The 65,065-nt window shown below is 44.0% G+C and overlaps 7 protein-coding genes across 8 annotated transcripts; 5 read left to right on the plus strand and 2 right to left on the minus strand.

Moving 5' to 3' along the window:
- Positions 1–3,456: 3,456 nt before the first annotated feature.
- On the plus strand, positions 3,457–4,923 carry hoxa11b (homeobox A11b; the record flags this gene model as incomplete). The annotated part of the gene is made up of 2 exons (XM_084441739.1): positions 3,457–4,063; positions 4,691–4,923. The coding sequence occupies 2 exons, from the start codon at positions 3,457–3,459 to the stop codon at positions 4,921–4,923; spliced, it is 840 nt and encodes a 279-aa protein (XP_084297865.1).
- A 3,547-nt stretch (positions 4,924–8,470) lies between these two features.
- hoxa10b (homeobox A10b) lies at positions 8,471–10,427 on the plus strand (the record flags this gene model as incomplete). Its single annotated transcript, XM_084441811.1, is given in 3 exon segments — positions 8,471–8,524; positions 8,526–9,261; positions 10,153–10,427. Coding segments are annotated over 3 exon segments (1,065 nt in total).
- Positions 10,428–13,619: 3,192 nt separating this feature from the next.
- Positions 13,620–15,115, plus strand: hoxa9b (homeobox A9b; the record flags this gene model as incomplete). Its single annotated transcript, XM_084442056.1, has 2 exons — positions 13,620–14,154; positions 14,877–15,115. The coding sequence occupies 2 exons, from the start codon at positions 13,620–13,622 to the stop codon at positions 15,113–15,115; spliced, it is 774 nt and encodes a 257-aa protein (XP_084298182.1).
- A 7,332-nt stretch (positions 15,116–22,447) lies between these two features.
- hoxa2b (homeobox A2b) lies at positions 22,448–23,960 on the plus strand (the record flags this gene model as incomplete). Its single annotated transcript, XM_084442749.1, has 2 exons — positions 22,448–22,808; positions 23,263–23,960. 2 exons carry the CDS (start codon positions 22,448–22,450, stop codon positions 23,958–23,960), a joined length of 1,059 nt encoding a protein of 352 aa, XP_084298875.1.
- A 4,555-nt stretch (positions 23,961–28,515) lies between these two features.
- Positions 28,516–37,367, plus strand: skap2 (src kinase associated phosphoprotein 2; the record flags this gene model as incomplete). The annotated part of the gene is made up of 12 exons (XM_084442631.1): positions 28,516–28,555; positions 29,184–29,289; positions 29,439–29,464; positions 29,606–29,692; positions 30,807–30,887; positions 31,137–31,220; positions 31,521–31,645; positions 31,908–31,971; positions 32,107–32,214; positions 32,993–33,067; positions 33,963–34,075; positions 37,241–37,367. The coding sequence occupies 12 exons, from the start codon at positions 28,516–28,518 to the stop codon at positions 37,331–37,333; spliced, it is 1,002 nt and encodes a 333-aa protein (XP_084298757.1). The 3' UTR covers positions 37,334–37,367.
- Positions 37,368–48,868: 11,501 nt separating this feature from the next.
- snx10b (sorting nexin 10b) lies at positions 48,869–50,321 on the minus strand (the record flags this gene model as incomplete). The annotated part of the gene is made up of 5 exons (XM_084442057.1): positions 50,187–50,321; positions 50,002–50,102; positions 49,747–49,848; positions 49,399–49,608; positions 48,869–48,998 (listed from the first exon to the last, which is right to left on the minus strand). The coding sequence occupies exons 1-5, from the start codon at positions 50,277–50,279 to the stop codon at positions 48,869–48,871; spliced, it is 636 nt and encodes a 211-aa protein (XP_084298183.1). The 5' UTR covers positions 50,280–50,321.
- A 1,024-nt stretch (positions 50,322–51,345) lies between these two features.
- Positions 51,346–54,382, minus strand: cbx3b (chromobox homolog 3b). 2 transcript variants are annotated; one of them, XM_084441919.1, is made up of 6 exons: positions 54,245–54,382; positions 53,620–53,765; positions 53,327–53,492; positions 52,750–52,907; positions 52,412–52,588; positions 51,346–52,307 (listed from the first exon to the last, which is right to left on the minus strand). In XM_084441919.1, exons 2-5 carry the CDS (start codon positions 53,757–53,759, stop codon positions 52,468–52,470), a joined length of 585 nt encoding a protein of 194 aa, XP_084298045.1. In that variant the 5' UTR covers positions 53,760–53,765; positions 54,245–54,382; the 3' UTR covers positions 51,346–52,307; positions 52,412–52,467. The 2 variants fall into 2 exon arrangements, with proteins under 2 accessions (XP_084298045.1, XP_084298044.1); XM_084441918.1 differs by having other exon boundaries at positions 52,408–52,588.
- Between the last annotated feature and the right edge of the window lie 10,683 nt (positions 54,383–65,065).

The raw sequence follows: 65,065 nt of genomic DNA on the forward strand, positions 1-65,065 counted from the left end.
ATGCTGCATTTACTTTTCTCTCAGCGTGTAAATAAATCATATTTGACTGCAACGACTCAAATACAATTTCAAGTTCGTTTTTATGCCTGCAACAACCCGCAGATTATATCCCTTGTAGCATGAGAGACGCAGTTAAGCCTGTGATGTAGCCTATAAGCCTATTCGATCTCAGTCTAATAAGCCATCTAAATTTAAGCCACGGTTGTAGGCTAACGATTGAATATCCATTGGTCACATTACCTTTGCTTCGTGTAGCCATATAAAGGCCAAAATAAGGCCCCTTAAAAGGGTAATGAAGAATGTGTTGCCACCTAGTGACGGATATACGTCGGTGCATTTTCAATGAGGGCCCCTTCATGTTAACCACCGCAGGGTGAAACCAGACCGAAACACATGGTATGGTGAAACGTGTATTTGAAAAGGAGAGGTCTTCTGGCCATAACAATGGGCAAAACATATGGACAATGACAACATTGCTATTAATTTGAACTCTTTATTTCAACATTTACAATTTACAACATTTACATTTACAACATTAGTGGACAAGGCACATTCTCTTGCACGTTCCTAAAATATTGAGTGTGCTCATGCATTTGTGTGCGTGCGTTTTCATGTGTGTGCGTGTGTGTGTGTGTGTGTGTGTGTGTGTAGGTGTGTGAGTGATAGAGGGGGAGAGAGAGAGGGAGGGAGAGGGTCAAATGGCCTAAATTCACTGTTCATTTGGGAACACCAATTTGCATGGTAATAAGGCATGTGAAGACATTTCCAAATAAAAATATGTTAACTGAAACTGTACTGATTTTTTCTCTATTCTGTTTCTTTGTTTTAATTCACACATTAGTTCAAGTAGGCCTAACCTCTCTGGTAAAGCCTAATAAGGCATATATGGAATCCCTCGTGTCCAGTGGCAGCTAAAGGAAAATATGGCACTGGCTTCTATGCCATTCCGGACGGGATCGTCAATAGCCTACCCCTGGTATCATTCAAGTGTTTGCTGCCCCCCAAAGGCTATGTTGATAACAACACTCCAAGTGTATTGAGTTGCAGAATGGTGTAGGCATACTCTTGCTACATACTGTACATGTGTAGGCTAGTTAGTATGCTAGTTGAGGTTAGTTACAATTCATGAAACTTCACTTTATATGATCATGCATCATCAAGTTATAAATGAATAATTTAAGGTCGTTTTGTTAAAATTAATCACGAGTTGCCTATCCCATGACTTACTTTGAAAATGTTAGCCAGTTTGACAGTTGAGACGATATGCTACCACAAGATCTAGCCTACTACTGGACATCTAATTTCCTTGACCAAATATGGCAACCAACCAGGGTCCATCATTGTTAATGCGCATGATGTTAACAGCACTTGGTCTAATAAATTGCAACTCGGTGGTGCTGATATTAGGCTACAGGCTACGCATTTAACACAATATTTCTCAACCACAAAATAGCCTAATTAATTTGTACATGGGCTTACGTAAACGTAGGCTTTAATAGGTAGCCTATAAAGTCCGCGTTTGACGTAAAATCATTCTCTTCTTACACTTGATCGTTGTTATTGACCGTTCTTTATATAGACCTACACGCAGCCGGCCAATGGGGGAATTAACAGTTCCCCCATTGGCCAACAATTAACAGCACATTTTAGTAAGCAACTTCTTGGCCCACTTGATCTGTTCTGCGGATCCTCACCTAGCCTACAGGAAAGGTAAATAATTTACATTTGTCCTATGCAAAGTAATATTTAATTTTGTTGGATTTTGTAGCCTATAATGTGCACTCTGCACATTTATCGAGAATGCGCTACATTCCTGATGTTATGCCTATAACATTTTGTATTTAATCATGGCTTAGGTTACAATGGGAGGGAATGTGAGAAATAGGCTACAGGTCCGTTATTAACGTAGCCTATAGGCTACTTCTAGCATTTCGTGTGATTATTTTATCATATTCAAACTGCCCCAAAAAACTGCCCCAAAAAGGATTAGGCTAGGCCACCATGCTTTAATTAATCTAATGAAACAATATAAATAGCCTTACATTCAGAGGGTAGATATCGACTATTGTAGGATAAGCTTGTTTCAATTAGGAATGGTTGCGTACACTCGGCCTATATGACTATACATTTAACTTGAACGGCATACTGGTAGGGAATTATTTTAGTTTTAGTTCCTAATTTAGTTTTCATTTAGGCTACACCACTAAATGTCTTTGCACAAGCGATGACACATTTGAATAATGAGCAGGTGCATTAATATAGATATCATGTATAGAAAGATATGACATTTTCCTTAAACGCTTTGGTTGACCCATGCAGGTTACCGGCTGTAGGGCTTTCTCACGCGGTAAACTTCTCAACAGTGATCCTCTCCTTCCCCCTGAACTTGAAGTCTACAAGCAGTTTTGAGAGAGCAATTATTCTTAGAGGTTGTACTAGGGACACATATAATGTGTTATCTATGGCAACGGATATTTGAAGTTATTGTGACCTTCCGGTAGGGAAAATTAAAAAAATGATTGCCCTGATTGCCAGTTCATATTCTCTAACAAACCATGTAATTGTCCAGTGCTTCTGTAACCATAATATAACCTACGTTAGTATTCCAGGCGTCATTAGTCATGTTCACGCTTATTACGAATAATATAATTTCATTAAACTTCTCAAAATGTATGTGGTGTGTAGGCCCACACTGTAGGCTACTCTTCGGCATCGTCATTACTGTCTAAACAATGGCCACAGTCAACTGTAAAGTAGCCTATATAGCCCTCTAGGTTACAAGTAAAAACGTGTGCCTTCAGTTTTTGAGATGAAATAGTTGCTTAATAAGGTGATAGAGCTCAAACTATAATTGTAAGATCACCATACATTCCCTGCAAGACATCAAACAACAGACAAACACCGAATTGTCCAACAGCAAAATTTAACTTTACCCTTAAAGCAGAACAAGGTGTCCATATGATTGATACGAAAGATGCTGTTCATACCTTTAACAGTTCAGGTGCTTGATTTGGCATGCAGGAGAGATGATCAGCCGCCATCTCTCTTTGGACTAGTGATCTGATGAGAAAGCTAAGAAAGTAGACTACTCTATAACGTGTTCAGTAACTCCTTTCGATTTTTCAAGACATAATTCCCATAATGCCAGCCTTATAATGACTTCAAATATACGGGAATGTGTTCGCATATAGCCTGTTCAGAACTACTGTGATAAATTCACATAATTCCTATACTCCATAACATGGGTATCCACTCATTGGTAACATCAGTTGAACAGGCGTATCTGTCAATTTCTGCCCTTGGTCACATGGTGGGCGCCTCCAGGAATGGAGATAGATCTCCACGTCAGCTCACATCTAGGATTTCTGCTCTACGGATCTGTTTCAAAGTGACGGGATCATAGCACCGCAGAGGAACTATGCGAGGACTGGTATAGGATACAAAGTAGAAGTCATTATGGATTTTGATGAACGGGTCTCTGTTGGGTCTAATATGTATTTACCCAGCTGCACGTATTACCTCTCCGGGACAAGCCTGCCTCCTTTTTTATCCCAGAGCCAGTCTTCTTGTCCCATGTCATATTCCTACTCATCCTCAACTCTGCCACAGGTTCCGACCGTCAGAGAGGTAGCTTTCAGGGACTATGGCATTGAAACCTCCAGTAAATGGCACCATAGAGGAAACGTATCACACTGCTACTCTTCTGAGGACATTGTGCACAGGGACTGTTTGTCAAGTCCGACTTCCTTGGGGGAAATATTCGCGAAAAATAACTCCACTGTTGCCTACCACTCCAACTCAAATCCCACGTCAAGTCTCTACTGCAGTGTGGGTAGGAATGGAGTACTACCACAAGCATTTGATCAGTTTTTCGATACAGCTTATGGGAACGCAGACAACGCTCCGAGCGAACATCCCGTGGACAGAACTGTAGCCAAACAACCCATAGTTCCTGCGTCTGGCTCCGACGCGTGCCCGGAGACGGAGGACAGAACCCGGCGCCAGCAGAGCTGCAGCCCAGCGTCGTCTTCTTGCAACAATGAGGAGAGATGTAGCAGCAGTAGTAAGTATAGCCAGCTATGTGAGAAAGTTTGCAATTGAACGGTCTACTATTAAAGCTTTTATATGCTGTTTTATAAGCACTGAAGGTTTATGGCTGGCCTGCAGATTTACCCCAACAAAACTTTGTTAAGCGACAAGATCACGTGCTTGAGATTGAAATTGGCCGTGAAAGGCAGTGCATTTACCATGATAGAATTTTAGAATTATAGACTAGTCCTTTCAGTTGAGTTGCATTGTTTAGATACCTACAGTGAACTGTCAAATCACTGCTATGATAATACTTAGCCTACTATTACTTCATTTAGCCTTCAGCAAAACTCTATTTACTGCTAGATGTTTCAAGTCCAAGTTAGTTGAGAGCCATTTTCTCAATTTCTGAATGTTACAGAGGCCTAGTATTTGCTTTGCTAATAATAACAATGTGAAGATATTTGAGCTCATTCAACATTTGTCAGTTTCAATTATGTTATTATGAGATATAGCCTAGACGTTATTTAGCCTAGGCCTATATTATTATCAGACGTCATAGCCTACATCATAATACCTTTCCAACTGTGAGATGTTGCACCATTTATTGAGATGAAAAGCAAATCATACGTTGCCTTATGCTCTACATTCTCTGTTTCAGACGGCCAGAAGACACGCAAGAAAAGATGTCCTTACTCAAAATACCAAATCCGAGAACTGGAGAGAGAGTTCTTTTTCAGTGTTTACATTAACAAAGAGAAACGTGTACAACTCTCGAGGATGCTCAATCTCACAGATCGTCAAGTTAAAATCTGGTTTCAGAACCGGAGAATGAAAGAGAAGAAGTTGAACAGAGAACGTTTACAGTATTACACGACGAACCCTTTGCTCTGATAGGCTGCTGATAGATGTATCGTATTAAGTCTTTATGGAGACTCAGTTCAAGTTAACTTGCAAGTTTCATATTTCACGATTTACAAGGGCATTGTGATTTTTCTATTTATTTCTGTAATAGGCATTTGTCTACCGCAATTCACTGCAGGCAGGCCATTTAAGAGTATTACTATTGTTATTATTATTGTTGTTTTAATCATATTTATACTTGTTTACTCAGTGGCTATTTGGGGTTACTTATAACTGAACCAAAATATACATGTTATTGAGATAGACTATTCTAAATAGCCTACACTTGTGCACGTATTACGCATATGCGTAAAGTGCGCGCAAACCTCATCAGTTAACTTCTGTTGTATACGGTTTTAGGGTAATCAAATTGTCTTCAACATTTTATGTGTATTTCTACATGTATAAATATTGGATTTTTGAATGTGCATCTGCATTGGGTAACCTTACTTATTCATAATCAAGTCTCCCATGCTTTGATATAGTTGGTTGATGTGTAACGTAGCCTGCTGTTTAGTAGGCCAGACTATAGTTTATCAATTATCTTTCTATTTCCGTTGTCATGAAACATTAAATAGAATATAGCCATAATACGAATCTTATTGTGAATTGAACATTCAGCCAAGACACTTATTTCAAAAACGTATTTTTGATCCATTTTCGAGTGTCAGACACACATACGCTAAAAGGCTGGCAGGCTGCATGGCACTGGCTCCAAATAGGTTGTTCAAATGTCAGTGTGAAGCCATTTGAACATTTGAATGTAGTTATGTTTCACATGGCTATTGAAAAACATGGCGTAGCCGCTGGCCGAAGCAGTTTTTCTCATTTTCTAATCTGGATGAATGTATTTAATCTCGACAAATTATACTCTTGTAGCCTTAGTAGTAGGCCTTTATCCCCACATAAAACATGACTGGACGTGGGACGTATCAAATGTATGATATATTAGGGGGTTCGTTGCCAATGTTCTGCAATAGGATCCCTTTCAATGAATATGTAATAACCATGACTGAACTTACACCCAAAGGTTGACTACCATCTTAACTAACGCAATTGCATGTTACAGGCGCAAAATATTTGTTGATCGGTAACTTTGAGCAGTAATTGATACGCTTACATGAATAATATTTAAGGCGAAAATGTGATCCTTTTATCCAAAAAGTGTTTAAAACATAAATATATCACGTGTCATTTAGGCTGTAGGCTAAGTTCTTTACCATTAAATGTAGTTTATCAATTTGGCTTACAGGCATTGTGGTATGTGGCCTATAGTTTACAGATTGTTTTGTAGCCTGTAGCTTTGTCAGTAGCCTATCTAATGTTGTCAATGTTTTGTTCTCGAAAGCCTATCGTGAACATTTGGCAATTAAGAGCGTCTGCATGTGACTAATGTAAAGACTTGCGATGATGGCCTGTTCTGCATCCTGCGAGGTTCTCTGGAATTCCTTCTTAATTGCTGCACATCCTCCTTGTTGCTGTAGTAACTTTGCCATAAAACGTGAATTCGTCTGGAGCATTTGGAGTGTAGTGCAATAAACCGTCTGAGACCAAGGTTATTAACTGTGACTAAAGGGTTGCAAACAACGGCTTGGAGCATTGAAAGCTTGTGTTCACTGACTTTCCCGGCTTCATTTGTCGCACCGTAGCAGGAAGATGCAGGGATCTATTCCAACATCGATGTTTGTTCCACTGGGTGGCGCTCCTTAGATCAATGTCATTGCCGTGAATGTAGAAACTCTGTCTAATGCTTTCGGGTGCATCAAACAAAGAAAAAATCCAAAGATTCAGATCATCATTACAATAGGCCACGTCGTTTCATTGTCAGGTAAATATCATGATTCTTTTTTAATGCCACTTTTACAAAATATTTGAAACCGCCTGAAATTAAACTAGTGTGCCATAGGCTACTTTTCTTATGTCAAGAAAAGAAAATGTGGTTTATTTAAAATGCTAGATTTACATAAATTGTATTTTATTATAACATCGGAGGATAGGTTATGAACAGATGTGTTTGTAGTTCAAATAGGCCTGATCGTAAGCTGCAGTTGGAGACATCAATAGTCCTAGGCGCTATTCTGTGTTGGAAAAATCAATGTAAAACGTTTTCACACGCACAGACATTCTGTGGCTGTAGCTAAATAGAGCACAACGTTCAATTTAACCGATATTTCTGAAACGGTCTTGGGCTCTGTTATTCTAGTTTATTTCTATGGATCTCAGATAGGCTACATAGCCTACTCTTTAATTGTCCTAAAATTGTGTGCGTGCGTGAGTGTATGTGTGTGTGTGTGTGTGTGTGTATGTGTGTTATGGAGGTGAGAAAGAGAGAAGAATGTGCATGGAAATTGCACCCGCCCCAAACAACATTTAGCCTACGGAAAAACATATGCAGCACTGCGCATAATGTTGTCACATATCCAGAGTTCCTTGGTAGAAACACTTGTAGAAGATATAGGCTAAACCTTCAAAACCAACGAATGACTAATTCAAAAGTCTTTAATTATGCCATATATGAAACCAATAGACTGTTGCTGAATGCAGAATACATGTTTTCGAGGGTCAGGTGTTTAATATAGAGTAGAGAATTTGTGAGTTTGGCAAAAATCGAAATTACAAGGTAGGCCTACACATAATATAACTGAATTAAATTTGCAAAAATAATTGTTGCATAGAACTGCTATTGTACGTAGTTATAAAATGTGATTTAGAAATCTCATTGGTCGTGCAAATCTTAAAAGCTATGGATTTTGGAAGATATTTTAGAGTTTTTTCATGGAGAATACTAGGCCTATATGGCATATCATAATATTGTGTGCATGTGGAGATCTTCCTTAGTCTATATTGATATATTGATATTGTATCGCTAGTGAAATAACAGATGTACAGGAAACCGAGAGGGAACTGTCGAGAATCAAGAATGAGGCTGAACACAATTATTGTGGGACGCAATTATTGTGGATGAATAATTTCCTGCGTAAAGAGTAGCTAAAAAAGTAGGCCTTTCTAGTAAGAAGTAGTAGACATTCTCTCTCTCTCTCTCTCTCTCTCTCTCTCTTTCTCACACACACACACACACACACACACAAACACAAACACACAAACAAACACACACCTTTGCAGATCCAGGAAGATGGTCTCTTCAACGATTTGAGAAATTCATCAACGTCCATTACAAATAACAAGTAATTTCTTATCATTGGTCTGGGGCATTCATTGTCAAGTCTCTTGGGCTATATTGTGCACAGACGACTGGCTTCTCTCTCCCCCCTTTCTGCCTGGTGTGTGTTTGTAAATGCACGGTTAATACTTTCTACTGTCTAGCCTATTCTATCTAGACACTTATAAGACTTAACATTCAACTAGTAGCCTTACCCATATATCTGTGGATTTTCCCATCTTAAAAACACAAAACATATAGCCTTGTGGTATACTGGTTCTGCGTGTTTGAAATGGGAGGAGTCTCTCGTCTTCTTGTGTTTTAATTGGCTGTCAGCTGAGGCACTAAGAAGTGTGTGTATCAGTAATTATATTCAGCATGTTTTGCACAAGAAATGTCAGCCAGAAGGGGCTATCTTCACCCTCCGTCAAATTACACTACAACGATGTCATGCTCCGACAACCAAGCTGGGAATTCGTTTTTAGTGGACTCCCTAATCAACGTACGAACCGAGAGTGCCCCATACTACGAGAGTAACGGCGTGTATTTGCAACCAGCTTCAGAGTACTCATATGGACTCTCCAACGCAGCCTTTTTCTCTGGTTTTGGTAAGCGCGACGAGATAAATTCACAAACTATGATACCTTCTTCTAGTACATATATTCAAGGAATGCAAACGTGGCTAGAGGCGTCGAGATCTTGTCGTGTTGATCAGCCAAGCAACCAAATCGCTCCTTGCTCCTTTTCTCCAAGCATCAAAGAGGAGAACGCATATTGCCTGTATGAATCAGAGAAATGCTCAAAAGGGTCAACGGTGGACGACATATCCTATTCCCGGGTCACAGCTGGATCATGCCCGGTTACCAATAATGGAACCGTGCCTGTTCCTGGCTACTTCCGTCTGTCTCAGACATATGCATCTTCCAAGGTTTACCAGGATGTTCAGCCAAATCAGACCCACTTCACTTTGCAACGCCCTGCGCGTTTCGACACCTCACCGCCCCCGGGTACCTCGGTCGATACGAGCAGGAGGGAGGGTGAGGTGGCGCCTGTCCCTACGCACTGCGCCCCACGAAGAGATGAGGACACCCGTGTCTCGTCTGCTGAAGGCTCTTCCTCCCCAGAACCCCCAGACACCTGCGCAGAAAGTCCCGACAAAGCCATCAAAGGTGAGAATCGGCTTCTCTCACACAAAAAGAGTCAGTGTTTATGCCAGAGTACACGCAGCTATAAGGCAATGCGCATGGCTAGTCGATATGCCACGTTCTTAACCTTGGTTGCTTAACAAAAATACATGCTGGCGTGGCTGCCTGTTGTGAACAAGGCTTCCACACGGAGCTGTGTTATGCATTGCTTTGCACTGTCAGAGAGACCATGGGCTGGGGTTTCCTCATGTGTTTTTATTATTTCATGACGAGGAGCAGCAAGGCCAATCCAGTCCAGTCCATCTGTCCAATGCAGGGCGCTGATGTCCTTAGCCGTCCCCCCATAAAAAGCATAGTCATAATTTCAGCTCACTAATGTGCAGGCTACGTTATGTCTTAATACAGATATAGGCTAATATTGCATTGAAATCAACCCAGTATCATACTGGAATAGAGACTGAGCAATATAGGTAATAGCCTTTATAAGTGTGAATATTTTTCCCACCCATGAAATAGACCATAATACATACAATACATAATACAACTCTATCACAATTATCACAAGATAAGACAAAAGGCTGTAGGCTCCCTTTGTTTAATTGCCCAAGCCTAGACCCTGGGGCATACACGGCGAGAGGCAAATTTGGGCAAACAGCGGCTACACTAACAATTATCAAGACTCAAAATCTGTTTATTGCCATGTATATGGTTCACACATGCTATTTAGCAAATAAGCAGGGTAGGCTATCCTAATACAGGCTAAGCCTACTCGTCGTTACACAAAACAATAAAAGTAGGCTATAAAATTTGAGTAAATCATTTGAGAATGTTAATAATAAGACTATAAGCGTTTACATGAATACAAATCAGATAGACCTATGCCTAGCTACTAACAAATCTCTATGTTCTTCACAGGAGGCCGAAAAATTGAGAGCACGGCCAACTGGTTGACTGCAAAGAGTGGCCGAAAGAAGCGTTGTCCCTACACCAAGCACCAGACTCTTGAGCTCGAGAAAGAATTTCTCTTCAACATGTACTTGACTCGGGAGCGTCGTCTTGAGATCAGCCGTGGCGTGCACCTCACGGACAGGCAAGTCAAAATATGGTTTCAGAACCGAAGAATGAAACTGAAAAAAATGAGTCGGGAAAACAGAATTCGGGAGCTATCCAACAACTTCAATTTTTCCTGAGACATTTGTGCCGTGGTCTTTGGCGCCCTCATCATCAACTGCAAGGGCGCCTTTTAGAAACCCATACTGTGAGAATATATGGTTAAATCTGCTAACTTATTGATGTTTCATCTCTTCACATAGGATATGTTTTATTTGTCGTGTTAATGTATTTATAATGTAAGAATATTGTTCTGATATGAATAGGAAAATCGACGTGGGACAACATGAACTGCACAATATCGGGTTTAGTCACAACGTAGGCCAAGTGTATAGCCAACTATTGGAATCTGTGCATGCTGGAAAAGCCATGGGGGTACTCAGTGTTTACCATTTGCCGTTATTTTGTCATGGCTTAAGAGTCCAAGATATTTGATTGATATTGCACATTTTGATGGTCAAATATAGGCTAATAAAAGCACTACACTATAAAGGAGAGGCTGGATGTGTTTCATATGTTTGATGGTTAGTTAGGCTACATGATTCTGACAACATGCCCAGAATATCCATTCACTTTATATCTTGCTGTTCTGCAGAAGCACCTCATCAAACATTGCACGAGCCAAAGCCTTGAACATTTTTTTGTTTTGTTTTTTTTGGTCATTGAGGTTTTATGGTCAGTGGCTTATTCTGTCGGGATGGCCACAGTGAGAGATGGTGCCTAAATGTCACAACGCACAACGTGTCATCAAGGATATCACCGAGGGACGTTAATGTTTAGTTCAAACCCTTGCATGACTTTAGTTTTTCCTGTTTCAGAGGATGAAGGTCTAACCAGAATGTATCGTGTATCGCCAATAACATTGATAAATGGCCTATATTCCCTCAAAGACAATAGTGGACTGTTGAGTTCAGGTAGTTACATGTTATTGGGACTTCGTCTACCTCCACAACACGACACTGACTTGATTGCCTCAGTAGAACTATTAAGAATAAGCGCTTTTAAGAATAGGCATACTCTGTGTTTTATTTTGTCTTATTTGCGGCTCTTTCAACCAGCCACTGTGTATGTTATACACACACACACACACACACACACACACACACGGTGCTACATACATTGCCACACATGCACAAACACACACACACACACACACACACACACACACACGGTGCTACACACATTGCCACACATACACAAACACACACATACACACACACACACAGTGCTACACGCATTGCCACACATACACACACACACACACACACACACACACACACACACACACACACACACACACACACACACACACACAGCCTATATGCTACATGTAGACATGAGCCTAATACATAAAAATGAATTTAAAAGATAAGCTTCATATGTGGTATCTGATGAGATATCTATATTTGTTATAGCCTACGCCTATATCCCATCAGACGCATGGGGCACAATCTTTTATATTCATTAGAAAATCTTTTATGTCTATTATTATTATTATTATAATGTCCATTGGAAAGCATATTGTACCACCGTATCTCCAAACACGAGCCTATTCCAAAAACAGCAAAAGGGGTATAATTTACACGATGTTTAACTTGTATCTCCAGGAGCAGTGGGGGAGAGCACTGGCAAGGCCTCGGTTATGACCATCAGTCTGGCCAATGCCTCGTGCGCAGCAGTGTTCCCATTGGCGCGCCTTGGAAGTGCCGGATGCGTCTGCTGAGCCAGAGAATGGACACAAAGGCTGGCGTTTATTGGTGATATTTAGGCCAGACAGCCAGGTTGTAACCTAAAGACAAACAACTAAATAGCCCCGTGATAAAAAAGGACTGTTATTGCACCATCCTTCTCCCACTTTCCGTTTTGTGAAAGAGTAGAGCAGACGCCTAGCCTATAAGCCCAATGTGAGTTCTACAATGGTCGATATGAAAGCGTTTTGTTGCGGTAGCACACATGCACAACACTGGGCTTTTTTTATTCACGTTTTACACCTTACTGTAATTTTTGATAGGTCGATAATGACAGTATTTTAGTTGGCGACATAGCTTTGAAGGTCTAACGGTATAGGCTAGGCCTAACGTCACACTTTATTTGCAGCCGAAGCCTCTAATTTTGCAATTGTGATAGGCTATTTTAACATAAATTAATGTAAGACGTTTTGGATAACTTAATCAAAGCAAGCACTGTTTGTGTGCGTGATCATTTGTACAATTTAGCCTTTACACTACCGTCATTTAGCTTCCAATAAATGCATTCTAGTCAAGTGTAGCATAGCCTACTCCTTTCTAAACAAGCGTCTAAGATCTAAATCTAGTGCTAAAGTGAAGGTATAAGAACGCACAAGCCTCATTGGAACATTAAATCATCTGAATTTCTATGAATGTCTCTTACTTTGAATTTAAGATTTGGCTAGGGCATTCCTTCAGCATTCCTTTTGAGGTGTTTATTAGCCTAGGCTATTTGACAGCAGAGCAATGTAGAGAGGTCATACCATTTTGGAATGGATACGTGCCCCTTATTAGTTAATCTACTGATAATAAATGTTACTTAGGCCACTACAAATTTAGATTAAAAAAAAAGAAGTTACTTTTTATTTTTTAAATGTTATGTCTGTTGGTATAGGTTATGTTTACACCTAATCTAACAGGGGGCTCGGGGTTTAATATAGGCTAACATTCCATCTCACACCTAATCGTAAAAGTTCTCCTGTCTCACTCTTAGCATGCTTAAAGCGGTACTTTATTCAGATAGGCCTACAGAATGTGTGTTCTATCGATGAAAATATAGCTTACAAATGAATCATAGCCTATATTTTCATAGAAAAAAACCATTGAGGAATAGGTTTTGTAAAAAGTAGCCTAAATAAATAAAAAACACATTAGCCTACATGGCAACTTTAAAACTGACCTCACAATAAGTAGTCACTCACATTACAAACCTATTTAATAGCCTATTGCCTAATAAATATATAGACGCGAGACCAAAATCATAACGTTTACTGCTTATAAAACGAAATCTCATCCAATAAAGGCATATGGTTTTGCTATTAAAAATATGACGGGGAAAATGGTGGCCATTTAGTAGAACAGGCTGATTTATTATTTATTGTTCTGTCCCACGATCACGTGTTTTAGCCACCCAATCCAATCTTGGGTAAGGTTCAACTTATTGGACGCACTGTAGTGCTCTTGGCGCAGCAAAGTAGCACCATGATCCTGCTTTTCTAAATATTTTACAGCAGGAGTTTTGCGACTCGTTGGGTGTATTTTGTCATGTCGACCTTGGGTGCGAGTTACTATGCAACCTCGCACATTCCTCCGGATCAGGAGGATGTTATGGCACCCAGATACCCATCCGCACCAGGACTAGAACATGGGACCCAGTCGATGCTTGCTGAATATGGCGGGCAAGAACCATGTCCCTTACAGCCGAAGCCTTTCATCGGGTCTTGGAGTCCCATTTCTGCTCATCCTCCGAGCACAGATCCGACAGGGGTGCACCCGACCTATATTCATTCTCATTATCCAACTGTAGATGGAGATGGAATGTTTACGCGCTCTTGGACGTTAGAACCCGTTTCTGCGCCCGCATGCCTAACAGGACTACCGTCTAGCATGCACTATGATATCAAATCTGAGCCTCTGATTGGGAATGGTGATTGCACGACGTTGGAAACGCACACGTCTCTTGTGTCCGACATCGACGGGACTTCTCTGGCGGAGAGTGAAACGACTGCCTGCGATACCATTATCTCTAAACCCAACGAAGAAAGCATATCGTCCGAAGAAAAAAAGAACATAGACGCAAGTAAGAGCATGTTTAATTATGCGCACTCGTATGGTGATATGGTATTGAATGCATGCAGCATGCATGAATACAATGTTTTTCTTTTTAACACAAACCAAGGAACCGCATTCCTAGGCTAAATGTGAACTGCTATGTGGATTGGAGTAGGCTATCCCTGCTTTACTGGCTTTGGAGGTTGCGTTAAAAGGCATTTTGAAAATGAGTGGCATTCATACGCTACAATGTATCAGCCACTTCAGTGTGCAACCAAATCCCCCCATTAACCAAGCTTTACTGTGGAGCTTTATATCATTCCAGACACCATTTTCATTTAATGTTAGTTAAAATTTGTGATGTGTATATATAGGCACTAGCAAAGTAGGCCTAAATGAAATGGGCAACGCGTCACTGTGACGTTACAGGCCTAAATGTGAGGTGCGTGTCCATGTTTTGGCTATCAGTAAAAGTAGCCATCCTATTTTATTATGCTTTATATTAAACGTTTTGTCTCATTTGTTGTCTAAGGTGGGATATAGTCAAATGTCTATACATATCCTAACTATCCGAATGGGTAAAAATTTGCAGCATTGATTGCGCGTTAGCCAATATTGTAACAGGCATAAAATAAACGTTTTGAGCAAATTTCTCTCTCTGCTAGGCGCTGTTTACTACCCACAATTTGAAAGAAATTAAAATATTTCTTGTGGTCAACACTGAGCTCTGTCTTCCGACCCCTTTTCCAGATAACCCTGCATCCAACTGGCTGTACGCGAAATCGACGAGAAAAAAACGCTGTCCATACTCTAAGCATCAAATTCTTGAACTGGAGAAGGAATTTCTGTTTAACATGTATCTCCCTCGTGATCGCAGATATGAAGTAGCTAGAGTTCTTAATTTAACTGAGAGACAAGTTAAAATCTGGTTTCAGAATCGCAGGATGAAGATGAAAAAAGGTAATAAAGACAGGCGGAGAGATAATTAGGAAAATGACAACATGAACTGTTGGTGTATAGACTAATTGACAGGTTTTGATATCAAAAAAATTCTGTCAGTCTACCCATATTTTGCCTGTATATTTTATGTAGGTGTTGTGTTGTTATTGTAAAATGTGTTTGCTTTTATGGCAATTGTTCTGTGTTTGATATTTGTCCGTGATTGGGATATAAAGGATCAGGATATAATGACAATTAAATTAGTGCACCGAGATTATGTTATTAAGAATTGTTTACTCTTCGTAGCATGAAATATTTGATAATGGTCTGTGATCATGGTTGTGTGTGAACTACCTGAATGTCTTTCAACTACCTATTTGCATAATATTAAGTTATTGTTTGGTAGGTGCTACATCATATTTCTGTTATCTAAATTGCAGGATTTTGATGTATTCTGTTTATGGAATTATGCACACGTAATATCATATACCTCGTTGTCAAGTATTCATACAAAATACAAAAAAAAAGTTTGTATATGGACAGCAAATAAATTCCATCAATGATTTGTGCGTCTGAAGTAATGTTTATTATTTGGGGGAAATTAGCACACGTAAAAATACATAATTTTAAAGCTTTTGTTGGCTTTGGTTAATTTCTGTGAAATTGTGCACGAACTATTAACTTTTTTTAAAGGCCTTTTCAGAAACATTGAAAATTGGCTTAGCTATATAAGTTATACTGTAGTATTCAGACTATATACTGCCCATATTACAGACAGTTATTTCGGATTATTTTACTGGATCTAATGTTGGCAAGCTCCAGCGTTTGTCGTCTTTTCTTCCATCCAAGGTATTCTTAATTGCTGTTCTGAATCACAACATAAATACTTAATGCATTACTGGACAAGTCAGTGCATGCTGTGCTATCCGGGCCTTGGCCAACGACATGTTTACCATTCAGCAATAAACCACAATCACGGTTTTATCTCTTTAGCCTATGGGGTGTAAAGCGAATGAGGGCGGATGGAAAGTTGTATGGACGTCCGTGTCTGACATGTTAGTCATTTTGGGGGTGGGGGATGCAAATATTTGTGAAGTTGAAATTACAAAAACAATCGTTTGAAAACAGATTTTCACATTCACACAACCTGTTTCTCTCCCCCCCCCCTCTCTCTCTCTCTCTTTCTCTCTCTCTCTCTCTCTCTCTCTCTCTCTCTCTCTCTCACACACACACACACACACACACACACACACACACACACACACACACACACACACACACACACACACACACACACACACACACACACACAGAGATAACGTCTGTCGGTGCTATAGCCCATGGTATAGTCTCGCTGTGACACAAATGGGATGGGTCCATCTTCAAAGGTCTCAATCCAGAGAGCTCCATAAAGCGCCAGCTCCGTGGGGCTGTCTGGTTATCTCCTTCAATTACTTTACGACTATCCACTAACAATTTGACTGTTATAGTGCAGAAATAAAGCCATTTGTTGTTTTCTGGCAAAGCCGGACGAGAAAGCCGGACGAGAACCTTTTTACAATCTTAAATTGAATCCAAATCTCGCCGTTATTTAACCTAATTAATTTAATATTTCATTTTTTTGCTAGCCTGTAATCAGCACTTATAGCCTATATTAATGTTTCACTGCAGAAAACATAACCCTCAATAAAAGTAGCCTCTTATTCTGTCCACTATCGAATGGATTGGCTACTTTAGTTTAGGACAATAATTTAAAACTAGGCTATCAGTTTCTGGCAAATTTTCTGTGCATTTAGTGTTGCTGTCGTCTCATGACCAGTAGGTGGAGCCAACGTCTCGTCTAAAATGGTGCATGCTACTCTCAGCATAGAACAGTCTCAAGTGCTGATCATACGAGTCTGAGGCCACTCGCAATCATTCGCATATCTTTAATTTACGAACGATGTTGCTGCCTGCCCAAAATGTGTTACAACAAACGTCTGGCAGTGACAATAGACATGTCAATCGAAATAGCCTAGGGTTATGGTTGTGTTTAGCCTAACGGAAACCTTTCGGGCAGTAAAGTGCTGTTTAATACCCCAAATTGTTAGGATTTTTCCTACCCGGAAAGGGTCCATTGTAGGCTATCCGTAGCCTACATAGCGTTCTTGTTGCAAATGGTTATAGGCTTCTATAGGCCCTGACCTATGAAGTATATTCCATCTAGACCAAAGCTAAGTCGCAATATTTACAAAAAATCGGTCACAGGTGCATAATAAAGGGTTTAATTAACTTTAATAAGGCACTTTTTTCACTTTAGATCTGGTAGCTGCAAAATGCACAGTAGCATGCGTAATACGTAGGCCTATGTATAATTACTGTTAACAAGTTTCTTTTAAATATCAATACGTGCATAATTAATAGTTAATACGTAGCTATGCATAAGAAACTAATAGGGCTTTTATTAATGTTTTAAGCAGATTATGAACTCAGTTAATTGGCTACGTGAGGAATATATAGGAAAGTGTGCTAAAGGGTGTATCAATTAGGATGTGCAAAAAAAGGAATAGGCTACCATAATGCTGTCAGGGTGGCCCTACATTGCATTGCATTACATTGCAGTAACGGCTATGAGTTCCTTGGATGCTGTTTGCTGTCTCTTCTAGACCCCCATGCATCAAACCTCACGTCAGCTCCAATGACAGAGGGCAGCCTATTTGGGATTCGTTGAAGTGCTGCCATGAACACCTGGTCATTCTACAACTGGGTCGGTATTTGACGAGCCTATGAAGGTACATTGATGTTTTGTTTTATAGGGTATTATATAGGCTATGTTTCAAGGTAGCCTAATACCAGAATAGCCCTTAGTTGATAATGTAAGCACCCGAACTTGGCTTCCTCCTAAGGCTATTAAATCGGTAACATTTTACAATAAGGTAGGCTTCACAATAAATTAGTAGTTACTGAGTTACTAATGAGGAACCAATTATTAGTTAATGAGTAGTTACTAATTAATTCTGAGATTAGTTAATGAGTATTTACTGATGGGGACGACTAGTAGTTACTGAGGAACTAGAGAACAGACTGGGGACTACTATAGTAGGCTAGTTACTGAGAAACCAATGGTTAGTTAATGAGTAGTTACTGATTAACTATGAATTACTATAATGATGGATTAGTAGAAAACAGACTGGGGACTATTATAGTAGTTACTGAGGAACCAACGGTTAGTTAATGAGTATAGTTACTGATTGACTCTCAATCCATCACTGTATAGTAGATATTGATGGGTTACTAGAGAACAGACTCGGGACTACTTTAGTTACTGAGACCCCAATGATTAGTTAATGAGTAGCTACTGATTAACTCCTAATCCTAATGATTAACTAATGATTAGTTAATGATGAGGCAATAAACGACTACCTAACTACTCTGTAAGATGTCTGACTTTACAGTAGCCTAAGGTACAAAAAGAGTAACTAATGATGAAGTAATTATGAGGTTACAAGTAAACAAGTCTGGGTTTGCTAGAGTGGTGCATGATACGGAATAGTTACAAAGTACCCCTCCATTACCTCATCATTACTTAATCATCAATCTTTTGTGTACCTTATTGTAAAGTCAGACATCATACAGTTACCGTCCTCCACTACCTCGTCCTTACTTAATCATTAGTTACTCTTTTATTGTACCTTATTATAAAGTCATAGTCTTCTTCTTTGTCTGGGTTTGATGTTATATCCTCTCCCCCCCAGGCTCGGGGCCGAGGGGCTATCCTTTTAACATCCCGAGCCTGGGTGAGGGGTCACCTGGGCTATATATCCAGACACACCTCCAGGAGCCCTGTCACCGTTTCGTCATCCACAACCGTCAGGCAATGCATTCCCTTGGGTGTCTGATATATCGCTGGATGACGTGTTCTGCGGTTTGTTTCTCAGTGCCACACACGCACGCCACACAGGATACCAAGCCCCATGTGCATCGATCATAGTCATACATCATACGGAGTAGTTACTAGGTCCTTCACTACCTCATCATTACTTAATCAATAAAATAATAATTCAGAGTTAATCAGTAACTACTCATTAACTAATCACTGGTTCCTCTGTAACTACTATAGTAATCTTCAGTCTTTTATTCGCCCATCATTATCTACTATACAGTGATGGATTGAGAGTTAATTAGTAACTACTCATTAACTAATCATTGGTTCCTCAGTAACTACTATAGTAGTCCCCAGTCGGTTCTCTAGTTCCAGTAACTACTATAGTAGTCCCCATCATAACTATTCATTAACTAATCTCAGAATTAATTAGGTCACTAACTGATCATTGGTTCCTCATTAGTTACTCAGTAACTAGTCATTTTGTGTACCTTATCAAAGAACAATGTCTGAATATGAGTAGGAAAATTAATAGGGGCTGCTGTAAACTAGCAATACCACCCTGCTACACATTCACATCGTCATATCCGGTTTCATTATGTAAATTTCACTGTAGCCTACTCTTCAGAAAGAATAATGGACTATGGCGGCAGCCTGTTTGCCCATGCACATCATAGATAGGCTACACGCATTAGCCTCGTTAAAGGATCGGTGTGCATTTGAAGACAAATGCAATTCGTGTAGGCCTATGGATGAGCATCTCTATGAAGACTATATTGTTCAATGCTGCGACAACGTCGCTGCTAATTTACACCACTGATCTATAACCCCCTAGTCTGTTCTGCACGTTGTCAGTAGGGTTATAGTCCATAATATGTTTTTCTTGTTTTGTATGTAAAGCGTTATATATGTCCTTTGTTATTATTATTTAATAATATTTAAATGTTTCAGCGGATTTCCCCAACATATTGGATGTGGTAAGAAGTCTGGTGTGGTTATTTTTTCTTCTTTTATGATACAAATGATTTCAGAAAACAAAACAGTAGGCCGTTATGCAAGAAAATATTTTAATGCGCAGAATAGTGAAAGTTCAGACATCGCCTTTATCCAAAAATCTTCACCTCCGCCTTCTGATACCTATGCCCACAAAATGCGTTCGTCATTTTCACAGATTTCAGTCACTGTAACATCATTAACACAGCGGTCCTGGAGGAGATAGGCCCACCTGGGTCGTGTTCTAAGCATTCCTGTGTCTGCATGCGGGATTACACACGGTAGCTCGTCACACCCACGCAGACACTTTCCACAGACGTGTCTCTTTCACGGCGTTATACATTTCTTCACGTTCACACAAAGCAGCACACACAATTGACTTCAGAATAAATGACATGGAAATGGTAGAAATTATTTGGAAATAAAATAAGTCCCTTTCCTTGGAGACATCAGTGGCCATTATCCAGGTTTTCCTTCCATGCCTATTGATTGATAAAACTCGGTGTTTATGTCCAGAACATCTATATGTTGGCATTGTTTACCGCTTTCTGCATCTATTATGTACTACTTAGGCTGCACAAATGTATTTCTGATACATCGTTCAGATAAGTCTCGTCCAAAGTATGGCTATGTGTGAAATTGTGTGTCTCAATGCAATGAGCCAAGTGTGGATATTTGATTCTATTATGTGTTGTGTGCGAGGAATATGTAGGTTATATTGCAACAGGGAACAAATACAAAGCATTCAATCCACTTTTTCTCTCTGTTGTTAATCGAAAATAGTACGTGTCTTCACTGTCCTGAAATATTGTTCTGGGCTACATTACCTCGTTGCACATAACTGTGTCTTGTTCGTTATTCAAAGCAGGCTGTACTAGGCTATATATATCACCTAGACATGCAATCAGTGACATATTCTCCAATATAATGAGAATTTGTTCAGGTTTTGAAATACAGGACGTTATAGCCCATAGGCAAGATGTGTGGGATTGAATGGGATTTTTCCAGAATGCCAACACCCACTCACCTCTGCAGACAAAAGATCCTATGTAAAAGCGTCTCCATTCGTTTCACTCTCAACATTAGTCTATCCCACTCTTCTGCTACCGTTTTACACAAACATAGTCATTTAGTAAACGAAAATGTGTTAAATTCCCTTATTAATAAACAGTTACTCACCCATTTCCAATCTCGAACAATAGCAACATTATTACATTGCTATTCCTTTACCTGAGAAAGTAAATGTCTAAAAATCTTAAGTTTAGCCTTAAGTGCCATGTTGTTCCCTCTGCCTGGCCACATATGATCTAAGAGGGTGTTAGATGGTTTAAATGTGTTCTTGGGGCACGGAGCTGTCAGACCTTTTGGCGAGCAAGATTGATAGCACGCAGACTTCCAGGGCTCTTTGTTTGGTATATAAGCAATAAACGGCCCCGAGGCCCTCCAGTTTCACTCGGTAAAGCTACTCTGAACAAAACCAAAAGCTTCCTGATTAGTAGCCCACAATCGTCTTGTAGTGGAATAAAAACAGTCAATCATTATTTGAATATAATATAGCCTATATTGGAATACAAATCACATTTCCTAGTGGAATGCTAAATCACCAGAAATAGGCTACTGTCTAAAGAGAGAAAACAGAATGAGTATGCCTAGGCTAATATCGACGTTTGCACATAATTTCTACGTGGATGATGAACTGGGAAAGTATAAACCACGCCTGCCTTATCCTTTGGTCAAGGATAACAAATGTCTCATTCGACCATTTACAAGCGAAAGATGACCCATGGGATGATGTGCACTATGGATGATGTACAAATATGGATTTGTGTGTGTGTGTGTGTGTGTGTGTACGTGTGTGTGTGCGTGCGTGTGTGTGTGTGAGAGAGAGAATGTGTGTGTGTGTGTGTGTGTGTGTGTGTGTGTGTGTGAGAGAGAGAGAGAGAGGGAGAGAGAGAGAGAATGTGTGTGTGTGTGTGGGGGGGGGGGTGCAGACTTGAGAGGAGTAAAATATGAGTGTCGTTCTATGCGCACCTGTGCAGTATGATAAGTTGCTTATGACTGTACGCGTCCTTACATTAAGATATCAGTTTAATGGTTTAGGTTATTAGAGACCCAGTGCGCAGAGAAGCACGCGCGTAATAGGCCTACACACTAACGCATGCACACGCACACAATTCGGGGGCAGTTGCGAACAAACTGCCCAATGTTGCCTAACCTACATACAGCAGCCCCTACCCCCAGAACGAGGCGTTACCCCTCAGAGTTTTTCGATCAATCACAGAGGACAGTGGCTTCTTTTGATGAAACCCAAAATTGTCATTGGGCAGAGGTAATCATGTGACAAGCAACACGGTCCAATTTCAACCTTGTCTTCATGAAAGCAATAGCCTAGTTTAATGGCATCGCGGTCCCCACACCGCCGTAATCAGTAAAATAGTTGGGGGGAAAAACACTTGTCACGATATTTCATTATCATCTATCGCCCACTAAATTGTCAACGGTGAATTTCCAAGCCAAGGGAGAGGAGATGAATTACGAATTTGAGCGAGAGAGCGGTTTTATCAACAGTCAGCCGTCGCTTGCTGAGTGCCTGACATCTTTTACCCCTGTCGGGGATGCATTTCAAAGTTCATCAATCAAGAACTCGACGCTTCCTTCGTCGACATTGATTCCTCCTCCTTTCGAACAGACCATTCCGAGCCTGAACCCCGGTAGCCACCCACGCCACAGCCGGTCAAAGCAGGGTCTGAAAGCCTGCAGCCCGCTGCCAGCCGCATCCCTACCCCCGGAGTACCCATGGATGAAGGAGAAGAAAGCAACCAAGAAAACACAGAATACTGTAGCAGCAACAACAAACGACTCCTCACCACTATACTTCTCTCCACAGGGTATGATTGATTGATTTGCATGTTGTCTTTGTTAGAAAATATAGCCAGACCTTTAACCAGACTTGTGTAGGCTATCTTGTAGGAATATGCATCTATTACCCTAGACAAATTTTGATTTAAGCATTCTTTAATCACATCATTGTGCTGTCTGATGATGCAGTGCAAGATTGTTAATGCCTGACAGTAATGAAGAATGATAGATTACTTTTACTGTGGTCGTCAGCTGGCACGTTCATTAATCTTCTCCCGGCCTATAGGTCTAAGCAGACCCATCATATTCGGCCCAGGGCTCATAAATCGCCCCAGTCCTCTTGCTTGTTCCCCACAAATTATTCTGCACAGCCCGGTTGTATTTCACACCTGCGCGCTCTAGTTTGGCGCTACGCAGGCTCAGGCTCAATTTGTGATCAATAAACATTTATACTACTGTAAAACACACGTATATGTGTTTCAGGCTCGCCTGAGATTGCTGAGAGTGGCGGCGGAGCCTCTCGTAGGCTGAGGACAGCTTACACCAACACCCAGCTTCTGGAACTGGAGAAGGAGTTTCATTTCAACAAGTACCTCTGCAGACCCAGGCGGGTGGAAATAGCTGCCTTGCTGGATTTAACGGAGAGGCAAGTTAAAGTGTGGTTCCAGAACCGCCGAATGAAACACAAAAGACAAACGCACTGCAAAGAGAATCAGAACGGAGACGGGAAGTTCACCACCCTGGAGGATGAAGAGGACGAATTCGAGCAGGCTGCTAACAGCGTGTCCGGGGCTCTGTTGGAGAAGGAGGGCTATAGGCATACGTTTCACCAAAATACCTTAACTTCACAACAGTCTCAGAATGTGCACAATGGAGATACCCAAAGCTTAAATGTTTCGCCTTTAAACAGCAATGACAAAAATGTGAAACATTTTCCTAACCCGTCACCCACTGTTCCGATCTGCGTGTCAACAATAGGCCCGGACTGTGCATCTGGTGGGGACAATAGTCATTCCCCGGCCATGGACGTTTCTTTGCAAGACTTTCACGTTTTCTCATCGGATTCCTTCTCACCAAGTTTGTCAGATTCAATGGATAGCCCGATGGGTTTATCAACTGAAAGTTTTGATTTTTTCTCAGAAACGCTCACAACCATCGAACTGCAAAACCTGAGCTACTGAGAAGAGATCTTAACTGATATATTTAGTTTTATTTAGGGTCAGTCTCCCCATCTCCCTACACGATTGGCCTGTTTGCCATGTTAGTCAGTCTTTAGATATGAATTGATTGATACAAGGCTCAAATGAGGTAAGTTAAACGACAGTAAAACAGTCTATAAATTGGTGTTTATGACACTAATATTATAACAATATAGAAATATGTTTTTATTTTATTTTTGTACCACTTTCGACTCTTTCGTTATAGATGTCTTATTTTCATAGAATAAAAACATGAACTTATACTATAGATTTTGTAGGCCTATATTATGTGTCATTTGTGGGCTTATGAAGATGTAGTGTAGATACACTGTTGCATAGCCTATAGCCATATAGCATAGAAACAAAGAACAGTTAACAGACGGGGAAACGTGAAAAAATGAATGCAGACATTTGCTTTAAATAATAGACAACATTTTTTGGCACATTATATCAAAAGTCGGTGTTGAATAGTATTGAGATGGTTTTATAAGGCCTAATCTCACAAGCATAAATTATAATTATCACTGAAATCTCTAGCCTAAGTGTTGATTCAGTTATTGCACTCGTAGGCTAACAATGAAACACATTCACAAAATGATTAATCTTTCAAGTTAGGCTATTAACTTGGCTACAAGTCGCTTATGTTTCGTGCCTCCAAAGATTGGGAGGTGATTTGACTCATATTTGTAAAGTTATTTAATTCTCATAAATAAATCAGAATTGTCTGACTGTCATTAAATAGACCCATCGTCTTGGTAGGCTATGGTCTACGCACACGAAAAACAATCCATGCATTGGGCCTATACTAGAAGTTCAGTCAACTTTGTTAGCTTCAACAATTACGTTTTATTGCCTATAAAACTTAACTAGCCTACACAGAGGGTGCGTGTATAGTCTGTCCTGCACACTACGTAATTCAACACCCCGCTGAAAGACAATTGCGCCTTTTCTTAACTTGAAAGTCAGTTTCTGTGTTTTTCCTGCATTCAAACAAAACAATCAGCCTTGTTTATTTCAATGGATTTTTATTATCATTTTTGTAACAATGTACAAAACAGAAACACTAGGCATGCTGCACGCCAATAAGGCAATTCGTATCTCCATTACACATAACTGCCCGGATAGCTAATTCGTACAGAATTGTAGACTCGCCTACTTTTTCACTACAAAAGAACACAATTTTATTTTTAAACATTACACCCAAAAACAGCACTATGTATTCTGTGAGCGAGTAAGGAATTTGGTATCGTATAGAATTCTTCTGTTAGTGCAACCCATCATCTCACACACACACACACACACACACACACACACACACACACACACACACACACACACACACACACACACACACACACACACACACACAGCATCATGCTCAGACCGCCATTTTATCACAAGGCCAAGTCAGCAGTGGTTTCTTCACCAATTGTGTTAGCTCTGTATATTAATAATGGTAATACATACGTTATAACTCCGAATCGAGTAAACATTCTAAAATAAATTGCTGAAGATATATTCAAATTAAGTTAAACTATTTGAGAAGAGTGAAAGAAAACAACAGATGCACGTGACGAATAATTTTTGAAGCACCACACGTGCTTCCTTAAGCACAGTTTCAACTTATTGATGATATTATTGTTAAAGTGCTTAAAGTGCTAAATCACACACATTGAATTGCTCCTTCGCGATCTAAAACAATTTGTAGAATAAAATCACCTGAACAATTAGATAAGGATCCGTTTCGATCAGTGGTTTGATTGTATAGCCTAATATTTGTTTCATTCTAACGGGATCTCTCTAGGGTATATGCATTTCTGTGATGGGAAGGCTTTGAAGTACAAAATCCAATTCTCACACTGAGTGACAGCATTGTTATTGCCTAACTCTTTTATCACTCTCCTGCACTTGTAGCCCACAAATTCTTGATCGGTTTGTCTAAACACGGGGAGAAATTCAGGTGGTGAGTCATAGATGAGATAGGATACTAAGTGATAACAAATTCTGAGCCGTTTAAAAACATAACCTGAGTAGGTTAATCTCTGCAAGCCCACGAGGCAGTCAGTCAGAGAGCTCCTCCCCTTGACTTGACACTGTAAATGTAACACTTGAGTCCTGCAGGGCCCATGAAACTCCATCAGAAGAACCTTCATTACTCTGAACTGAACAAGACTTGATCTTTGCTCTAGTAGAGGACCTCATGGTTTCCATTAAATAATGCTTGCTTAGATGTGTCACACACACGCACACACACACACACACACACACACACACACACACACACACACACACACACACACACACATAAATACGTTCCTCCTTTATTAGAGGGTAAAGTTTGTGGGTTGACCTGAAACCGAATTAAATGCAGCAGCGCTAGGCTTTGTGGGAGATGAGATACGACACCGCGGGCTCCTCCCACACACAGAGGTCAGAGTTCAGGTGACCTCTCATCTCCCTCGCCACGCAGGATGGAACCACTACCAGGTCAGCTGAGGGTCAAGTGGTGAGGGCTGACCACAAGGTGATTCTGCTTCATGAAGAATCTATTGGCTACACAGGTAGTTCAAAAGGACCATACGTCAGAACAGGATGACTATGGGTGAGTATTGGGCCCATTTTATTTGTTGACCAGGGTACATAACTACTCTGTTGACGGAAACACAGGATACTTTGAAACCTGAGACCATGATGCTAAAGCTGGATAAGGCCAGATCATCAATCAAACACACATGCACGTCTTTAAATATGTGGTTGAGTTTTATGTAAACAATAAACTTGTACCCTTCTAAGGTTACTCAACGGTTATTTTAATAGAATCTCTGGTTAAACGGTTGTTCCTGTGGTGGTGTCTCTTCAATATGCTTTACTTTACTCCATATAGTCGCAACAATTCTGTATGGGTTCATGACCTCAGAACATTATAATGGGGAACACGTTAATACGGTCTGTGTGAACGGTTGAACAGTACATGCTGCCCTAGATGGCTTGGGTCAAAAACACCAGCATTCAGTGAAGGAGAAAAGGAGCCATGAGGTGTTTGTCTCTTTCTGCCACAACAGCCTTGATGAATCACCTGTGGTGAGCAGGGGGGGGGGGGGAGGGGGTGATCAGAGGCTCTCTGTCTCCCCATCCTGACAGTGAGAGATGAAAGGGTCGGCATGGAAGACAGGGGACCCCTCAGGTCCTGAGAGCAACGTCTAGCCCCTCACCACCTCCACCGCCTGCAAGGCTGACACTCCACACACACACACACAACCACACACACACACACACACACACACACACGCACGTACACACGCGCACACACAGCCCCTCTAGAAATGGAGTGACATGTAGACAGGGTTAGTTACTTTTGCCTCACTGCCCAGCTATTTATACACAGGAAGCTTGTGTGGTTGATGAATATTTAGATTAAATCTCTATAGGCATTATAATATCAGTAGTCCCTAACTTGCAGGAGACAGTTAATCCTTGTCATTATGATGATAACCTTCAGCATTTTCTGCCCATGGAAATCTTGTCACATTTACATTCCATTGTTTTTTACTGACAACTTTGTCTTAGCAATGAGTCTTAGCTGTCATGCTTCTTGAACTGGATCATGCCCTAATTAATGCATTCACAGAACACCTGAGACCTAACCTCAAATCATGACAAGACTGATTTCAGATGGAACACAGTTGTAGAAAGGATTGATCAAAGCATAACTGTCAGATCAACACTCTCAAACACAGCTGATCCCAAGATCTATATCATAAAGCTTCATGTGGTTTTAGAATGTATGGCGTGCAGTGTCACTGTCATTCCATGACACAATGATAGCCTACCTGATCCCAGGGTGCCTCTACAACATCCTTGCTAAACTGACAGTGACTGATGACCACTTTTCCAAAACAAGGGCTTCTCTAGACTAGTCTACAGAGAAAGGCGGTTGTATGGTTCTAACAGCCATGTTAAAAATGACAATATAGGCTAAGGACGATAATAGGCTATGTATTCCACATATCCATGTTTCCCCATTTGATGTGCCTTTTTTATTTTAAACGCAGTATAGGTTGATGATTGTTCCCGGCATCCCCTCTTGTTTACCCTTGTCGTAAAGAAGCATTTAACCGACTTCTTAGATTGATTGCCATATTTTTTTTATAACGCCCCTTTGTAGAAGTTCTGACTTTAATCTATACCCGTTTTTTTATTGTATTTATTTATTTATTTATTTATTTTATGGGGGGTCATTGCCGTACGATTGACTGATTGATGAGCCGAGAGATAAAGCAGGTGTGAATGAACGTGGAGTGGCAGATAAGCGTTCCTGGAGACAAGTGGGCGTGCGCGCAGGTAAACGTGCTGCAGCGGCAGGGCTGTTAAGCTTTGTGGTCCTCCAATGGCTTTATGGTCACTGCGTTTGATAAAAAGTGAAGTGACACTGTAGCCTAACTTCCGTATGTTTTAGCCCACCGTAACTTCCGTATTAAACTTGCAGGACGTTTCAGAAGCGTTTTCAACCAGTTGTCTACACAGTTTACATTTCAGTATGCGGGCTATTCCGGAGGAGTTAGCGACGCTTATCGCAGGTATTTAAACATCTATTGGATTATTTCTGTAGGTGTCGTTTTCATGTCGTAACATTTAGGCAAAACTAAATGTCTTAAACGTTTAACTGAAAGTTGAAGAAAAGGGGAAGCACTTGCTTGCACTCGTGTCTTCGCAATACAGCCTGTCATCAATTTCATGTCAGGTGCAGCCCAGATGATTGTATTAGCCTCGGCCTCTAACGTTGTAAAGCCTATGAGCCTACAAAGCCTATAATTCTCTACATCAACTTAAAACCTCAACTTTTGTATTGTAACGCTTAACTGAAAGTTAAGTAAAAGGGGAAGCATTGCACTTGTTTCTTTGCAATATGAGAGAGAGAGTGAGAGAGTGAGAGAGTGAGAGAGTGAGGGAGAGAGGGAAAGAGGGAGTGAGTGAGTGAGTGAGCGAGTGAGTGAGTGAGCGAGCGAGTGAGTGAGTTAGTTAGTCTATACTAGCCTACATGTCAAGTGCAGCCCAGACAGAGGGTTTTCCAATTGCCTCAGTCAGGCTGTGGGCCTAGGCTACTATAAATCTAATTCTCTACTTCAACTTAAAACATCAACTGTTTGTAAACATTTTAGTCAGCATTTCAAGTCCTCTTCAATGTAGCATCATATTCTCTTTCAGATCTAGAAGCGTTTCTCACTGATGGTCTCAAAGGGGAGAATTTGAGCAAGAAGGCAAAAGAGAAAAGGGATGTCTTCATCAAACGAATCAAAGAGGTCAAATATGGGTATGCACAGACTCCAGAAACGATGTAGCCCACCATGCTTTTGTGAATATTATTACACTACAATAATCCTGCAGTTGTTGGAGGTGTTGTCTTTGAGCTGTAGGCAATTGTGCAGAGATAACCATTTGCTCTTGTCTCGCACCCCACAGCTACCCGCAAAATTTTAAGGATAAAAGTGAGTTTTTGTGTTCTGAAAGTGTTTCGAATCAAAGCTGGTTGGCAGTTGGCTTTTTGGGTGAAACACAACCACAGACTCCCCAGTTGTCCATAATTAATAATTATATATATATATATATTAAAATATTGAATCAATAAGATGCTGAGGACTCAGGTGAGGATGACGAAGTGGACAGCAACAATGATTCAGAGCGCACAGACAAGGACGACAGAGACACCTATGAAGGTAACCGCCTTGTTTACACCGATACCAACCTGATGTACTTGATGTTAAAACTTAATATTTATAAAAAATATACTGTATTAAAAAGCTGAATAAAGTGCTAATACAAGTACACTACTGATTACACTGGCGTTGGTAAATGTATTTGCCAACACCAAGTCTTTGTGTGTGAGAGAAAGTGATCGCCAGGGAAGTGGGGAAGTGGACATTCCAGTTGTAACTTGGCAACAAGCTTTGGAAGCAATTTTGCTGGTTGAACTGTTGTAGTGTGACGCCTCACCCTGACAGAGAGCTGTAGGGAGACACCCCCAATAATACCCAGACAGAGAGAGCTGTAGGGAGACACCCCCAATAATACCCAGACAGAGAGAGCTATAGGGAGACACCCCCAATACCCAGGCAGAGAGAGCTGTAGGGAGACACCCCCCACCCTGACAGAGAGAGGATGCTTTATAACTTAAAGGTCTCTAGAGACCTAAAATTACTGCCTCTCCACTGTAGTCAAAGAAAGGACATTCTTCAGTGTACAATGTACAGTAGCCTTACCCATGAATGAGCCATCACAGTAATCTATCCGCCTGCAGTGTTTGAGTGTTTAGTTTTGGTAAGCCGGTTGTGAAATGGTGGTCAGGGGGTCTGGGTTTTATTGGTGTTAAGCAGCTGCTGGTTTTATGGGCCCTCTTTCACACAAAGCAACTTTGACACAGCAGTTGAATATTTGCATTGAAGTTGCACTCTGAACAGGCAGTCCTCACCAGTTACATTCAACAATGTTCACTGGTTGAACAAATGCTTCTTTAAACTTCGAACCTAATAGATAACAAACTAGGTTAGAAATAAATGTAGGTTAGAAATAAATGTAGGCTATGTATTTCACTGGTGGTGACCCTTTTAAATTCACCTTGATATACATTAGGCTTTACTTATTCACTGTGTAGAGCTAGCAGGCTATTAGGAATTCTGATTCAGTTGAAAATGTAGTGACTGATTCAGTTGAAAACGTAGTGGTTTTCTGATGTGACAAGCAGACACTAATCCAGTCAGCTGAGATGAAATAATCAACCAATAGAAGTGAAAATAAAGTTGACGGTCGAACTGAAATTGCACCCATGTCCAGGTGCCCAGCAGACCCCAGCCGTAGCAGCCCAGGAGCTGCAGTTCGTTTTCAAGGCAGGATATCTAGAGAAACGCAGAAAGGGTGAGTGTTCTGTGCTCCACTGGGGTTTTGAAAGACAGCAGAACTCTAAATATAACACGGTGTTATTATGCCACCTTGATACCTTGACACCTTGATTGTAATTTGACATTGAGTATTAAGACTTTATCTGTATCAAGCATAATCTTGGAGCCGGCAGCAATATTTCACTGCGACTACACCATACACTACATGTGACAAATAAAGGAATCTTGAATCTTGATACTATGGTCTCTGTGTTGTCTTTGACAGATCATAGCTTCTTTGGCACCGAGTGGCAAAAGAGATGGTGTGCCCTGAGCCAACATACATTCTACTATTACGGCAGTGAGAAAGGTACGTACGTGTGTGTGTGTGTGTGTGTGTGTGTGTGAGTGTGAGTGTGAGTGTGAGTAATTGGGTCCCATGTAGATGTTAATGGAAGATGGATGATCTTCAGTCTCCATAGTGAGCCTTATAAAACACTGGCTGTTGGAGGACTAATAACTACAACAAGATGGTTTCTACTCTGTCATTCTGTTTTCTCACACAATTTCATTCCACACTCCCAAAAAACATTGTTGATATTGATTATTGTGTGTTTGGTATTCTAGTTCCCTTTTCCTCGCGGTTTTGATATTGTTGTTTGCTCATCAGACAAGCAGCAGAAAGGAGAGTTTGGGATCGACGGCTACTCTGTTAAATTGAATCCCACCCTGCGCAAAGATTCCAAGAAAGATTGCTGCTTTGAAATTTCCGCCACTGACAAGCGAGTGTACCAGGTGAGCTGGGCTCTCGACGACGCTCCAGAGTGTGCTGCTAATCACTAGTCTGTCCAGTAACACTGTACTAACCACGACGGGGTTCAACTTGACGCTCATAGATGTTCAGGGCTTCATTAATACAGTATGTCTCTCATACTGTACGTTCAGGCTCTTACGGAACATTTTGCTAATGCATAAATGCAGTGTTGTTTGTTTATGTTAATGGCATTAGGTTAGAATACCCGACGGATTGACTGCGGTTTTCTGTCCCTTTCCGCAGTTCTGTGCGTCATCCCAGAAAGAGGCAGATGAGTGGGTGGAGCAGATTGACTTTGTGTTGAGAGGTGTGTGCATAGTCGGCCATTTGACCACAGCAGTCGCAGTGCTGCATATTGAACGTAGAATCCCTGATTACTGCCAGCGTATTATGTGTGTGTGCGTACGTGTGCGCTCATGCGTGTGTGTGTGCGCATGCGCAGACATGACAGGGGTCATCCCTGAGGATAAGGACGACCAGGAGTACTACGATGACATCGCGCCGTGTGCCTCGGAAGCCATCGACGAGGACATCTACGAGGAACTTCCAGGTCAGCTGTTTCACAGCACGTCAACACAAGCGGCAGCCGCCCCCTCAGCCAGACGCCTCGAGGTCGTAACTGTGTGTCGTTAATGTCCACACACAGAAACAGGCCGTGTGTGTGTGTGTGTGTGGTGTGTGTGCGTGTGTATGTGTGTGTATACACGCCCCTTAGAGAATGTAGCCAAGAATCCCGCTGGCCTCAGTAGGTGACTGTTCTCCTCACATAAAGGTGTTCCAACTGACACACACGCCCTTGTCTTCTGCAGTGTTCCTTCCAGGTTCCACGTGCTTGACGGTTGTCCGTGGCTTCTTGTCTTTGTTCCCAGCTAGTCTGGGTCCCTCTCAGGACACCATAGTTACAGGGCTCTGTGTGCAGGATAGGACTGTATGCTGAGCAAAAGGTCTTTGTTTACACCACCTTACAGCATACTATACCAGTCTGACTGAACTTGACTTCAGTCAGACTGAAGCGTGAACTTGCCAAAAGATCTATCAAACTTGCAGCTTGTGTTACATTCATGTTCAACTACACTAAACAACCAATAACAACCAATCAGAAGGAGCCTTGAATTCCCTCCCTAGTCCCAGACCCCGTCACTGCTCGGTTCCTTTGCTAAGTCAACTCATACATGCCAGCTACCGTACATGCAAGCTACTATAAACACATCATGCCGCATATGGAGGTGACCAATCCTATTATCATATTTACCCCTTATGGAAACATTGGCTTTTCATGTCTCGCTGTGGATCTGTCAAGTTACTCCCCCTGCTGCCTCTCTCCACAGAGGAGGAGGACATGCCCACGCCTCCTAAGCCCACGGTGGAGCCACCAAGCAAGGCCATCGCTCCATCTGTGACAGGTAACTAAGAACTATTTGGAACTGTTTTCTTGCGTTTGTTTTGTATAAGAAACGGTTACTTGTGGCTAGCGGCGACGCTAGCGCATAGCGGTTTTGAGATGCATTGTTTGAGAGTAGGAGGAGATGGTTGATACAGTAGGATGACGACATCGTCGACATGGTGTTGGAGGCTAAGCACCAGACTGGTGAGGCCATGGGCCAAACAGAACTCCACAGAAAGACAACTGTACCTTTCGGTGGTAGATCTTTCCCCTCCAACGTTCTGTAAAATGGTCTAGAGTAAAGGTCTAGAGTTGGATAGCAAGATACCATCAGTGCATATGGGAGCTGACTCACATTTACAAGAGTGAGGCCTAGTTTACCAGTTCACTGCTGCCATTTCAGGAAGCCATGCTACTGTGAAGGCCTTAGTGTGAGTCTCAGGGAACAGGAAGTGATGTTGAGAGCGAAAGGGGAAATTTCGGTGGACATAAGCAAGTTTACACAGCTCTGGAAATAAGGTTTCGGTTAGGCTACATTAACCTACTTCTCATTTTCGAAATTGTAGAAACATTTACAGTAACTGTTTATTTAGAGTCGTGTGGTTGCCTTGTATAAAAACCATAAAGCCACATTGGGCTCATTCTCAGATTGACTACAGCATAGCTACCCCACAGTTTCAAGCCAAGCTCACTCCTCTAGTTTTCAGAGTTGGACAGAAGGAGTAGTCACTCATTGAACAAGCTGGAACATTCTCCATTTAACTCTCCACTGAACAGGCTCTTTTATTAGCTCTCTAGCGCCCTCTATTGATTAACACCATCACCCACCAATGTGAACTCTGGGGCCTGAGTTGGATTGGAGAGAAACTGTTCAGTCACGGGCAGAATTGAATAACGAGGCCTCTCCCTCCCAGTGAACAAGAGCACAGACTATCCCAACTACTACCAGGCCATGTGGGACTGCACAGGAGATCACCCGGACGAGCTGTCCTTCAAACGGGGAGACGCCATCTACGTCCTGAGCAAGGTATCCCATCTTCAGCTCCACCTGCCCTGTTTAGAGTAGAGTCTACTGTAATATCTTATTCCTACCGTAAGTCAGTTTTAGTGCAGGCCCCACTTCTGTCAAGCGTGATTAGACTATACGCTATTTGGAGCGGTACTGAGAATGTCCGGCCCAGACCACCAGAAGTAAGGAGTTATTTCTAGGGCCTCCGGGGAGCAGAGTGTTCATATCGTCCCTGGCAGCGGCTGGCTGATAGCCTGGGGGCTGAATGGCTGTTGGTGAAATGCATGCTGAGGTGGGCTCTGGCCCAGGCCACCGTGATGGGGATTAGATGTGTCACTGCGGAAGCTGTTTTAGTGCTGTTGGCGCGGGCCGGACCGGGCTGGCAGGCTCTGCCATTCCATCACCCTCCACCCCCCCTCCTCCATCCCCCCCCGTCTGCGGAGCGGTTCTTTTCAGCACGGCCGCGGCCTCGGGGGCTGGCAGGGCTCGGCCCACACACACGGCCTCGCCGCGCAGGGCTCTAATAGGAATGGGTGTTCTCAGGAAACGCGGGCGGAGTCCGCCACTCGATTCAGACCGGGTGAGGACGTGTTGTGGACGCACAATTTCCCAGGCTTGTCAGCGAGGCGCGTGTGCCAGGTGTGGAGAACTGAAGGCTTTTTCTTTTCCCTTGTTATGGGAACCGCGTGAACAAGGCCCTATTATTCTAAAGTCACACTTGAATAATTCATAGTAGTAGTAGTATGTATACCATAAATCATTTTGATTGCATGTGAGTTGTGCTGTTTAATCTCTGTGTTGAACTGTATGCTTCAATGCACCTTTGTTTTCCAGGAGGGCTAATCCTCTGCAGACACCTTGATATCATCATATTTGCATATTGTTTAATTGATATTGTTCTTTCATATATATTATTGCATTCTTTGCATGTTATTGCATTATTTGCATGTAACATGTCGAACACACTGCCACATTTATCCACTGATTGCGGCTTGTCACTGCTTTGCATATACTGCATCAGTTAGGGGGAGACTTAGTACTTTCACTTGGGTAGAAAGCTGAAGAAATGTTTTTCTCTTTTTTTTTTCCACATTCAAGCCTGCCATCTAGTGGCTGGTAATGGTGGTGCCGGTTTGACAGCAGAGAGAGGACCTGCAGGCTTGCATCAGTGTAGAAATGTAACATTTTCTCTCGTTGTGGGTAAATTCATACCATTCTATTATGACTGGAATAACGTTTATATAGTTTTTAATAACTGAATAGGGAAGTGGGTAGATATGTGCAAGCTCAGCAAGTACATGGCCACCAGAATCCTACTCCTTCTCTTGCATGGGCAAGCAGCAGCAATCAAGTTGCCCTTTAGCTGCGGTTCTCGACTGGAAGTAACCCGACACGCCAGATGGTTTCCTCCACAGAAAGATCTGCGCGGAGAAACGGAGCGTGAGCTCGGGAGATCGGGACGGTCTCACCAGGCTAGACTGGAAGTGCCATTAGCTGAAACCTTGGTGTTGGGGGTTGTGGCCTGCTGGGAAGGGCAATGACCATAAAACCTGTCTGGACTTAGCGGCCAGCTGCGGCAGAAAGGCCGGTCGACAGCCGACCCCCCCCCCCCACACACACACACACCTCCACCACCACCTCCTCCTCCATCTCCTCGCTCTTTGCAACCATCCCCCCCCTCTCTCCTCAAACTAGGAATAGCTGTGGTGTATCCCAGCACTGCTACAGCTGTCAGACCCCCCAGTTAGGCTTGGGAGCGGCGTGCGTGCGTGCGTGTGCGTACGTGTGTGCGTGTGTGTGTGTGTGTGTGTATGCGTGTGTGTGGTATGCGGTGTCAGGCTAACCAGCAGCCTTCCGGAAGCTTCATGTGCAGCTCGCAGCACATAAAACAAATCTAGAAATGCGAGTCTCACCGACCTCAATTTGAAATGAGGCTAGGTACTGTAGAAGCCATCTCGGTGCGTATGTCTCCCTCATGCCGTCCTGGGGTCGTCTTATTAGAGACCTACGTGACACCTCCGGGCTACGGTCCACACTCGCTCAACCATGACTTAGCTATCAGCCAATGGCACGACAGGACAGGCCTGCACAGCGAAGAGGGCTGTTTTCAAAGGCCGGTCTCAGGAAGTCATAACCCTCAGACACACACCACAAGCACACACCCACACACACCACACACCCACACACACACAGCCTGAGCTGATGACCTACATTACCCTCCGAGGGCTTTGGACAAATGCCGTTTCAATCATGTCGCACACAGATGAGGACATGACATTTAGTTCCAATACCTCGTGTCATTTGTGCAATTCAATTGGATGAAGTAATTAGCGTTGGCTGTCGTTGCGTTGTCCGACCGTGGACCATGTGGCCGAGGCTGTAAGTCCATCACTGAATGGTCTTCCGCCAGGCACGTATTTACCATGAGCGTATGAGCTAGTCTAACACACACACACACACACACACGCGGAGGTCTCTGCCGGTCTCCCTCTACACACGCTGGGTAGGGGGGAGACACGTCCCCACTCTCCTCGTCCACCTTGGGACGGACGCTTAATCAGGACCCCCTCTCCTCCCCTCTGCCTTCCTCCTCCGAGAGTACGCGGCCCCCGGCGTGATTCATGCGCTGGGAGGACTTTCACGAGAGGTCAGGCTTCTGGGCACGGGGAGAGGAGGAGGAGGAGGAGGAGGAGGCGGCGGGGGGGAGGGGGGGGGGATGTGGATTCTCAGATCTCATCCCCACGGCGTCTTCCTCCTATCTCAGTGCGCCAGCAGCCATTTTGGAGCCATTACTCCCTCCGATGTGACGGATTTATGCGTGATGCGCTCCGTTCACTCCCAGACGAGCTCCTGTCCACGGGCGTAACGTGAGACGCAGAGCCAGCGATGGGGATGGCGGGAGAGGAGGGCTGGCCCGGTATAGATTGTAGACGAGCGATCTGCTTCTCTCCTTACTGATCTTGGACCAGGGCTGGCCCGATTTAGATGAAGGATCTGCTTCTCATTATGTCCGGTATACTGATCTCAGACCAGGTGCTGCTCCAGTGCTTTAGTTGGCGTCATCCTGTAAACGGCCAAAGTTTGTGGGCTTTTAACAATATTGAAACATACAGTGGTACAGTATATTCATATTGGGATACGTTACATAATTAAATAGTTTGACCTGTCTCTCTCCCCCCCCAGGAGTATCAGAACTTTGGCTGGTGGATCGGGGAGATGAAGGGTTCTGTCGGCATCGTGCCCAAAGACTTCCTCATGGGGCTGTATGCCATCTAGAGAGGCAGCCTGGGTAAGTTAGCGCCTCCCTGAAGACGGGCGGAGCCGCAGGTTCACACCTCCACCATTCTACTGCTCCGCCGATCTCTCCCATCTAGCTCCCATCAGTCCTCAAACGGTGATGTAGAGCAACGAACCGGCCTTGAGGAAGTGGCTGAACCGAGCAGGAAGCAGGATTTTTTTTTTCTAAAAAGATGCTTTTGTATTCATCTAGCATATCAAAATATGTGTGTATAGTTTTTCATGTCTGTCATGCTCTTGCAACGTGCTTTACAGTGTTCAGTGGTGGGCCGGCATATAATGGTGCTTTCGTTGCACAATAAAACAGTAACTTCAGCCTGGCTCCAGCCCCTGAATCGTATGCCAGTATTGATTTTCTAAATGCGATTTACTGTAGGGTCTAGAAAGGTTCTTGTCCAGAGTGATTTCTCGTTTGGAACTCCAACCAATCAGCGCCCTTTGAATGCGAAGGCAGATTTAAACTGTTTGTTTAACTTGCTTATATTTCTTTTCTGCAACGTCATGTAGGCTCAAGTTTGGACACTTATATTACTTTTTATAAGTGTAGGAGATGAGCAGATTAAATTTAGATTTCTTCTCTATCGTCTGTGAGCGTCTGCCTTTTTCTGGGTCTGTGAGCCGCCACCAGGGGGCGTCAGTCACCTCTGAGGTCATGGATAACCTCTGCAGTCCAGCACTGGGACTGTGCCACTGAGCGCTCTTCGTTTTTCTCAGTAGGAACAGGCACCTCATACATTTTTGCGTATTTTCTTGGACAGTAGTCAAAGTGTCCAAACCATATGTAGTTAAATTTATTCTTGCATTTCAGTTAGCTTGACTACCCTGGGGATAATATGCTGAAGGTTATGAGCTCTACTCTGGCTCTCTACCTTGGCTTTAGCTGGGGGAATGGAAACATCATACAGACTGAGCTGGATGAGCTAATAAAAATTTTAAAAAAGAAAGCTGGACAGCTTTTAAGCATGCTGCTGCAAAGCATGAGGGGTTCACCTGTTAACTGCAACGCTAATATGCAGTTCACGGCTAAACCATGTTTCTCAATCTGCAGATCACAGAGGACTTTTCCGCCTTGGCTGAGATTTGCTCATGTTTCGTGTCTGTGGTCAGCGCTCCTGTGTTCGTGCTCCTAAAGCCATGTTTTACGGTACCTGGGAGGCCAGCCGGGCCGAGGAGCTGGCGGTGGCAGATGGACAGCCCTGCTGTGTGCCTTATTGGAATGGGGAGACACCTCCACAAGGCTGTCACCCACACCGCCAGCAAGGGGGGCTTATCGCCCTCCGAGGAGCTGTTGGGCAGCAGGCAGAGCTTCCGGCCTGGCGTGTAGAGGGTAAACCTTTGTACAGTGTACACCGACTGACCGAATGGTTGGCCGCCGACGAACATGGAAGACATGAAGGCAAATTCATCCCATTGTGGCGTTTATCATCAGCAGTCATCATAGCAATGACCTCTCTCTCTCTGTCCGCTCTCTCTCCCTATTTTTCATTCTCTCCCTCTTTTCTTTCTTTTCATCACTCCCTTTATCTCCCTCAACCCCTCCCTCTCTCTTCCTCTCTCTCCCTTTTCTCTCTCTCTTTTGTTCTAAAGCTGTCCTCTGTCCTCTGGGTGACATTCAAAGCAAACATAAATCCAGGTCTTTACGGCACAGTGGGAGCACAGCTAATTGGAGATGTAATGAATTACCATAATTAGTTATTGAATATGGAGAGAGCAAAGGCAGGGGTTGCTAAGGTTTTGCTGCTGGCTCAGGAAGGACTATAGAGAGTATGAACCGGATGAAAGGGCTACGTGTCTGCGCTTGGTTGTGTCAAAGGGCTGAGGCAGAAATCACTCCGAGCCACAGCTGGGAAATCTATGGGCCTCGCTGATTTAGGCGATGGCGCTTTGGTTTATGATGGAAACCTGTTATTGGGGTGCTGGCTGTGTTATCGTCTGGTTGGATTTTCACACTGAGCTGTGTGTGTCCGGCATGATACGGAACAAATATTTCTGTGGCAGATTAGGTGGTCCCTTAGCGCCTCAGAAAGCTGGGCTATGGGTTAGACTGCCAAAGGCAAGTAAGGCTAAATATTGCCTCTCTCTTTTATGACGCTCATAAAAGATTTTGTTAATGGATGTCAACTCCACCCTCCTTTCTGCTTTGGATAGCCATGTCTCCAGATATACACGTCCTTTTATTGCAATTTAACACTAAGATATAATGTTTCACAGATAAATGCCACTGTGCCATTAATCTCCAGAGCCTTAAATTTCACTAATGATACCAGAATATCACTAATTAAGTTGCACCCGTGGTAGTTCTACCAGCTACAGTATGAACCTCAAATACATCCCATAACACCGTACATTGTCCTGGATGTTTCTACTGCATTGGATGTACGATCAAATGTTTTTCTTTTGAACACGTTTCTCCAACTCTTCCACATTCCTCCCTTTCCACAGCTTATTCCCATGACCACCCTCCCACTGTGTGCGGTGTGCAAGCACTAACATCTGGATTCCAAGCACTGTAACGCTGTGTTACTGGTTAACTAAGGACCAGGAACTAAATAATTCCAGACTCCATCCGCCAGGCTGGCATTGTAAATAACAATCTGTCCTTAATGGACCTGCCTGGTTAGATAAAGGGTTAAATGAAATGAAATTCCCCCGGACTGATCTGACTACTACAGGTGGAGCCGACACGTCTCTCTAGTGAGGACTTCCTCTCTGGGACCCTTTCGTTCCCCCGGAGCGGAATATTAAGGTGATCTATACACCACTTTGGAGAGTCTTGATAAAACTGGCTGATTGTCCTGCTCCTTTACCAGGTTATTCCACCGTGGATCACTGCCCAGAACCATTGAGAGATTCTGTCGGGAATAAGAGAGGCTTATTTATGTGGCTTATTTCCTCTGGCATTCTGAGGGAAACGTATTACCTCTCCAACTGGCCCTCTGTCAGCATTCCATTAAAGCCCCTCTCCAGGTCTAAACCTTTAAATCTGAGATAGATGCGTCTGAAATGGAAGTCCGTTTTAATTGAGGTCAGCTTCCATAGATGCAACTCATGATGAGGGAGACAAATTGAGAGCATTGGTTCATGACATTGCAGAAGATGCCGAATGTAGGCAACAGCACCATGCGATGATGGTGACAACTGTAAGGTTTTAGACCCGTGATAATGGAGGTGGTGCAGCCATGGTAGACGTGGTTGTCAGCCAGCTCCTGTAGCCTACTTGGGCTGCCATACTGAGGTCATATCCATGGAGGAAATTGGGGGCGTTCTGTCTTGATTCACTGATTCACTTTCTATTACCTCTGCCCGGCGGACCCAACCCTGTGAAATGAGGCAGTCTATTTGCGAAGCAATTCAACACACCGACGCTTAGCAAGATTTTTCCACCGGCTCTCGCTGCTCTGTTTTCTTGTGAGTGGCTTTACGAGCTGCAGACTGGGATGGGTGGTGGGCCAGTAAATTAGCAGCTTCTCTCTCTGCTCCCGGGTCCAGCCGTCGAGGGACCAGACCGGTCGTTCCGCTCGCACCTCTCCCTCACTCGTTATCACTGGCTGCTCTGGCAGCCTGCTAATTGGCTCCTGGGAGGAGCATCAGGGCTGCGGCGTCTTATGGAGCAGCCGTATATCTCGGGAGAGCAGGAAGGGAGACTCGGTGGGGGGGGGAGGAACCTTCGTCTCAGGAGGCTCCGCGGCGTCCAGCTTTCACCCCCGAACACAAGACGCCCCCAAGGCCGCCACGCCTGCCTGCTCTTGTCTCCCCCTCACGCCCCCAGATACAGAACCTCCAGTCAGGTCTGTCAGCGTACCGCGCTGGTCCAGGTATCCACCAGGGATACGCTCCTGCAACAGAGAGGCTCGCCTGGCTGTTCCCCGTCTCTGTTTCGTCGCGTCGCATCGCCCGTCCTGGCCGAGCTGTCAGGCCCCGGAGAGACATGGGCTAACGCGTGTCCCGGAATAAATCAGGTCCATCAAAGTGACAGGTGTTTGTCCACCTGCTATAAACATCTCGCTCGCGCCGCCTCGCCCCTTTTGCCGGCCACTCCGGGATTATTTATTGGGCTCTCTGGGCTTCTCTCTGTGCCGCCTGTCCTGAGGCCCCCCCCCCCGTCGCTGCCTCGCTTCGCTAGTTAGCAGGGAGGAGTGATGACCCCTGGCCACCCGGGTGTCCAGTGATCGGACTGTATTCCCAGGGAGGAAAGGTGCGAGCGGATGCTCTGGCTGAAACTAGACCCACCTCCACCCCTCGCTGCTAAAACCCTCAGGATGGCTGCCAATATGTCAGTCCTTGGCACGCTGATTCTCTCTCTCTCTCTCTCTCTCTCTCTCTCTCTCTACCCCTCGTGGTGAGTGATACCCTTGGTTGTGACACCTCACGTCCAAGCGAGACCCTAGCCAGCTCAATGTCACTCTTCCTGATATAGCAGCTTGACCCCGAGGTGACCCCTGGGTTCACTCCCATTCGCTGTCACTGAGTATTGAAGCACATGCCCATGTTTATACATCCTGTCAAGCTAACCTGGTGATGATTTAAGGAGAAGGCATGTGTGAGAGTGTCCATTGGGGTGCAAGGTCGGCATGTACCGTAGGATCAGCACTGGGAGGGTCAAGGCAGGTGCCTCCTTAGCGAGGCAGTGAGGGTTAGAAATAACCCAGCAGAAGGTTCACTTCCCAAGGCTGTATAGAATATCTGCTAATGAGGAGAAGTGACAGGGACGCTACACTGCTCGCTGGCATGACCGGAGCTCTCTACCAGGGTCTCATAGTATTCCGGCTGGAGGCCAGAGAGAAGACAATACATAAATCAAGGGACCAGACACAAATTAGTGTATATTCGTGCATGCCTACATTCTCCCCACCTTACAAACAACTCCGATAATTGGATTTGCCTCAGGACTTTCAAACCAACTGCCAAACTTCTGCTACTTTGTTGTGCCATGCCATAAGCCATAAGTCCTATATGAATGCACATTTTCTCGGCATATAAAAAAAAAACTTGCCACAGGACAATTAACATTCCATGAATGCTAATCATGTTTGAATTTAGGATACTCATTACATATGTATTACGTGAGAAGCAGGTGGGGTAATTTGAGTAATTTGTGACTAGGTGGAGGCACAGGGATGATGGACGGTGTCTGGAACAGACAATCGGAGCTGGCCAGTGGATCTACTGCAGAGTAAGGAGAATTTAGGCTCATCATAAAAGATTTCTCCTGGCCCCTATTTCACTCCGACACTTTTATGCTTTTTTTATTTTCTACCTCATTGCAGCCGTGAGCTGCCTGCTGATTTACACACACTGGCAGTGAAGCACAGAAGCCTCGAGAGACGGTGCCCTCTACCCCTCCACCCACCCTCTCTCCGTCCCTCCACCCCTCAATCGTTCTCTTCTCACCCCCAACCACCTCTCTCTCTTCTCTCTCTCTCTCTCTCCTCTGGACTGTCCACTCAGAGATTTCTTACTTCCTCGTTGCTCATCTCTAACAAGACGTGAGACTGCTGGGGTTATTATTCACACAGAGACCGTGACAGACGAGTCTCGCTGTTCCACAATGTTGTATATATTTCCTCAGGGCCTCGTGGGCCTCTCTGGATAGAATAGAAGTAAGGAATGGAAGTTTTTATGCCTCCGCCCGGCGCAGCCATGGCCGGATGGCATTACGTTTCCGGGTTGTCCATCCGTCCGTCCCATTCTTGTTAAGGCGATATCTCAAGAAAGGCTTGATGGAATTTCTTCAAATTTGACCAGACTGTCCAGATGGACTCAAGGATGAACTGATTCGATTTTGGTGGTCAAAGGTCAAAGGTCAAGGTCACTGTGACGTCACAAAAGGCATTTTTGGCCTGGTGAACGTGATATCTCAGGAACGGCTTGAGGGAATTTCTTAAAATTTGGCCAGAATGTCCAGTTGGACTCGAGGATTAACTGATTAGATTTTGGTGGTCAAAGGTCAATATCACTTGACTTAAGGTAAAGTTCACAAAACATGTTTAGAGCAACCTGACTTTTGGCGGAGGGATACATCCGCGAAGCAATATTTCTAGTTTGTTATGCTTCGATTATTTATTCCATGAGTTTGTTTTCTTTTTGTAAACATGATTATTTACCTAGTAAGTATCAACGTGTGTGCATGTGTTTGTGTGTGTGTGCTCGTGTGTGTGCGTACGTGTGTGTGTGCTTGTCTACACAGGAAGGCCACCACTAGATGGAGGCCTTTGAGTTACACACACACATGCACACACACACACACACACACACACACACACACACACACACACTCCTGCTATCAGCTGCTGGCTCCAAAGCTTCCTGTCTCTGATTTCACACACCATTTTGTTTCAAGAAGGAAAATTATGACGCAGTGTTCTCACCCTCCGTTCCCCTCAGGCTGTGTGTTCTTTTCAGAGCAGGGTGTAGCGCTCCGATGGCTTCTGATTCCTGTACTCGAGGAGCTGCTGCCTGCCTTGCTACAGTGATCACACTCATTCCCTGTAATTGCTTCATCTGGGTGGGATTATGTCGACAGTGTCCGCCTTGCAAAGATACTGTAGAAATAGCAGGTACAGCCATGCAGAACCAAACCAAGGCAGCCAGCCTGTCGGATTTGATGAATGACAGACAACTTCCAAGTCAGCTAATTTCCATCACTGACAAGTGACTGATAGAGAAAAGTTGCAGCCCTGAGATGGTAGCAGTGTTTGTGTTTTTTTGCAGATTGGAGTGGGTGTTAGGGAAGGACACACATATATACACACACACACACACACAGGTGAGAAATAAGGACAGATGTTATGGCGTCACGTTGTGGAAGCTTCCTTTCTCGGACTGCCTGCTTACAGAATGTGTGGCCATCGGTAAATCATTGTGACATTGTCATGCAATATTGATGATCCATGCTCCTCGTTCAGGTCATGAATAATTCAGCCTGACGTGGTGAATATTGAACACCTTAACATTGCATTCGCACTTCATTTCTATACCTCCTTGAATGGCTTTGAACACACAATCATGGTTTTCACTTGAGTGGTCCTGTAAGGACAACCATTAGTTCTCTCATACACATTTTTTCACATACTGTTCAGTACCATTCCACCTCTATTACAAGCCGGCAGTGGGTATAATGCAGTAGTACCAGGTCTGATTCAAGATTCAAGATCTCTTTATTGCCATGTATATGGTTCACACACACCAGGAATTTCACTGGGGTAAAGGCAAACGCTATTGTAGACGACATAGGACAGGGTGCAGGACAGGACAGTGCAAAAGACATGGCAGTGCAAGCAGTATAACATTCCTGCACGTCCATGGCTGGACCTCCTCTTCTTCGTTGGCTGAGCTCTGTTATCTACTCATCCAGACCACACCGATCTAATATCCCCCAGTCCTGCTGTAGCCTACTCTCCGCTAGCTGCTAATGGATCCCATATAATGCGGTACTTAAAATGCATGAGCGGACTCTGATTTATCTGTTAATTCACCTCCAGCGGAGGAGCGTGTCTCCCGGTGGCTTTATTTGTTTTTTGCCTTTCTGCAGTCTGCTCAGAGTAGGGTTCCACGCCGTTGGATCTCATGCCAGATCTCAAGTTCTGCCCTCCGTACGGCCATTTCCCATCGGTTGGAAATGAATGGACCTTTGCTCACGTGACTCAGTTCTCATGACACAACAGAGGGGATAAGTAGGTAGGTAGCTAGGTTGGTTACTATGTAGCCCTTTTCAGTCCTGTTGTCGCATGCTCGCTCATGCCAGACAACAGTCCTTTGCAGCTCCATTCACTTCGCCGTCAAAATAAATCGGTGTCGGCCTATTTAGGAGAGCCGCTCATATTTACAAGTGTCAGATAAACATGAAACTTCACTTACCTAAGCAAAAGGGTCTATTTAAACAAATGCTGGGTTTTTGAAGCCTCGGCGCTACCATTAAACCATTTAGACGCGTTCTGTCCGAGTGAATTTATTTTTCCGAGGTAGTCTTCTTCTGTGGCGGTGGCGGTCTCTTTGAAGCTTCAATTTAGAGCATCGCCACCACCACAGAAGAAGACTACCTCGGAAAAATAAATTCACTCGGACAGAACGCATCTAAATAAGTTATTTCATGACACTTGTAAATATGAGCGCCTCTCCTAAATAGGCCGACACCGATTTATTTTGACAGCGGAGTGAATGGAGCGGCAAAGGACTGTTGTCTGGCATGAGCGAGCAACAGGACTGAAAAGGGCTAGTTACTATAGGTAGGTAGGTAGGTTACTATGTAAGTAGGCTACTATGTAGGTAAGTAGGTAGGTCGGTCGGTAGGTAGGTCAACAGGCAGGCACTTTATTTTTCAAGCATGTATTATGAGGGAGCAGTGCAGACAGAGGTCCTTTGGCAGCGGAGAGAAGTGCTGACATTGTCAGTAGCAGATGGGCCTCTCCCCATGGAGCCATTCTCCTCTATCACCTTCCACAGCCTCCACGTGTGACAGAAAAACCACGGCTGACCTAGAACAGAGCGAGCTGTGGCCGTCTCGCCGTATTAGCTTTTCCATCTCTCTGTGGGTGTGTGTGTATAATGTCACAACCCGGTGACATACCCCGCAGGGCCCTGAGCGCATGGTGACTTTCCGCTCTCTTGCCCTCTCAGCGGTGAAGCGGCGGTTCCGTCGGAGCTGTTAACCGATCGATCGAAGGCGGTCGGGCGAGTTTAAGCGCGTCCGTCTTGTCTGACAGGCCAGCAGTGTGCAGCAGCTCTGGCTCAGGGTTAAGAGCCATTAGACCAGAGCTACAGACAATTAGAAGAGTCAAAACCCCTGGGCCACTCTGGCTGTAACGTTCAGTCTGCTGGCTTTATTCAGAGTAAAGGAAGGCAGACGGACTGTTACCGTTAAAGAGAGCTGACTGTGGTGAACTGCATCTGATGGATTAATTAAACAAGTCTTACGCATCGATTGCTGTGTTTTAGTGATGTTCTCTAACCCTACTCTGGGGTTAGGAAGAACAGACTACACCCTGGGTCTTACTTCATCATAACAGACAGTTTAAGTGTCCTGATGGTCCTCCACAGTACCACTCAAAACCACACAAGTTATGCATGGATAGTCTCTATAGAAAAGGACAACCTTAAAGGAGTAGTAAAGGGAAAAAGTCATGTGTAATTGGCTCTCGGAGGAGTCACCTCGGTGAGTTTCTTGTCTTTGAAATCGAGAGTTTAACATGTTTTTTTAATGATTTTCCACGGTGCCCACCCACATCCATTGTAGGACCTAAACGGTGGTAGAGCAATTATCAACTTTCTCAAAAAGTGCTAGTTTTGTCAACTTTTTGATCTGAACCACTGTATATGATCATAAGTAGCCTTAAAACAGGGCTAAACACGATTTTTCCCTTTACTACTCCTTTAACACAAATAAAAGAGGAGAGCATACAGAGACTGGGTTCTCTCTCTCTCTGTGTGTGCGTGTGTGTGTGTGCGTGTGTGCGTGTGTGCGCGCCCTCTATTCAAGACTCCAGCCGTGCTGTCTGTGTATAATTGGATTGTTCTGTCATAAGCCAGGGACGAAGCCCTTCTTAATATCAAGCTGTGCCACATGCCGACAGGCTCCGGCAGCTTCATTACCTGTGTGTGTGTTGGTGTGACTGCGGGGTAATGCTAGCAGCATACACACGCTCGCTGACAGAGGGCACACACACACACACACACACACACACAAGACATCTTCTGGAGAGACGTCCTCCTTTTTTCACCCAATTTGGGTGCCCGAGTCTCTCCACTGCACAGAGCAAGTCCCCAGGTGATATCACCTGTCCGTCACGCCACTGTGAGCCTTTTGTCTCTCCTCGTTCTGAATGTATAATGAACATCCTGCCCACCCGAGAGATGTGCTAATCTAATTAGCTGTACAGATATGACACCCTCACATCATTCTGCTTATTGGCCATTACCTCTGCATAAGCATAGTGCTCCTCTCTGTGGAAACACAGGCACCCACACACACACACACACACACACACACACACACACACGCACAAACAAGAAAAATCCAAACCACACTGCATCATATGCATCAATGTTAACAATAGGTGTGTAGAGCTGAGCTTCGGTTCCACATTGTCTTGTCCTTGCACGCAGGGACTGTCAGCCTGGTCAGGTAGGTGGTCACATGACAACAGTGTGTGTGTGTGTGTGTGTGTGTGCGCGCGTGTGTGTGCGCGTGCGTGCGTGCGTGCGCTATGTGTGTGTTAGAAACAGAGACAGAGAGAAGAGAGAGAGTCTTGTCCGTGTTGGGGGAGTGGGGGTAGCCTGTCAGTGCAGCTGGCAGATTGGTCAGCAGGGGGCAGTACAGGCTGTCTACCTGGGAGCCATCTCAGACAGGAGCAGGTCGGCGAGGGATCCTGCAGGACCTCCCGCCTCTCTGCTGACAGGGGGCCGGTTGCACGCTACTGGCGGACTCCTCCGAGAGCCAATTACACATGACTTACAGTTAACCACGCCGTGGCAGGTGGGTGACAAGGCTCTTAGAGACCGCGGTGCATGGGAAGACGAGGGGTCAGGCGCAGCTGATGCGGAGCTGATGTTTGACTGTGGCAGGGCTGCCAAGTTTGACCAAAAGTTTGGAGAGAGACCCCCCCCCCCCCGGAATGGCTGTCTCTCACCCCGCTAGGTAGATTGGAGTTGCGTTCTTTGGACACAAGGACAACTGGGACGCTAGAATAGCGTTCCTGCAATTAGGCTAATTTCACAGTAAGGGTCCCATGAACATTGAGCTGCTAGTATTTAGGGGTTGGTCATTTCTCCGCGTGAGAATTGTGAAGTGGGCGTGTGAGTGTGAGAATAGGCTGAAATGCGTGGGAGAAACTTGGCAGCCCTGTGGGATGAAACTACCGGGGTGGGGGATGAGTAGCGCCGTTCACTCACTCTCCAACAAGCACATCTTACCTGTAACATGGCATAGTGAAAACACAACACACCGCTAGGAAGACAACAAAGAGAGAACTGAGAATACTGCTTTATACCGTAGCTTGGAGTTCTTAATGAGACAGCTTTCTGTCTGATTTATATTGAAGCCTTACATTAGTAACTATTAAAATCTATCTGAGTTACTGGAAAATCAATTGAGCATTTTTTTGAGCGAGCTGTACTTGGTCAAACCTATTATTGATATATCATATAAATACTGTTATTATTACCCTTCCATATATGAGCTGGAGTGGGAGCATGTTTCACTATGAGTAGCACAAGGCTTTGATGGGTTTTAGATGTAGCAATACTGCCCTCTGCTGGGCAGATTCAAACAACCCATGTGAATGCCATGGGTTACACACAAGAATAGACATCAACAGATTGTAAACAAGTGACTGACTTTATTTACACGTAGTACGTTCACATAGTTTTCTTTTTGAAGTTGGTACTATTTACATATTTCAGATATTCCCATTTTAAACTACATACAACAAATATATTCATTTCGTAAGTAGTCTAGCATGTGAAAAAGTGCTTTCAAGATCCCATAGAGAGAAATGCAGATTTGTGTGTAGGAGCGTATTATGATTGTGGAAGATGTTCTGATGGAGGGTGGGAGAAGTGGATGAGCGTCTGCTCCTGGTCAGGTTTGCGGGCAGCAGTGCTCTCTGAGGTCTCTGGACTGATGGGCTCCGCGTCCAGAAAGACAGGGCTTTAGAATAGAGAGGTTAGACAGGTTAGAAGCTGAGTTATTAGGCTATACAATATTGAAGAAAGAGGTTTCCAGATATTAGCATTTTAATCTAATGTTTGTATAGACCATTTCAATGGATTTTTTTTGGTCACTCGGGTCAACTGGTCCAAACAAAATTCTTGTTTTGACTATGACTTACCATTTCATGGAATGTTCATATTCAAAACAGGAAGTTTGTTTGGACCAGTTGCTCCGGTAAATGAAAATCCCATTGAAATGGTCTATTTCAAGCATTTAAATCATTTTCAACTCTTTCCAGTCAAATGTGAGGCTTGCTTCGTGTTATGTCATGGTGTAACATGATATGGGAAGATCTTAAAAAGTCAACGCAGAGAGGACGAGGTCCTGAGAGGCCAACCTGTCACAGTCAGAGTGAGGGGAGGAGGCCTTGCGCAGGTCCTCCTCGGAGTGGAAACGTCGCAGGGCGAAGCCCAAGTGCTGCACGGTCTGGGCCGCTGTGTAGCGGGTCCTGCCCGAGGCACAGGCCTCGATCTGGGCCACGTTCAGCTCCGACTGCAGGAAGAGGTGCAGACAGCTGTCGGACAGCAGCAGAGAGCTCTGGATGATCCTGGGACGCGGGGGGGCGAATGAGCAGATGTGAAACTCCTGAGACTAACCCCAACCTCAGTCACATGACAGGGGATGCACAATAGGTGTACAGTAAGTGGATAGTGTTCTACTGTAAGGTTATGAAAGGGACACTCACTGTTCCAGAAACGTTTGCAGCCCCTTCATCCTCTCCGCGATCTGCTGGGCATTGTTCAGGCTGAAGAAGGGGTTCTTCGGGGGGAGCTCAGGTAGCTTAACCCTGTACGCCAAGATGAAACACATCCTTTGAAAATCACTGGCATACTTGACACTTGGATGTAAGTGAAAGCAGATATGCGTACAGTTTGTGGGTTTCTGAGGGCAGTGACCAGTTCACAGCATGTACAATAGTCTCTATACAAACTGTACATACATGAGCATTGAGTTTTCCTGCAGCTTCTGCCTGAGCCATACAAACTCACTGTATCTTCTCCTCACACACGAGATCTTCCTGGTGAAGCTGACACTGTTGGTCTAAGGAGAGATTCAAGTGATTACATTGGGAACCTTCATTTGTAACAACAAGGCACCAGCGACATTTATCGGCAGAATACTTACATGTACGCAAACTTCATAGTCTATGTAGGCATGCCAGAAGTCATTCTTTTGTATCCGTGGATCCCGAACCCAGACATTGGCCGACTGCTGCATTGGATGAGAGACTGAGCAGCACTGCAATGCTGAGAAAGAACAGTCTGAAGTAAACAGGGATGTTTTTCAGCAGCAAATATAGGAAGCGTGATCGATGACTCATTCAAACTCGTAGCAGAAAAACCCCTCCTTTACAGAATAGGAGAAACAGAAGTGCCTTACGGTACATTTGATGAGGAACCCAGGATTATAGGGAAAACACTGAGGTACAGTCTAATGTACAGTGTTGGCTTGAATTCACACATACACAAATAACAACAGAACAAATACAATATACAATAATATGAATTAAAAAGTTACAGGTCGAAGTATACATGTCAAGAGCCATGGATTGAAACTCTGTGACTGAAGGAAGTACCTCAAATAGAAGTGGCACCCAGGATTGTAGCTTCAGTCCAAAAAGACCATGCGGTACTGGGTTGACAGGAGTGTTACCTGGTTCACGAGGTTGGTCAGGTGGGGAGCGTTTAAATCAATACTTTCATTTCAGGACTGTTGCACAATATGGCTTCCACTGTTCTGTTTGGGTTCTTAGAAGACAAAAAAAGAGTCCAAAGGTATCAGTATCAGGGTATGGGACTTATCATTTGGAACACTTCTTCTTCAATAAAAACCTGCTATAAAACACTTTTTTATAGTGCAGCCATGTCCGGGGATACAACTGTTATGTTTTGGCAAGTTGCGGTAACCTGGGTGTAACAATAACTGTAAATGTCCAGGATCCTTTCACTGTTACAGAGCACATCATGTAGGAGAGCAGGACGCACCAGGCCTTTGGTCTACTGTAATGAAAAATGCTGAATCATTAGCAGGGATGTTTGCTAACTTTCCCATCACATCATACAGCTCTATTCCCCTGTATATGACACATGCTAGGTCAGAGTGCCCCTTGTTCTATGACATCTATGGTAGCAGAGTAAGACCTTATGGTATAGTTTAAATTTAGCTTAATGCGTTAACTTACATTGAATATTTTGAGTAAAGATTAATGTGAGTCAAAGATACCAGAGGAACCCAGGATAGTTTTTTTTATTCATAGATGTTTATTCACAGATCCATGGTCAAAAGTAACAAAGTAGTCAGAGAGAGTCATGGTTTCCACTGACTGTCCAATAACATTCCACTCCTGGGTGATATGATAGATCAGTAGTGTCAGTCACAAATTTCAGGCAGGCCTGAATCACTAATGTCAGATTCTACTCCCGATAACAGGGCAGTCTTTCATCTAAAGTGCTATAAAACATGAACTACTCACACAGTAAATATATAATGTGAAATGCAGTTAACTTAAGTTCAGAAATGTTTTGCCCCGCTGAACATTCAAGGAAAAATAATACAATTGACTAGTTAACATGTTGTATTATATTGCTATTGCCATTGACAATGACAGAAGAATGCACAGATTTGGAAACGATTTGGTTCGGAGATGATTAAAAAAAAAGAAAAATAGTGACAAGGTTGTGTTCCAATATTCTTCATCAACCACTAAGGAAATCTTCATAACATCATACAGTATTTAATGACACACAGATATAACAGATTTGGTTATACGCACAGCACAAACTTTAAACAACACGTTACTACACTTGTTAGTAAATATGAATCAGTGTTAGATTTCACATAACATTACAGTTGATTGTACCCAACTGGGTTCATGGACTGGAGGTATCACTTTCGGTGGACAGTAGTAGTCATCTATTCAGTCTATTCTTAGACAAGCTGCGAACCCTACTTTACACAACCACAGTTAACCCCTTGGAGGATGAGCTGAAGTGCTCGAAGGCAGTAATACTGTAGGTGCATTTCAAATCTACCACATCCACGTATTGCAGGCAACAGTAGCTAAGCCAGAACAACGGAAAACATGTCCACAGTGATTTGAGTCTGCTACATGAGGGCACAAAAAAGATACTGAGGGTTAGTTTGAACACCATTCGTTGAGTATTCCACAAAGGCACGACGACCTCGTCAACCACCACAGGAAGCGTTACAGATCCAGCCCACCTTTGCACCTGCCAGAATGTGTTTCTACCTGTACAGTGGGGTGTAATTTCACACAGTGTGCCTTTAATGTCAGCTCAAGGAGGACAGTCGATGGAGGGTAAACTAAGCCTAAGAGCTACAGTACCTACCGCTGTTTGCCAGTTCACCTCCACGCTCCTGTACGCACGGTCCCGGCACACGCCCCTCACTGCTCGTCCTCGCCACAGTGCCAGGTCAGCTTCTGCTCATAGAACTTGATGACCACCTGGGGACACCTGGCGCTGGCCTCGCGAGCCGACAACAGGGCCACCTCGCCGGAGTTCTTCCTGTTGTCCCACACGCAAACAGAAGAGGCAACCGACAAAACCATGACCTACCGCACAATATGCCTTTCAACACACTGCAATTCAGTTTCATGGCGCAACACTCTCTCAGACGATGACATCTACGACTGGTCAGCCAAGGAGAAAAGAGAAGGGTTGGTTACCATTTGACTAGGAACATGAGTTCTCCATGTCTGTCTGTGGAGCCGATGATGCACTCGGGTTCCGGCTGACCGGAGAAGCTGGTGGGACCGTCTGACTGCTGTTCACCAGGCTGCTGGGTCTCACTCTCTCTGCTGTCTCTCTGCCCACCGTAGGCCTGCTGCTGAGACAACACCGCCAGTATAGGACAGCCAACATGTTGAGTCATGTCATGTCAATTTTAACATTTGTTAAAAAATAGAACAGTGCAGCACCACTAGTATGGTGACAAAACTGCAATGACCTTTGATCAAGTGTGAAGGGAGGCACACAGTGAACCAATTAAAAAAAAAAAAAAACATGTCTGATAACCTTTTTAATACTCTTGGTTACTTGTTGTAGAAGCAGCTCAGCAGATGACATGGAAACATTTACCAGTCTGACAACACAGTGACACAAAAGGAAGGTTGGAGAACCATGTCTGGAATAGGACTGTTTCTTTACACCACCACATTAGTCTGAGACTTGTTTATTTTCCAGACTACTGTGCGTCTGTCTGATATATTTCTGTGGCGTATCGATCACGGCGGACACACTCACAATCTCAGTCTCCTGCTCTACCGACTCGTCTTTCGGGATAATCTCCGGCTCCAGAGGTTGTATGTCCTCTTCCTGGTTCTCTCCAGCCAAGTGGAGGTTTTTAAGAAACTCCTGGATGAGTTCAGGGCAGTCCAAATTGTCTTCCGGTTCCCAAGTATTATCAGCACTGAAAAGAGAGTCAGAGAAGCATGCGGTGTCCTGAATCTGGCCAGTGCTATGTAGACATAGTGACTGTACCAATAAAACTTTAATTCCTGTCTGTTATAGGCCTGCTCTCAAAATGTTTCACTTACTCAGTGAAGCCTTTCCACTTGAGGAAGTACTCCACCCTTCCATCAGACACCCTCCGGAGGATTATCTTCTCCACCACAAACTCCTGGACGACTGTAGTCTCCTCAGTCTTCCTCTGCTTTACATTCTGTTTCTTTCTCATTCTAACCTGTTTAAGAAACACATATCGTATCATTTAGGTTATCAAATTGAAGAATTTAAATATATATATTCTGTATAAAATAAAGTTAGCACGGGACATGTTATTGCATAGTTTTAATAATAGTAATTCCATAAATGACAACTAGATAATTTGATTTATTACACATTCAATGTAACGAGGGATCAAACAGTGATAGCACGCACATCTAATAACTGTCTACAATTAAGAGGCTCCCGTCCCGAGCAGGCTAGTGTAGAAGGCTACCTCCACCTGCTGTTCGACTGGACCCAAAACGAACAAAGGTAAGTTACCTCTGTACTACACAAAACAAAATTTTAAACCGTGAAATTGCAGATCCCTTGTAGAATACTTGCAGAGGAATAAAAGCCCGAGCTAGACTACTGTGCAGAATAAGATCATATTCATGCTTGATTGAAGCTCTAATGCTGAGAGCAATGACGACGACGCTACTTATTAGCACGTACACTTTCAATGGTCAGTTTCTCTCTCCAGAAGCTGCGGTAGTTGGTGTACAACCAACGTAATTATTGCCAAAAACTAAAATACGTCTCTGCAACAATGGTTGTATCACCTCAAAATAAACTTTTCATGAATGAGAGATAACAAAGATGGCCGTGGGTGCTCGGAGGAAGTGGTTGCCAAGGGAAAAGGTCATGCCAGGAAAACAGGGGAGGAGACGAGCGGGCGCGTTGGCCAATCACAGAGTGACCCGCTGGATGGAGCTGGAGACGAGCGGGCGCGTTGGCCAATCACAGAGCGATCCGCTGGATGGAGCTGGAGACGAGCGGGCGCGTTGGCCAATCACAGAGCGATCCGCTGCATGGAGCTGGAGGAGCAGGGACATAGGCTTATTTCTCCCATGTGGTTCAGACCAGTCAGGAAAATAGAACCGTGTTAAACAGTAGCCTATAATCAATACGAGTGCCTTTTATTCGACGAAAATATATATAACAGTGTAAAATACATGTGTATATGCAATGATTTTGTATTGCATTTGCACTGTCATGTTTTTGTAATGTCCTGTTATGCACCCTGTCCTATGTTGTCTTCATCAGCGTATGCCATTACCCTATTCAATTCTAGTAAGCCGTGACGGCTACACGGATCTTGAATAATACACAGTACAATATTTAAAGTAGGCTAATATCAACAATGAATCTATAATTATTATTTTTATTATTAGTAGGTTGCTGTTATTATATTCTCATTACATTAGTATTATCTTTAGTGTTGTCATTATCATTACTATATTATGATTATAATGATGATGAATATTATTACTAGGCCATAATAACAATAATACCAATAACAACAATAATAATAACAACAACAATAATATATCAAATTATAGTAATTAAAATATATAAATATTAAAAAACAATAACAATAATGACAGTAATAATCATAATAATCATAATATCGGTAGCGTATTGTTATTATCAGTACACTAGAGCAAATAGTGAAAAATACTCTTTGGGATCTTTACTCCAAGACCTCCAAAGTTGTACTGAAGCTGTTCTCTGAGCGAGACCTCTGGGAGCTTTGATTGACAGTTTCCCTTTAACCAATCACAAGCGAGGCACATACGGATTGGTCAGGAGGTATTGATTCAGCTACCACTACACCACTGACTAGTCTCCTCCTTGGTCCTCCTCCTCGGGTGAGTTCAATCTGTATAACTTTATTCCACTAGGGGGCGCTGCTTTTCCAACCACTAGAAAGGATTTGCAAGCAGGTCCTCTCATTTAAATCAAGGTGCAGTACTCACATGTATTCAATCTTTGGTAGTTCATGTGGCATTATACGTTTTCACCCCTCCAGGAGCCAAGAGAACACGACTCAACACCACAGAGAGAGAGGGCACTGTATACAGGCCCATGGCTGAAGAAGAGCATGTCCCCCTGCTACTGTATTACTCAGGAAATTGCTTACAGTTAATGTCTACAGTATCATGTCCCAGCCCTCTCCGAGAACACACACCTTTATACTGTACACCTGAGATTCCCTGGGGGTGTGATTAAAGGGAGTTCCTGCTGGCAGTCAAACTGTTCGGAAGATTAATGTGGAGTTTCTTCTCTAAACCCCACAGCCCCATTGATCATCTCCCAGGGGACTGGAGAGCGCTCAGATTGATAATCAATGCTAGTAGGTTATTTAGATCAGCTACACTCTTCAGGTCCCCTGCAGCATCACCAGCTTACATACAGTAAGTACTCCTAGCAGGATAGTCTACATGCTGCAAGATTTGGTTCATGATTTATAAAGCTAAGACAGTAGAGAAGTTGTACTTTTTTGATTAATTATTAATGTTATGTTGACTACACTGTTTTCTGTGTTGCAACCAGTACATCTCATATAGGGTACTGCAAATAGATGGCCTTTGATACTGAGACTAGACTAGATTTTCTTTTCTAGAATATTGGGAATAATGCGTGTGGATGGATGTGGATGTTTGATGATGTTGTTGGGGTTGGCAGTTTGTTGTTAAATTCTCTACATCGTTTGAGAGCGAACTACTCTGTGGCTCAATTAGTGTGAAGATTGTGCCCCGTTCACTGGAACCAGGCAGAGATATCCTCAGGGTGAAACGGAGACTTCAGAGGAATATAGACACAGTAGATGAAAGATACATCGCGCAGATGCGCTGGGATGCATCATCAGTGATGGAACCTGGGGCCGCTGGGTGTGTTGGATCTTTCAACATCAGACTCCCTCACCCAGGCGACCCAGCTGGGTTTGATCAGACCCCCAGGTTGCGTCCTGGTAGCGTTCGCCCACGGATCTGCCCTCTTGATCCAAAGCCACCTAGTGGCTTCGTCTGCAGCTTCGGTAACGGATCAGATGGCCTTAATCTTAGTCTCCCTGGTGATGCCCAGTAGTGAAAACACTTTGCATTGTGAACGCCATGCAAATCCTTGGCAGCCCACCTCCACAAGCTGAAAGCGAGTTCGCCATCCTTGCCTTCTGCACTCTTCTACGAGCTTCAGGCACTTGGTGCACTTCCTCCCGTTGGCCTCGTCCATATGTTCTTCCCATGGCACTGTGAGTTCCAGCATTATTAGTTGCTTAGTGGAATCTAAAACAATGATTATGTCTGGTTGAAGCCAGGTTGATGTTATCCGAGCTGGGAACTTTAGCTGCTTGCCCAGGTCCAGGTCGGTGGCAGTGGTGAGGAGGCCAGACTTTGCCTTAGTTTGTCGGTGTATCGTGTCTCCGGCTCTGAGGAACATGATGGTCTTTGGCTGGTGGTGACCTTTGCAGGTGTTAATGGCCATGGCTACACTCTCGGTGACTGCCTTCAGCACTTAGTCATGGCGCCAGCAATTGCGCCCATCTCCAAGGGCTTTTGGGTAGCTGCTAAGGAGATGTTCCAAAGATGGCAGGTAGGTGTCTCACTCTTGCCCCAGATATGGAGTTTGTTGGACTTGGTAGGACATTGTAGACTGCTTGGAGTAGGAATCTGATGCAAAGGAAGTCTGCTTGCCAGATGTTGGACCAGGTGATCTTTCGTTCCAGTGCACTTTCCCATCTAGTCCATGCTCCTTGTTGTCCCATCCCTACCACCCTGCTGGCTCGTATCTCCTCACACTTCCTTCTGAATGAGATGTTGCAGCTCTTTGCCCCGGACGTTGTTGACAGTGGTCGCTGGGAAGTAGCCTATACCTGCACGCCCTATTGCTACGGATCCCACCAGTGCCTTCTGCCTCAGCCGTGACTCAGACACCTCCAGAGATTTCCCTGTGCTCCATTTCCTGCCTGTTCGAATCTGGATGCCAGCAAACCAAGCTCTTCTATCCAGTATGGGAAACCACAATATTACATTTGTAATGTCACTTTTCCAGTGTTTCTGTTTTCCAAGCTCAGAACATGAAGTGAGTGCCCTGTGTGGGCTCACTGCCCTGTGTGTGTTTACTGCCCTGTGTGGGTTCACTGCTGTGTGTGTGCGTGTGTGCGCGTGTGTGCTAGTGTGTTCACTGCCCTGTGACCCTCTGTTGCCCTCTAACCCCTGATCCTGGACTGTTGGGGCTTTTATAACAGTTGCCGTAGTAACTGGTCTCCTCATAGGACTGTGTTGTTGTTGGAGGTGCTGGAATGCCAGTAAGGAATGAACGCCTGTCACTGCACTACATGGCCCATACTAGCTCTGTTACATCAAGGGAACATGGTAAGAGCAGTGAAGGTGGTAATCCAGCAGTTCAACAGTTATTAACATGATCATATCACAGTGGGAAAAAAAGTATTTGCTTTCAAGAAAGTTATGGGGATTGAACCAGAGTCCGAACAGAGGCCTGATAATGGTAGACAGATGTTAATGAAAGAACAGCCACAGTGTTCAAGGTGAAATCATAAGCAATTTTGCACGCTTTTATCCCTTAAATCTGATCAAGCCCTGTGTGGAAAAGCACATTCCTCAGGCCAATCATGGATGTGTGCCTCTGGGCCTTGTGAGCCCCAGAGCCCAGGTGGCTCGTCCCCGCTGCGCAACACTCCCTGGAACAGCCCGGGGGAAGAGTGGTGGTCTGTGTGGCTGTGGGGGCCGGGCTTGACTTGGCCCTTTTCACACCCGGGCTCCTCAGTGTAAACCCCCCCCCCCCCCGGCGTTCCTCCACCATCACTCCACTGCTCTCAGATTACAGCTAGACGTGGGGCGACCGAGTCAGGCCTGTTACTCTTCTACAGCGGGAACTCTTCAAGACTGAGCTTTGTTTTAGGGGGAGTGTTAAATTCTTTCACAATTTATGAAACGGATTATTCTCTTCAGGGTTGATACAGGGGTTGATGGTGGGTAGGAGGGGTTGATTTCTATCACCTTATTAAGCTTTTGGTTTATTGCGTTTTAATTGTCCTCGGGTTCTGAGGGACGTTTTCTACTCTTCCTCGGCTGCAGAGTGATGCAGTGAGTTTCAAAGGAAAGGTTTGATGTGATGCAGGGTGACAGAAAGCCGACACTGTAATTCCACCCATCTGACTTATCAAATGATCTTTATGTATGTCAGATTTTTACACACACACACACACACACACACACACACATCTGGGTCAAGAATGGAGCGGTACCAACACTAAGATGCTCTGCTGTCACCTCCTCGCTCTCTGCTCCTTGATCAACTCCGCACGCTGTCTCAGTATCCTATTCACTCATAGTCACACACTGAATCAATATAGGGCTGCCGTGATGATCACCGTTAAAGATATAGGCTACACTTTCTCAGGTGCAGTTAAAAGGAAATTGACATTTCACAGAGAGGAGGAGAGGAGGAGAGTTCGTAGACCACCTGGGTTTGCTTCCAGTAATCTATCCAGTTTCACTACACTCAGAGTTGCCCTCAGCAACATTCTCTGTGGTTATTCTATACCTGACTCTGGCCTGGGAGGTACTCCAGGTCTCTGGTGTTACATATGACCTGATGTGGGAGGAATGCATCTGCTCAGTATTGGTTCCAGTTTAAGCTTAAGACTAAGGCTTCTCTGAAGATGTTTTCCAAGAGAACTTCATGTTCCATTCTGTTCACTTTCTGTGCCAAAGTCAGTTTTTAACATTGAGATTAAATTGGGATAGAATTATTTTACACCTAAAAGTATGGCTTAAAGGGGTTATTGGGAAGGAAGATTTGAATGGGGTTTGGGTGGGTGGGGGGGTTCATTCTGTTTTTCATCCTGCTTTCTAACTTTGTTGTTGCTAAGGACTAGGATGTTCAAAGGAGAGGATGATAAATAAATCTTGTGAAGTAAATACAGGGAACAGCCAGCACATCAAAATGTAATGAAAAATGTTCATAGCTAGAGCCTTTGGGGAGGACTGCAGAACTGGACCCGATGTGCTAGTCAGACTATGGTGGTGGCAGAGTTCCCAGAACCAACAGGTGGGGATTTTACCCCAGATGCCTCTTGGCTGATGGGTAGTTTCCGCTACGCAACGTGAGGCCCGGCGGATCCTGTGACAGTTTGATTGACAGGTGAATGACACCAATGCGAACCAACCCTCTTTCCTCCCGGGCCTAATGCAGCTCCGAGTGAATGGAGTGAGAATGGGGGCGAAAAACGTCTCTTTGAACCTGAAAAGAATATTTTTTCCCTCTGCTTCTCCCTTTCTCTCGCTCTTTCTGTGTGCCAGTTCTCCTGCTCTTTGCCCGCCTCCCTCTCTTTCTCTGCACAAGTTTTATCCCGCGGGGTTCGGGAGGCTGGTGGGGCTAGTTGACTCGGGGCGTGAGGCAGAGAAGAACCCGGGGCACGTTAAATGCAGCCCTTTCAGAGACGGGGTGTGTGTGTGTGTGTGTGTGTGTGTGTGGGAAGCGGGGGGTCTGTAGGCTCATAGGCCCTGTATTGTTTGGAGCTGTCAGACAGGCTGGCAGGGGGCAAGGTGGAGAGAGAAAGAGAGAGGGAGAGAGAGAGTGTGTCTAAAATCAGTGCTAGTAAGTTTCCCTGCATGGCTGTATCCTGCAGGGTGTCTGGTTGTCTCAGCGCAGCTCCTTCAACAATATATCGAAAGAGAAGAAAAAAAAAAGAAGAAAATATGAGAATGATAATAGAATAATATTATGGGCAAACAGAATGGCCACGATACGTGGTATCATTTTAAACATGGAACAGTATGATTGGCTCTAAAAAGTAGGACCCGTCTACTTTGGGAGGCCCTGGCGTTTCTGGATGGGTTAGTTCCACACAGTCATGATGATCCATGCCGTCGGTCTGCCAAGAGGGTGTTTTCTTTGTGATGACCTGCCTTAGTGCCACACCCACCTCCATCTTGGCCTCTCACTATCAAGTGTTCCCTTTCAGAAATGCAATCACCATCCAAAAGAAATGAGCACTCCTTTGACCTGCTTAATGAGAAGGGAGAGAGAGAGTGACAGCGAGCGAGAGAGAGGGAGGGTCATATCGTGTTTTAGCATGCTCTGGAAAATATCAAATCAAACTTTATTTGTATAGTGCATTTCATACACAGAGGCAACACAATGCGCTTTACAGAGAGGCAGTGAGGGGATGGACACAGGTCCTACCCCTACATATTTCAAGAGAGAAGCAAAAAAAACAGTTCACCCAGGGGCCGAAAAAGTGAGCTGTATCATTCTTCCCTGACCTATAACAAAAAATAACTTTTTCTCATTTAATCTTTTTTTTTCCCAGAATCCATTGTGACAGCATGGAATGGACTTTGTGTCTCACGTCAAAATGAATGACCACGCATGCATATCTCATCACTGTATTCCTTCCATCCCTCCATGAGCCAGCACTCAAAACACAGCATTATACGGCAGCATACAGACGTTGTCTCTCTTCTTTTTTTTTCTTTTTTTTCTTTAGCCTTTATTTAACCAGAGTAAAATCACACTGAGATTTGCATCTCTTTATCAGGTGAGCCCTGGCCAGGAAAGCAGCACACATAGTTCCAAAACAGATAAAACACATAACATAAAACATCACAACAGATTAACAGAAAATAAAAGCTCAGAACAGCCTAATGTCATCTCCATGCACCATGTACAAGGCCACTTAAAAACATGTACATATCGTTGACAGCTGCTCCGAAATCTGAGTTTTGTATTTTTCTCTTTTGTATTTCTGATTTTGTGAATTTGTGCACGCATGTATTTCACCATTATCGATATCACACTTAATGAGCTTTCAACCTGGAAGCTGTGTGGACAGCCGTGTGACATGTTGCCCCTGAGCCATTGTGAAGACCTCTGGCTCTAGCAACCCCCCTTTGTCACTGTGCAGCTGTTGGCGGTCTCCCGTCATCGCATGCAGGGCCATAACCCACCGAACACTGTCTGTTGACCTTTCACACTTTCTCTCTCTCTGTCTCTCTCTCTCTTTCTTTCACACAGCTGTGTGCTTTGAACTTTCAGTTTGCACCACAACCAATCAGGCTCAACTCATTCCCCAGCACGTGGTTCAGCCAGGATCAAACCCGCGGTGGCAGAAGAGCAGACGCTAGCTCTCCACGGACAACATGGGGTCCTGGTTCCACGCAGGATCCTGAGCATGAGTAGCTTTTCCTCCCGAAAAAGTACAATCCACAGGAACCTGACTGTTCTCTGGTCTTGGTGAATGAAACGTGTTAATTCAGCCTAGATCCATCCGTGCCTCCCCCCTCCCCCCCAGCCCCTCAGCCCTGCCTGCCGGCCTGTTGACCATCTGTCTGGGAGCTCCTGAGTCTGGCCCTGCTAGCAATGACCCTCAGCTGGAAGTCTAAACAAAGGGACAGGAACACACCCCGGTGAAGGCCGGCTAATTGACGAAGACGGGCCACAGTTCGCTCACTCCTCGTCTCGCCTTCAAATTGTGAAATCATATCCCCAAGAATACCTCCTGGCCCGTCGGAATTTGATTTAGTTTTATTATTTTTTATCAGAGCCCAGTAAGGATTTTTATCACAAATGTGATCATGTTTCTGTGGCCAAAATAGATGAATGATGAGTGACTTGATCTACTCTCACTTCTGTCTTAACATTTAAAACCCATTTTATGACCCTCTTCGCTTTCTAGAAATGCGTCTTCACTCCTTGAAAAGTATCAACTTCTCAGTAGGCCAAGTCCTCCCAAGCATGGACGGTTTCATACATGGAATGGAGTGATTGCTTGGTGTGAAAATTTGTTTCCATAGTTTGCTTTCCTTGGCATTAAGCATTGAAAAACCACAATCTCCCTTTGAACAACTGCCTGGACCTGACAAAATCTGAAATTGATTTACATTGTCCATTCCCCAAGATGTCTTTTTCAATTTGGAACCTGTCAAGGGCCAATCTGGAAACCGTTACTCAGTGAGTCCTCAAAATAAATTGTTTGCAGCTGAGAATCTGGCCCTGGGTAAGTCAAGATTGAAGCAGGGGCGACTTGAGGAGGAATAAGTGCAATTGATTCCATTGCGTGAATTCCCCCCGGTGTGATGCCATGTTTAGGCTGATGCACAGGAAACAGGCTCTCACCAGCCAGGAAATGAAGTGGCAGACAGAGAGCAGCTTGTGTTTCCTTCTCTGCTTTCAGCTGGAGCTCGTTAGTGAGGAGACACTGGGGCTCCTGCTTTTGTTCAAATATGAGCCCATGATAAACAACACCGCTGCATGTTTAAGTAACGCTAAGTGCCTCCGAAGGCCGACTGCTGTGCCGCCATGGGGTCTTGAGTTTCTCAGACCTCCCCTCCACCCATCCCCCGTTCCTTTGAGGAGAAACAAGCGAGGTCCCATGTTGACAAAATGCTGAAGCAAAGTCTTGTCCTTCATTTTGTTTCGTATCAAAATAACATTTAATGATATCTTGCTTTTCATGGAAACGTTTATTGCAATAACCAGTTGTCATGTACATTTGGGAGAAGCATTTAGAATCGTTGTTTTTCCTGGATTAGTCTTGTTTTATTGGTACTTGTTTTTATGCACAGATTGAGCTCCAAGACAGATGCTTTGTTGCTACTGGGCTGGTTTCATGTCTGAGACAGATCAACAGAGACAGAGAATGAGAAACGGACAAACAACATCCAGTTTTCAGGAGTCCATCACTACCAGGAGGTGAAATATGACTGTTCTGTGTTGATGAATGCTCATGCTCTGTTTTGTTATGTTAGGAATGTTGAGATTTATCTGCAGGATCTAGCCGTTCCTTCTACCTCATATCAGCCCTGGTAATGGCTAAAACAGCAGCAGCTGGTGAGAGAGGAGAAACATTGGCTCTGCTCAGGGTGAACAGGGTACAGTCGAGATTAGTGGAGGTGAACATGTCTGCCAAGCTTCCCTCATGTTCTGCACCTTGGACAGTTAATCTCTGATGGTCATGCAGTCAGCTTAGCCCTTGTCTGACCTGGATCAAAAATATCACTAAAAGTTGTTGCCCCTCCAACTTAAATAAGTGTGATTCCAACTTAAATAAGTGTGATAGGTATTTCTAACTGATTTACGGTCATTAAGAATACCGTATCATAAAATCTTCATCTCTCCAGATGAGCCCTCTGACAGGAACATATGAAAAACACATTCATCAACTCCATGAAGTGTCAACCCCAAACACCCAGTCCATTATGAAATACACGGTATGTGTGCATACTAATGACACCGCTGGGACTAGAAAACGGACTAGTGTTTCCCCGAGACGCCAACCTGAGTGTGGTCCATGGTCACACACACACACACACACACATACACACACACACACACACACACACACACACACACACACACAGTGTGATGACAACAGTGGCACAGCTGCCGGACAGAACAGGAAATCAAACACAACACACCATGTAGGCAAACCCAGGCTCAGCCAGATCAAAGAGTGTTCTCAGAGGCCTCGGTGTCACTAAACTCACTGACTTTAGCTACACAAACAGACCAGCCAACCGTGAATACAAGAATTTGGGTTTTGTGCAGTGTTATTACAGAGTGATGATAGCTACTTGATGCCAAGGGTGCCAGAATAACTATTATGCATTTATTTCATGGCCCAGCTATAATGTAAGCATGAGTGACCTTTCCATATGAGGGCAGGGTGGTTAAAAGGCGATGGAGGCTGGAGGTGGATAGAGACTTCCTGTTTGCTGTTGGAAGGGTCTGCTGCATATGCTGAGGTCACCGAGTTGACCTGGTGCCCACACAAACACACAACTCATACACCCCTACTGTATGTGAAGCTCCACCGCTGTGTGAGCAGCTCTGCATTGATGGCCACTGTTGTCTCAGAAGAATAGAACAGAAAGTTTATTCGCCATGTGTAACAAGTACGGGTACAGGGATATTCAAATTCTTGTAATCTCCTGTCCTTACAGTATCTTATCAGTGCTAATCCTCATCCCAATCCTGGGTTCTCAGATAGGTTCCCAAACTGGCAATTGTGTCATCAAGAGCAGGGGAGTGGGATTGAGAGACTGGTCAGAACAGAGCAGTCGCGGGGGGGGGGGGGGGGGGGCTGTCTGGGCAGAGGGGTGGTGGGGGGGAGATAATGGTGTGTGTGTGTGTGTGGGGGGGGGGTCTCTGACCAGGGGGGGTCTTCAGTGACAGTTTACTGCAGGTGTTGGCTGTTGAGCTATGTGGCCTCGGAAGCTTTCGAGACCCCAAAAAAAATTGGTATTCTGAGCTTTATGAGCGCAAAGTACACAGTAGCATAACAGTTTGTGTGTGTGTGTGTGTGTGTGTGTGTGTGTGCGTGTGTGCGTGTGCGTGTGCACGTGTGTGTGTGTGTGTGTGTGTGTGTGTGTGTGCACGTGTGTGTGTGTGTGTGTGTGTGTGTGTGTGTGTGTGTGTAATACTGTCAAGTACTATAAACCTACTCTGTTGACTGACCTGAGGTTGGAG

This window comes from Borostomias antarcticus (assembly GCF_949987555.1).
Source record: "Borostomias antarcticus genome assembly, chromosome: 8".
Lineage (NCBI taxonomy): Eukaryota > Metazoa > Chordata > Actinopteri > Stomiiformes > Stomiidae > Borostomias > Borostomias antarcticus.

Coding starts and splice junctions, on each gene's coding strand:
- cbx3b (XM_084441919.1), bottom strand. CDS start 53,759: ATGAGAAAGAAACAGAATGTAAAGCAGAGGAAGACTGAGGAGACTACA. Junction 52,908..53,326: donor TAGAGCAGGAGACTGAGATT/GTGAGTGTGTCC, acceptor TTGTCTCAGCAG/CAGGCCTACGGTGGGCAGAG. Junction 52,589..52,749: donor CTCATGTTCCTAGTCAAATG/GTAACCAACCCT, acceptor GTGGGACAACAG/GAAGAACTCCGGCGAGGTGG.